The sequence below is a fragment of the Oncorhynchus mykiss genome, chromosome 3, assembly GCF_013265735.2.
Source record: "Oncorhynchus mykiss isolate Arlee chromosome 3, USDA_OmykA_1.1, whole genome shotgun sequence".
NCBI lineage: Eukaryota > Metazoa > Chordata > Actinopteri > Salmoniformes > Salmonidae > Oncorhynchus > Oncorhynchus mykiss.
The window spans coordinates 26,738,018-26,798,965 of NC_048567.1; the positions used below are offsets into that span (position 1 = coordinate 26,738,018).

Below are 60,948 nucleotides of genomic sequence, written 5' to 3' on the forward strand. Positions count from 1 at the left end.
TTAATATAGGATAAGATAATACATTAAAGCTGGTAAAAGATAATACAAATTAAAAAAACATGCGTTGTCTTTTTTCTCTCCATCTTTGAAATGCAAGAGAAAGGCCATTGTCTGATTTAGGACTCTAGGCACAATTTAGATTTTGGCCACTAGATGGCAGCAGTGCACGTGCAACATTTTACACTGATCCAATGAACTATTGTATTTCTGTTCAAAATGTTGCATCAAGTCTGTCCAAATGTACCTATTTGGTCAATATATACTTTAAGTATATAATTGTGAACTCTCCTCAAACAATAGCATGGTATGTTTTCACTGTAATAGCTACTGTAAATTGGACTGTGCAGTTAGATTAACAAGAATTTAAGCTTTCTGCCCATATAAAATATGTCTGTTCTAGCAAATTTCTCTTGTTACTTACAATGTCATGCTAATCACATTAGCGCATGTTAGCACAACCGTCCCGAGGGTGGGACACTGATCTGTAGAGAACCTTAAGAGGATTTATTAATGTGTTTGAGCTAATGAAATCGAAAATCTAATTTTATTTGTCACATGCGCCAAATACAACAGGTGTAGTAGACCTTAGTGAAATGCTTACTTACAAGCTCTTAACCAACAATGATTTAAGACAAAACATTAACATAAGTGTTAATAAAAATAAAATAAAATTAACAAATATATAAACAGCAGCAGTAAAATAACAAGTGAGGCTATTTACAGGGGGTACCGGTACAGAGTCAATGTGTGGGGGCACCGGTTAGTCGAGGTAATTTAAAGTGACTACGCATAGATTATAAACAAAGAGTAGCAGCAGCGTAAAAGAGAGGTCTTGGTAGTCCTTTGATGAGCTATTCAGGAGTCTTATGACTTGGGGATAGAAGCTGTTAAAAAGCCTTTTAGACCTCGACTTGTCCTCTGGCCTGATGAAACAAAAATAGAACTGTTTGACCATAATTACCATCGTTCTGTTTGGAGGAAAAAGGGGGAGACTTGCAAGCCGAAGAACAACATCCCAACTGTGAAGCACGGGGGTGGCAGCATCATGTTGTGGGGGTGCTTTGCTGCAGGAGGGACTGGTGCACTTCACAAAATAGATGGCATCATGAGGTAGGAAAATTGTGTGGATATATTAAAGCAACATCTCAAGACATCAGTCAGGAAGTGAAAGCTTGGGTCTTCCAAATGGACAATGACCCCAATCATACTTCCAAAGTTGTGGCAAAATGGCTTAAGGACAACGAAGTCAAGGTATTGGAGTGGCCATCACAAAGCACTGACCTCAACCCTATTGAAAATTTGTGGGCAGAACGTGTAAGGAGGCCTACAAACCTGACTCAGTTACATCAGCTCTGTCAGGAGGAATGGGGCAAAATTCACCCATCTTATTGTGGGAAGGTTGTGGAAAGCTACCCAAAACGTTTGACCCAAGTTAAACATTTTAAAGGAATGCTAACAGATAGAATATGAGTGTATGTATACTTCTGACCCACTGGGAATGTCATGAAAGAAATAAAAGCTGAAATAAATCATTCTCTCTACTATTATTCTGACATTTCACATTCTTAAAATAAAGTGGTTATTCCTAACTGACCTAAAACAGGGAATTTACTACTAGGATTAAATGTCAGGAAATGTGAAAAACTGAGTTTACAGTGTATTTGGCTAAGGTGTATCTTACGACTTCAACTGTATATATTTTTTTTTGTCATTTCTTTTGTTTTTATTGTTTCCTTTTATGATATACCAATGCAATGCAATTACATTTTGCACTAAACAATAACTTGGCATCCATTAATATACAGTACCAGTCAAAAGCCTGGTTACACCCATCCACTCATTTGAATGGGTAGGTGTGTCCAAAACCCCGACCCGCACCGCACATACAATAGAGAAGATAGAAAGGGAAACAGTCTCAACCAATTTTTCATCAACAACCCCCCCCCCCCCCCCCCCACACCCCAATAACAACTAAACAAACAAAACAAAAGGCCCACTCGTACCAGTCGTCTATGTATGTCTGTAGTCTATCAGGCCATTACAGATTGTTTGTCTCTGAGAGAAAATGTCCTCAGATATCAGAAAAGTTATTGAGTTTACCATTCATTTTATAAATCAATCTTTCATATGAAGCTTTTTCTGCCAAGACTATGTACCATTCCTTATATGAGGGAGGGTCCATCTCCCTCCAGTGTCTCAATGTGAATCTTTTGGCTGTCGTTAGAGCAACTTTTAGCCAGTTTAAACATGAGATTCTAAGTCTATCAATATCGTTACTGATATTCAGTAATAGCAAGCAGGATTTGCAGGTGTTGTGGTACCCAGAATATCCCCAATCTTTTCCATCACCTTCTGCCAAAAGGTATGCAAGCTCTGACAGTCACAGAACATATGGTTTATGTCACCTGTACTTGACTGACATCTCCAGCGTAGACTGGATTCTATCAAACATATTCTGTTCAACCTCAGAGGAGTCCAATAAATCCTATTGAACACTTTAAATTTAATCAGTTTTAACCAGGTATCTCTCATAGGGAGTAGCATCTGTTTTACTGTTATATTCCATTCCTCCTCTCCAAAAGTTGCCTCCGGGTCTTTTTCCCCATACGGCCTTTAGGGTTTTACAAATTCCATTAAATCCACCTACAGTATAAGGCAAGCCCTGCGGTATGTGGTAATTTGCAAAGAATTTCTATCTTAACACATATCGGAATGTACAGAGAATTTGTTGTTACTCTGTCCTACCTTTAACATAAGCTGGGCATCTCTCCAAAAGTCTTGTTTCTGTCCATTATACTTGGACCTTAGTTCTTCAAAAGAGGTAAACAAGTTTTCTTGATATAGACAAACAATGTTCTTTATCCCCTTTCTATATCAATCTTTCCAGAAAACCATGTGCACCCCTATTTTCAATTTAGGGTTGTTCCAAAACGAAGCAGAGCTTGTCAGGAAAGGTGAAGATTTCTCTCGCTTATGAATATGACTCCATATATTTTTTGTATGGTACATTATTGGATTCTGCATTTTGTTGACTCAAATAACCTGATGCTCCGAAATGGGGCATTAAGTTCTTTCTACATGTCCACCCAAATTAGCCTATTTGGGCAGCTGCAAAGTCTTCTTGATATAATTGCATGTTAGGGAGCTTTAATCTTCACTTCTCAGTCGTTGCCTGAAATCTCGCTAGTTTCATCCAGGCCTTTTTACAGTCTCAAACAAACTCAGTAATCATTTTGTCTATGGATTTAAAGGTATAGACAGGTATGGTCAGTGGTAACATGCAAATTACATTATTCAATTTAGGAGCTATGACCATCTTTCTAACCCGTATCCTACCCAATAACGAGATGTGTAGTTTATCCCAGCTCTTAAACTGAAGTTTAATTTTTGTTCAGTAGTGGGTCAAGATTTTCAGAAATCATGTTCTCCAGACCAGGATTTAAAGCGATCCCCAGGTACCTCAAGTTTTTAGGGACCCATTGAAACCTCTAGCTGAGGAAGTAATTTCTTCAGATTTGGTCCAGTTTACTTTATAGCCTGATGTCCAGTGAAGGCAATGTGGAGAGTTCGGGGTCTGACAGTATTAGTAATATGTTGTCTGCATAAAGCAGTAGTTTATTCTCCCAACCTCCCATATTACCTCCCCTTTGATTGACTTATGCAGCCTAATAGCTTCGGCTAATGGTTCTATTGCTATAATAATTAAGAGAGGCGAGAGACCGCCACTTTGTTTCTACTGAAAATTGAGATTAGCGTAGTCCGTTAGTGACTACTATGGATTTGGGGTCATTGTAAGTAAGTTTAGTAATATTCTGAAAGCCCTGTCCAAATCCAAATGTATTTATAGTATAATGCAGGTAGTCCCAGCCCACCCTATCAAAGGCTTTCTCTGCATCTAGGGATAAGGCTGTCACTGAAGTATCCAAATCTTTTACCTTCCAGATGACATGCTGTAGCTGTCAGGTGCGTGAATGAGGACCCAAAAGCGAATTAACAAACATAGTTTCTTTAATGATGAACACACGTGGGCTCAGATGGACAGGTAGATTCCGACAGGACAGGACAAGGTTGCAGCAAACACGATGATAGTCTGGTTCAGGCATGAGACACACAAACAAGAATCCGACAAGGACAGGAACAAAAACAGAGAGAGATATAGAGGACTAATCAGAGGGAAAAAGGGAACAGGTGGGAAAAGGGGTGACGAGGTAGTTAGGAGGAGACAAGGAACAGCTGGGGGAAAGCGGGGGAGAAAAGGTAACCTAATACGACCAGCAGAGGGAGACAGGGTGAAGAGAAAGAACAGGAACAGGACACAACATGACAATACATGACAGTACCCCCCCACTCACCGAGCGCCTCCTGGCGCACTCGAGGAGGAAACCTGGCGGCAACGGAGGAAATCCTCGATCAGCGCACGGTCCAGCACGTCCCGAGAGGGAACCCAACTCCTCTCCTCAGGACCGTACCCCTCCCAATCTACGAGGTACTGGTGACCACGGCCCCGAGGACGCATGTCCAAAATCCTACGGACCCTGTAGATGGGTGCGCCCTCGACAAGGATGGGGGGGGGGGGGGGGGAAGACGAGCGGGGGCGCGAAGAACGGGCTTGATACAGGAGACATGGAAGACCGGGTGGACGCGACGAAGGTAACGCGGAAGAAGAAGTCGAACTGCGACAGGATTAATGACCCGAGAAATACGGAACGGACCAATGAACCGCGGGGTCAACTTGCGAGAAGCCGTCTTAAGGGGAAGGTTCTGAGTGGAGAGCCAAACTCTCTGACCGCGACAATATCTAGGACTCTTAGTTCTACGCTTATTAGCAGCCCTCACAGTCTGCGTCCTATAACGGCAAAGTGCAGACCTGACCCTCTTCCAGGTGCGCTCGCAACGTTGGACAAAAACCTGAGCGGAGGGGACGCTGGACTCGGCGAACTGAGATGAGAACAGCGGAGGCTGGTACCCGAGGCTACTCTGAAAAGGAGATAGCCCGGTCGCAGACGAAGGAAGCGAGTTGTGGGCGTATTCTGCCCAGGGGAGCTGTTCTGACCAAGACGCAGGGTTTCGAAAAGAAAGACTGCGTAAGATGCGACCAATAGTCTGATTGGCCCGTTCTGCTTGACCGTTAGACTGGGGGTGAAAGCCGGAAGAGAGACTGACGGAAGCCCCAATCAAACGGCAAAACTCCCTCCAAAATTGAGACGTGAATTGCGGACCTCTGTCCGAAACGACGTCTGACGGAAGGCCATGAATTCTGAAAACATTCTCGATGATGATTTGTGCCGTCTCTTTAGCAGAAGGAAGCTTAGCAAGGGGAATGAAATGAGCCGCCTTAGAGAACCTATCGACAACCGTAAGAATAACAGTCTTCCCCGCTGACGAAGGCAGTCCGGTGACAAAATCTAAGGCGATGTGAGACCACGGTCGAGAGGGAATGGGAAGCGGCCTGAGACGGCCGGCAGGAGGGGAGTTACCGGACTTAGTCTGCGCGCAGACCGAACAAGCAGCCACGAAACGACGCGTGTCATGCTCCCGGGTGGGCCACCAAAAACGCTGGCGAATGGAAGCAAGCGTACCCCGAACGCCAGGGTGGCCGGCTAACTTGGCAGAGTGAGCCCACTGAAGAACGGCCAGACGAGTAGGAACGGGAACGAAAAGAAGGTTCCTAGGACAAGCGCGCGGCGACGGAGTGTGAGTGAGCGCTTGCTTTACCTGCCTCTCAATTCCCCAGACAGTCAACCCGACAACACGCCCCTCAGGGAGAATCCCCTCGGGGTCAGTGGAGGCTACTGAAGAACTGAAGAGACGAGATAAAGCATCAGGCTTGGTGTTCTTAGAGCCCGGACGATAAGAAATCACGAACTCGAAACGAGCGAAAAACAGCGCCCAACGCGCCTGACGCGCATTAAGTCGTTTGGCAGAACGGATGTACTCAAGGTTCCTATGGTCAGTCCAAACGACAAAAGGAACGGTCGCCCCCTCCAACCACTGTCGCCATTCGCCTAGGGCTAACCGGATGGCGAGCAGTTCGCGGTTTCCCACATCATAGTTACGTTCCGACGGCGACAGGCGATGAGAAAAATACGCGCATGGGTGGACCTTGTCGTCAGAGAGGGAGCGCTGAGAAAGAATGGCTCCCACGCCCACCTCTGACGCGTCAACCTCGACAACGAACTGTCTAGAGACGTCAGGTGTAACAAGGATAGGAGCGGATGTAAAACGATTCTTGAGGAGATCAAAAGCTCCCTGGGCGGAAACGGACCACTTAAAGCACGTCTTGACAGAAGTAAGGGCTGTGAGAGGAGCTGCCACCTGACCGAAATTACGGATGAAACGACGATAGAAGTTCGCGAAGCCGAGAAAGCGCTGCAGCTCGACGCGTGACTTAGGGACGGGCCAATCAATGACAGCTTGGACCTTAGCGGGATCCATCTTAATGCCTTCAGCGGAAATAACAGAACCGAGAAATGTGACGGAGGAGGCATGAAAAGTGCACTTCTCAGCCTTCACAAAAAGACAATTCTCTAAAAGGCGCTGGAGGACACGTCGAACGTGCTGAACATGAATCTTGAGTGACGGTGAAAAAATCAGGATATCGTCAAGGTAAACGAAAACAAAGATGTTCAGCATGTCTCTCAGGACATCATTGACTAATGCCTGAAAGACAGCTGGAGCGTTAGCGAGGCCGAAAGGAAGAACCCGGTATTCAAAGTGCCCTAACGGAGTGTTAAACGCCGTCTTCCACTCGTCCCCCTCCCTGATGCGCACGAGATGGTAAGCGTTACGAAGGTCCAACTTAGTGAAAAACCTGGCTCCCTGCAGGATCTCGAAGGCTGAAGACATAAGAGGAAGCGGATAACGATTCTTCACTGTTATGTCATTCAGCCCTCGATAATCTATGCAGGGGCGCAGGGACCCGTCCTTCTTCTTAACAAAAAAAAACCCCGCTCCGGCGGGAGAGGAGGAGGGGACTATGGTACCGGCGGCAAGAGCTACAGACAAATAATCTTTGAGAGCCTTACGTTCGGGAGCCGACAGAGAGTATAGTCTACCCCGGGGGGGAGTGGTTCCCGGAAGGAGATCAATACTACAATCATACGACCGGTGTGGAGGAAGAGAGGTGGCCCTGGACCGACTGAACACCGTGCGCAGATCGTGATATTCCTCCGGCACCCCTGTCAAATCACCAGGCTCCTCCTGTGAAGAAGAGACAGAGGAAACAGGAGGGATAGCAGACATTAAACATTTCACATGACAAGAGACGTTCCAGGAGAGGATAGAATTACTAGACCAATTAATGGAAGGATTATGACAAACTAGCCAGGGATGGCCCAAAACAACAGGTGTAAAAGGTGAACGAAAAATTAAAAAAGAAATGGTTTCGCTATGATTACCAGAAACAGTGAGGGTTAAAGGTAGCGTCTCACGCTGAATCCTGGGGAGAGGACTACCATCCAGGGCGAACAAGGCCGTGGACTCCCTTAACTGTCTGAGAGGAATGTCATGTTCCCGAGCCCAGGTCTCGTCCATAAAACAGCCCTCCGCCCCAGAGTCTATTAAGGCACTGCAGGAAGCTGACGAACCGGTCCAGCGTAGATGGACCGACAAGGTAGTGCAGGATCTTGAAGGAGAGACAGGAGTAGTAGCGCTCACCAGTAGCCCTCCGCTTACTGATGAGCTCTGGCTTTTACTGGACATGAAGTGACAAAATGACCAGCAGAACCGCAATAGAGACATGGGCGGTTGGTGATTCTCCGTTCCCTCTCCTTAGTCGAGATGCGGATACCTCCCAGCTGCATAGGCTCAGCACCCGAGCCGGCAGAGGAAGATGGTAGTGATGCGGAGAGGGGGGCAACGGAGAACGTGAGCTCCTTTCCACGAGCTCGGTGACGAAGATCAACCCGTCGCTCAATGCGAATAGCGAGTTCAATCAAGGAATCCACGCTGGAAGGAACCTCCCGGGAGAGAATCTCATCCTTTACCTCTGCGCGGAGACCCTCCAGAAAACGAGCGAGCAAAGCCGGCTCGTTCCAGCCACTGGAGGCAGCAAGAGTGCGAAACTCAATAGAGTAGTCTGTTATGGATCGATTACCTTGACATAGGGAAGACAGGGCCCTGGAAGCCTCCTCCCCAAAACAGATCGATCAAAAACCTGTATCATCTCCTCCTTAAAGTCCTGATGCTGGTTAGTACACTCAGCCCTTGCCTCCCAGATTGCCGTGCCCCACTCACGAGCCCGTCCAGTAAGGAGAGATATGACGTAGGCGACACGAGCAGTGCTCCTGGAGTAAGTGTTGGGCTGGAGGGAAAACACAATATCACACTGGGTGAGGAACGAGCGGCATTCAGTGGGCTCCCCAGAGTAACACGGCGGGTTATTGATTCTGGGCTCCGGAGATTCGAAAGCCCTGGAAGTGGCCGGTGGATCGAGGCGGAGATGGTGAACCTGTTCTGTGAGGTTGGAGACTTGGGTGGCCAGGGTCTCAACGGCATGTCGAGCAGCAGACAATTCCTGCTCGTGTCTGCCTAGCATCGCTCCCTGGATCTCGACGGCTGAGTGGAGAGGATCCGAAGTCGCTGGGTCCATTCTTGGTCGGATTCTTCTGTCAGGTGCGTGAATGAGGACCCAAAAGCGAATTAACAAACAGAGTTTCTTTAATGATGAACACACGTGGGCTCAGATGGACAGGTAGATTCCGACAGGACAGGACAAGGTTGCAGCAAACACGATGATAGTCTGGTTCAGGCATGAGACACACAAACAAGAATCCGACAAGGACAGGAACAAAAACAGAGAGAGATATAGAGGACTAATCAGAGGGAAAAAGGGAACAGGTGGGAAAAGGGGTGACGAGGTAGTTAGGAGGAGACAAGGAACAGCTGGGGGAAAGCGGGGGAGAAAAGGTAACCTAATACGACCAGCAGAGGGAGACAGGGTGAAGAGAAAGAACAGGAACAGGACACAACATGACAATACATGACAGTAGCCGTCTAAGGCTGTCAGATGATGTTCTGCCTTTCACAAATCACACCTGGTCTGGATTTATGATTTTCTTTATGATATGATTAGCCAGATGTTTTGTAAACAATTTTCCATCTAAATGTATCAAAGAAATTGGACGGTAGCTCCCACACTCATAGGGATCCTTTCCCTTTTTGAGGATTAGGGTGATTACTGCATCACTCATAGAAGGTGGGAGCTCACCTGTGTCAATCGATGTGTTAAATGTTTTAAATATTTCTGGGCTAAGCTGCTTTGCAAACCTTTTATAGAAATCACTGGGTATCCCATCCAACCCCGGAGTTTTACCACTGGGTGCTTGTCTTACAGTTTTGGTCAATTCCTCAAAGGTAATGGGGTGATCGAGCCAGTTCCTGTCTTCCTCTGTTAGTTTACGAAGGTTCAAATTTGGAAAGAATGCCTCTGCTCTCTGCATATCTAAAGGACCGTCTGATAGAAGTCTCAAAATATATTGTTTATTTCTTTATGATTGGTAATCAGCTTACTTCACGTATGTATGTACAGTATGCTTTTCCCAGAATGCTTTTCCCAGACATGTACCTGTTTCGCACTGTTGTTTTTTGTTTCAAAGAATATCGTAATGTGTGTTTTAGGGAATTCACAAAACACCTTGTCCTGTAAGAGGCTGGTGTTCTTTTGCCAACATTTACATTTTTCTATTTCTTCTCCTATTCCAACAGTCAGATCAATGGGTGCATGATCAAATCACATCAAACTTTATTTGTCACATGCACCGAATACAAGTGTAGACCTTACCATGAAATGCTTACTTACAAGCCCTTAACCAACAGTGCAGTTCAAGAAGAGTTAAGAAAAAGTTTACCAAATAACCTAAAGTAAAAAATGATAAAAAGTAACACAATATCGAGGTTATATACAGGGGTACTGGTACTGAGTCAGTGTGCGGGGGTACAGGCACAATTGATTACAGGCATGTAAAATGTCATACGTACTCTTCAGCCCCATTTCAAAGATTTGTCATAGCTATCATGCCCACACTGCAAGCATCCACTTTATCTATGAGAGAGTGTGAAATCAGTAAATTGTCGATGCGTGAATTAAGTGTTCCTATTTGAAAATGATGTGTAATCATGCTTACCTCCAAGTGTTTATTTAAGTTGGATAATCTTTGGATGCCGACAGCAGATGCACCATTGGAAGACATAGCTAGGATTGTAGACTACAAAAGCCTATTCCTGCTCTTTTCCCGCGATCCATCAAACCCATTTGGTGTGTCATCATAGTGGTCCTCTGGCTTATGGTCAGACTCGCTCAGGTGGAACAAACTTAAACTTGTGCCTTTTTTCAATGCTGATTTGAATGTCATTGAGAAAAGAGTGCTGTGACTTTAATGAAAATAATCTGATGACTGTTATTTATCTAATCAGCTAACTATGTTTAATTGTTACCCAATTAAATTAATAATGAACTCATTAGGATTTGGGGCACCACGAGAGCAGTTTTTTAAAGAGTTACCATCTCCTGAATTAAACTCTAAAGGTCTTAACCTATCACATCTATAAACAATCAATTTATAAATCATTAACTCGTATTATACCATCATTCTGAACAGTCGTAACCTCCTTGCATCTGCAAAACCCGAGCCTTACTTATGATTCAGTACTACACAAATTGGTTTAATTATTTATTTACTAGCTAACTAAATGGTAACACAGGATAAACATACACACTTACTACGTTAGAAACAGGTCCCTAGCGGACTGACACAAAATGGCTGCTTGCTACAAAGGAGAGGGCGAGAGAGAGAGAGAGGGACCGAGACATAATACTTTGGTACATTTTCTAAACTACTCTCACAGTAATCATATACTTTGCACACAAACCGTAAATGCCTTGCTTCTTCGTGTATTTCTGTGGGAACCAGGCCGCCTAGGAAAGGGAGATGGGCCATTTTGTGGCACGCTTGTAAGGCTCTGATTTTCCAAAAGGAGTTCCCACCCGTCTTCTACTGTTGTTCTCCACTGCTGTCGTCCGGTATACAGTGACTTGTCGTGTAGTCCTGAACAGAACTAAAGAGTTTATTTTACTTTCATTCGCTCTGGAAGATGCTTCCTTGAAGATAGGCTAGCCAGCAATGTCTATGGTTCCCGGTGGGGTGATGAGAGTAGTTTACAATGGTGATTTGAGAAGAGTAGTAGAATGTTCCTACTTAAATTCACTTTTGAAGATACTTTACTTAGGGCAGCTAATCAGCTGTACCAGTGATTGTCCGGAAGGTGACTTTATCGTCTCTTCCTCGTGTTGAAATTCAGAGTTCAAACCACTTTGGATGTGAGCTGCAGCTCGATGTCTTTGTCTGATAAGTTCATTCGTAACCCATCATTTTATGCAGTTAATTCAAATGGGTGGTTCCGTCAGGCTGACATGCTCCCTTACCTCACTCAGGGGTGTAGCTTGTCACTTGTACAAAGTTATGTGAAACTATTATCTCTTTTGGCTCCTAAAATCATGTCCCTCTCTTAATAAAAATTGAATGGACACTTCACATAAATAGTTGGTATACTTTCCAAGTTATAGTGTTCCATTTTAAATGACATCACAAAATAACACCCGAAACGTCACCAGTGTTCTCCAGATCGCCTCTGACCATTCCCCACGTTCTATGTTAGAAATATTGTTCCAGTATTCACTTTAGAACATGTTAGTTTCGGCAGGAAAAGGTCTGGCACATTCCTTGGGTGAATTTGGAGAGGAAGATAGCTGGATGTTCTGTCCTTTATATAATAGTGCATGAGCTGTCACCCACCCACCAGTTCCATTCTTCCCCCTCTGCGGGTGAGAGGGGGTCTGGTTGAAGTTATTTATTGCAAAGCTGATTTGACCTATTTGGAACTGCCCCTGACAGTCATGACAACAGAGTGTAAACTAATTAATTTGCAAACATCCTTTCTGAATTTAAAAGTAATCCTCAAAGTAATCATCTAGTATTTCAAAAGTATCTGTAATCTGATTTCAATATTTTTGTTGGTAACTAAACGGATTACAGTTACCATTTTTTGTGTGTGAGGACCCTCCCACTCTGTCTGCCGTATTCTCTTTTTGCTCTTGTTTTCCTTATTAGGATGCCGGTGGGCGTTGGGAGGGTCGTCAAATTCACACCTGGGCCAGGTGTGTCCCAGGATAAATGGACCTCTTCCACATTCATGGAAGAGACTCTCTCCATGCAGACACCTTTCTAGAATTTGTTGTGTTTCTTGGTGGCCTTTTGGTTGTTTGCTTTGGCACCTTTCAACACTCTGCATTATCACATTCATGCATGCAAAACACTGACTTACACTACTGATTACTGATTACACACACCATTGTATATTGTACTTAGTTTACTTTATGTAATAAATATATGTTTTGTTACTCCTTATCTCCACGTTGTCTCCCTTTTGTTACGGGCTTTGAGCCGGTTCGTGACATCTGTTACTCTCCAGCCCTGACTGTATCTAAACATATCATCTTTATCAGTAAGATGTGGTCTTTTGATATAGTTGATGACATTAATTATTATTGTAATTTTAAATATTGTTGTCGGTACACATCAAATATGAATATTTGTCAACAGTTGACATTGTACTTTATTTATTGATTGCATGTTTGGATTTCTGTGACTTTAAATGTCAATACAATAAATTTGTGACTTTACAAGTTTGCCACCCAATCTTATTTGTATTATTATTGTTAATATTACTAATTCATAATAGAATACATTGTACAGTAACCTGTGAAGGAACATTTTATGCTTGTGCTTTTTGACCAATTTGACTCGGTTCATTTAAGTGAATGATTGAGCTTGCCTGCGAGGAATCTTCACTATCAGTATAATGCAATTTTGCAGTAGGCTCAGAATATTGTTTTGAGAACCAAAAGGGGTGTCTCAGTTTCAAGGTCTCAGCTTCGAGAGAAGAAGCCTTGTGAGGTATTGGTCAGTCACATGCATGAACCGAACGATAATGATGAATTAATCATGAATAATGTAAATCATACAAATATTACCTGTCTGTTTAAGCAAGTGTAACAACTTTAGTCCGTCCCCTCGCTCCGAACCAGTCGCGAACCAGGGACCCTCTGCACACAGACAACAGTCACCCACGAAGCATCGTTACCCATCGCTCCACAAAAGCCACGGCCCTTGCAGAGCAAGGGGAACCACTACTTCAAGGTCTCAGAGCAAGTGACATCACCAATTGAAACGCTATTAGCACGCACCACCGCTAACTAGCTAGCCATTTCACATCCGTTACACTAACCCCCCTATTGACCTCCTCCTTTTCCGCAGCAACCAGTGATCCGGGTCAACAGCATTAATGTAACAGTATAACTTTAGTCCGTCCCCTCGCCCATACCCGGGCTCAAACCAGGGACCCTCTGCACACATCAACAACTGACACCCATGAAGCATCGTTACCCATCGCTCCACAAAAGCCACGGCCCTTGTAGAGCAAAGGGAACCACTACTTCAAGGTCTCAGAGCAAGTGACGTCACCGATTGAAACACTATTAGCGCGCACCACTGCTAACTAGCTAGCCATTTCACATCCGTTACACAAGTATATAAGAGAGCTCACGGGACTGCCCCGACAGAGCTCCTACCAGACGTGTACTACTTGGTGCATTAAGTTTGTTGGAACCTCTCCAGATTGCTGATAAAAAATAATTATTTAAAATTGACTCAGAGTGTCCCTGTGTTGAATTTCTACAACAAACCTTAAAGCCCTAGATTCCTATCAGGTTCTTTAAAAAGTTTCCACTGGTGTTGCAACCTGAGGAACCCCTAAAGGCGCCTCCAGGAACCTTTTCATTTTAGAGCCCTCAAACTCAACTCTGGACCTCGAAGACAGTTCCACTGCATTGTTTTCATTGTTCCCCTCTAATCAGGGACTGATTTAGACCTGGGACACCAGATGAGTGCAATTAATTATCAGGTATAACAGAAAACAAGCAGGATTCACACCTTGTAGGGTAAGAGTTGAGTACCGCTGTTTAGAGTATACTGTTTGCTCAATACATTTTGATAACTCAAATACTAATTGAGGGCCTTTCCGACTGTCGGCAATGCGATTAAAAAACAATCCACAGCTTATTTATTTCAAAGACGCTAATGATCCTCTGTGGCCAAATCATGCTTTCTGGTGTAGTAGCCTATTTTTTATTATTTTATTTGTTTCTGTATAGACAGGAGTAGGCTAATTAGGCTATATAATTTTGGCAATTTTAATTCAATTTACTTTAGGGGAAGCTTAGCCTATGGGGGACAGTGATCCCTCAAACAACTGAACGTTATCGTGATAGATTTGGTATAAAGCATGTTTTTTTCATCTGTGGACAGACTTGAAATACAAGACAAAAAAACAAACAAAAAAAACAGAGGAAAGATGCAACAGACTAGGTGTGAAAGATGCAACAGACTAGGTGTGAAAGATGCAGCAGTAGAGTCAGCCTATTATAGCCACAAACTAACTGGCCGGAAATCCACAAACCTCACCTCACCTATTGCACGTCACTGTCAACATCTTTTGCCAAACTGTTCTGTACATAAAGCTATTGTTCTGCTAAAGAGAGCATGAGCAGTCATTCACCTGCTATCCATCATATCTATCATCAGTATTCATCTTATTCATAGTGATCTGAGGGTGCTTGCTTACTATATCAGATGGAGGCAAGGTTTAGAAAACAAATTACTCAGAAGAACACAACATTTTATTTGTGGAGCAATCTCTCAATTCATTTACGTTTGTTGATAACACTTGTCCACAGAAACTTCATTACCCATGAATCACACAAATGTCGCTTGGATCCTTACGTAGAACGTCACATGATAAGGAATTCAACATGGAGGACATTGGAGTAACTGTTGAAAAAATTCAGGTATGATTCATTTTGACCGTGTACATTTTCACGCCGTTTCACCGTTGTTTTTGATTATACAAAGCTTTAAAAAGTATAGACAACTTAAAACGTACTATCTTTAGTCTAAAGTCTTCTTTGAATATATTTAAATCGTACGTCATCCAACTAAACGTGCCAATTCATTCACGGCACTGTAAATGCTCTGTCATGTAAGCTAACATGCTATCGCAACTGGCAAGCTAGGCAACTTTAGCTAGTTAGCTAAACGTTTGTATTTTGGTGTGGCTACGTAGCTATTTATGTTGTGGGGGTAGTATTGGTGCGCTTCAAGCTACAACCAACGTAAACAAAATAAGTAAACGGCCGGCAGGTAAGGTTAGATAGCGAAGTTAGGTAACAAGTCAGAAAACAACCGAATGTAACGTTAGCGAGCTAACTAAGTAGCTAGCGCGATAAATTAAATTGCATATGACTGAGCCTAATGTTGAATGACTTATTAATTATTAGCCAAGACACCAACCGCAGTAACGTACTTATCTGTTACGGAACAGCACTGAAACAATCGTGGATTGAAATGTCTTCCAATCCGCGTCTCTCACATTTTCTGTCGGTCATCACTCACCCAGCATTAAACAAGTAACAAGCTAGCTAGCTAGCAACACAACAAACAGTTAGCTAACGTTAGTAGTTAACATTAGCTATAGAGTTTTCACAGATTTGGGGGTATGCTCTCAACGTAGAATTTGTGTAAATGTTTGTGTTGTCTTGTGTCTACACAGGACGAAGTGCCTGCCATGCTGAACTCACGACCCCAGACGGGGCTTTCTTTCCTGGCCCCAGAACCAGAAGATCTTGAAGACCTTTACAGCAGATACAAGGTCTGTACTGTGAACAGCTTATGTTTGACTGTGCTTGACTGTTGAGATCTATTTCTTTCAGCACCAAGAAAATCAATTTAAATCATACAGGCCCTTTCTGTGATTTCTTAATCACTGTAAAGATGTTAACTATTACGGTGCCTAGAGAAAGTATTCACACCCCTGGACTATTTCCACATTTTGTTGTTACACCCTGAATTTTAATGGATTTTTTTTGGTCTCTGGCCTACACCCAATACCTCAGAATGTCAAAGTGGAATGATATTTTTCTATTTTTTTAAACAAATTAATTAAAAATGAAATGCCGAAATGTATTGAGTCAAGTATTCAACCCCTTTGTATGGCAAGCCTAAATAAGCTCTGAAGTAAAAATGTGCTTAATAAGTTGCATGGACTCACTCTCTGTGCAATAATAGTGTTTAACATTAATTCTGAATGACTACCTCCTCTCTGTACGCCACACACAATTATCTGTAAGGTCCCTCAGTTGAACAGTGAATTTCAAACACAGATTCAACCACAAAGACCAGGGAGAATTTACAATGACTTGCACAGAAGGGCTCATATTGGCAGATTTTTTAAAAATGTATTTTTTAAAACAAACATTGAAAACTGACTTTTTTTAAAAAGCGGACATTGAATACCCCTTTGAGCATGGTGAAGTTATTAATTACACTTTTGATGGTGCATCAATACACCGAGCGACTACGAAGTTACAGGCGTCCTTCCTGGTTCAATATATTTTCCACCAGACACTGGGAGATGAATTCAACTTTCAGCAGGACAATAACCTAAAACACAAGGCCAAATCTACACTGGAGTTGCTTACCGAGAAGACGGTGAATGTTCCTTAGTGGCGGAGTTAGTTTTGACTTAAATATATGGCACGACTTAAACTGTTGTCTAGCAATGATTTGACAGAGTTTAAAGAATAAAAAAAATTGGCCAAATCTGGAAAATGGGTAGGAGCAAGCCCATGTAATGCTTTGTAGGTTTGCAGTAAAACCTTGAAATCAGCCCTAGCCACAACAGTAAGCCATTGTAGTGGAGGCTAGCACTAGAGTAATATGATCACTATGATTCATCAATAAACATTCATTCTCCATGACACCATTCCCAATCTCCCCTTTACTATTGTAGAAGCTGCAGCAGGAGCTGGAGTTTCTGGAGGTGCAGGAGGAATACATCAAAGATGAACAGAAGAACCTGAAGAAGGAGTTCCTCCACGCCCAGGAGGAGGTGAAGAGGATACAGAGTATCCCCCTCGTCATCGGCCAGTTCCTGGAGGCTGTGGACCAAAACACAGCCATCGTGGGCTCCACCACAGGTACAGTATTTTTACACTTTTGTCTGTCCTCACATAGATTGTGTAGGTAAACCTCTGGTTGTTGGATCCAGAGACTTTAGACTTGAATCCGAGTCGATATCGGTCCGATTATTGGCCCTTTTCTATCGGCTTTGCCTATTGTCCCTCTGCCTAGCAATTCTGCTGCTATGCCAGCCGCCACTCACAACCTGAGCCACGAGCACTGCACAATGCCGATGAATGTCTAGCTGGGAAAATCAGCAGCAAGCTAGCTCATTCTCCAACAGAAAGGTGCAGTATTGAGAAACGGATGAATTGACAGTGAACAAAATTGCAGATGCACTTCCCTTATACGGTTAGTTGACAGTTTGTGCAGAAATTCTTTGGTTGTGTAAGCCCACAGTTTCATCAGCTATCCGGTTGGCTGGTCTCAGACAATCCCGCAGGTGAAGGAGGTCCTAGGCTGGCATGGTTACACGGGGTCTGCGGTTGTGACTCCGGTTGGACATACAGCCAAATTCTCAAAAATGACATTCAATGTGGCTTATGGTTGAGAAATTAACATTAAATTATCTGGAAACAGCTCTTGTGGACATTCCTGCAGTCAGCATGCCAATTGGCCGCTCCCTCAACTTGAGACATCTGTGACATTGTGTTGTGACAAAACTGCACATTTTAGTGGCCTTTTATTGTCCCCAGCACAAGGTGAACCTGTGTAATGATCATGCTGTTTAATCCGCTTCTTGTTATGCCACACCTGTCAGGTAGATGGATTTATCTTGGCAAAAGGTAAATGCTCACTAACAGGGATATAAACACATTTTTGCATACATTTGAGAGAAATAACTTTGTGCATATGGAACATTTCTGGGATCTTTTATTTCATCTCATGAAACATGGAACCAACTCTTTACATGTTGCGTTTTATATTTTGTTCATTGTATTTATTGTAGTAGCAGTAAACAGCAAGTGATATGAGCGATGGAGAGATGTGAAAGGGAGTGAAGTTGCAGCCTTGCTCTATCCAAATGTAGAAGTAGAATCAAGTTCTAACCCGCCCATTTCTTGACAGATAGCTGGAATAGCCAATTGAGATGTTTCAAATTTTGTCCTTGCAACTGAGTTGTTGAGAACATTTTCTCCCGGTACCGGAAAATAACATAAAATACTAGTTTCGTAAACATCCTTGTTCACAAATCATAACGTTACGTTGGACTCATTTGTGTTAAATAGATATTTTATATTTTCAAACAAACAGCAGTGCCTATATGATGTCATTCCATACAGGTGTGACATACTGGAGTGATGCTCCTGTGTAAATGTTGTTGATTAGTTGGCTAATATACTGTTAGTCCAAAATGAAGGACTAACAGATTGTCATCTGTAGCGCCATAGACTCCATTGATCAGTCAAAACAAGCTCAATAACTCAATGCATGCACACACTCCTATTGAATATGGATTCACCTGTATTGTGAGTATGCCTATGACATCTTAATTTACCCAGTTTATCAAGATATTTACCATTCAAATAAAGTGACCATTGTTATTTAGTTTGGTAATAACTAAGTCAAATGTATTGTTCGGTTTAATATTGATGCGTTATTGCATACATGGCTGTCTTTGGGAAATGTTATGTTGTATATCTGCCTAAAATATCAGACAACTTTGACCCCTAAAAAATCCATATCGGTCATTCTCTAATAGCCGCACACCCATAAGCACCTATATTTTACACAGTAACACCAATGCCTGCTGAACATTTGCCTCTAATATTCACTAATGACATTTCCCCCTCTCTTTCCCTGTGCCACCCTCTTTCTCTGCTTCTCTCGTTGTCCACCCCCTTCTCCGTCTCTGTCCACCCCCTTCTCCGTCTCTGTCCTCCCCCTTCTCCGTCTCTGTCCACCCCCTTCTCTGTCCACCCTCTTCTCTCTCTCTGTCCACCCCCTTCTCTCTCTCTGTCCACCCCCTTCTCTCTCTCTGTCCACCCCCTTCTCTCTCTTTGTCCACCCCCTTCTCTCTCTCTGTCCACCCCCTTCTCCCTCTCTGTCCACCCCCTTCTCCCTCTCTGTCCACCCCCCTTTCTCCTTGACTCAGGCTCAAACTACTATGTGCGTATCCTAAGCACCATCGACAGAGAGCTGCTGAAGCCCAATGCGTCGGTGGCCCTGCACAAGCACAGCAATGCCCTGGTGGACGTGCTCCCCCCAGAGGCTGACAGCAGCATCATGATGCTCACATCAGGTACACATACACACTATTCTACCCCCTGGTATGCCTATCCCTTTTGTAATATGAGTCAAAGATGTATAAAGTTTTCAAAGTAAAAAAAAAAACATCAATTAAAATTCCCTAAAAGGCTTTTGTACATTCATTGACGTGTTACCTATGCCCTTATAGAAGTTATATTCAAGATGAATGTAAAATGTCTTTCAGAATAACACTAAGTGTTTAAAAAAAAAAATTTTTTTTCATAATCACAACATTTCTGCTTTGACTGGCAGAAATATAACTATAACTGAGTCAACAAAACAAAGTTATTGTATTTTAATATTAAATACTGGTGTTAGACTGTATGACAATATTTTGTTACCCTGAACACATCGCTACGGCCCACAAATATTGATTAAATGTGATTCCTTCAGCAATAATTTAAGTTATAATACTGCATAAAAAGACAGGATAAGATGTTTAAAATGTCCAGGCTAGTTGAACTTAGATCGCTTCCATACTAGAGAGAGAGAAATGACCCATACGCCACACACATAAAGAACATGGGCTTTCCTATGCAGCATAGTTTAATTGGCACATAAGGTACAGTTTAATTGGTTTCATTTAGGATTAAATCAGCATTGAATATTTCAAACAAAGCATTAATTAGAAAACATTCCATAAACATTGTGCAAAAAACAGTTTTGCTTAATTTTTCCCCTCTTTTTTTGAGCATCAGATTTTGTCATTGTATGGATCGGTGGATGATCAGGATTGACATCCTTCTCTGATAGCTGGAAAATGTAATAGTTATGACACTGGCACAGAATAAGATTAACATCCATTAAATGTTATTAGTAGTCTATTAATGGTAGGCTATACAATGATGACACTTAATCAAAGTTTAAAAGTTAAATCAACTCCCCCTCCCTTTCTCTCTCCAACATGTTTTGTTATTATTTCATTGCTAATGTTAATAATAATCACTTTACTATAATTTGAGCCTGTGGCAAAACTTTACATTGTGTTAATTTGCATTATTACATGATTATTACATTAATGTTTTCATTATACATTGTTACACTATAACTGGTACATTTCTCTTCAATGCAGGTACATAAATGCAATTTCGAGATGACTACAGACATAGCTACATAAAATGGCCATCAAACTACTTCATTCAAACTTGTACAGTCTCGATTTATCATAAAGTTCCCCAAATGTGAAGCAGCCATTAACTAATATCATTCATAATTCATTTTTTATCCATAATTTTGTGTAATATTATATTACTAATATAATCCATCAGTTATACCTTATTAACATTGCAATTAAACATTAACTACAGTGTAATAGTGCAACTTAATGTTAAGTGTTATCCACCCAGCTTTATATCCTATTCTGTTGCTGACGATAGCATGGAAACAATACCTTTTTTTTCTGGCTAGTCTTTCTGGATCTGCGCTAATCTTTTGTCTGTGCCGTGCAGCCCTCTCCTTATTAGATAATGGCATCTATGCCTTGAAATGCCTTGAAATGCCTTAATGCCATACAATTGTTTAAAATTATATTCAGTATTCATACAAGTAAATATGAATTGCATAATTAAATGTTGTTAACTAGTGAAAACATGGGATAACAAAGCTACTGTCATTCAGCATAACAAGTGATATAACATGAAACTCTTGTTGTGCTGAAGGACAAAAGCGTGATACTGAAGGACAGATTTCATACAAACATATTTAACAGGCAGTTCTTTGGCAACCTATATAAATTAATGACCTTAACCTATAAAGATTATCCTTACTTTTTATATTTAATATAGCTTTTTATAAAATAACATTAAAAGTAAGTTTTCTGTGTTGTACTGAAGGGCATGCGTTTTTGTTAGGTTACTAGAGGGTGAAAAGGTGAAATCATAAAATAATTCAGCGATTTACTCACCTCATCACATTGATAGAGGGTATTCTTTGTGATGCCACACAATTACCATCATGTTATATGTTTTAAAATGGCTTTTTGCTTTTGTTCTAGTTTATGACATTGATGAAGTGCCCGGACAAAAGTTATTCTCGGTTTAAAATATTTTTTAGATACAGTATTGTCGCCCGTTATTCTATATATTGTTGCAAACACTAACACAGTTATGCCATGGGTGTTCATTTATATTTTTTTAGGATGAATTTCTACATTTTAAAAACATATTTTTCAAATTTTAACCTGGATAGTTACACTGAAGGACACTTTAGAGCTCAATAACTCCCTTATTGTAATAGTTTGCAACACAAATATTTCTGGATGAAAAGAAGGGTAAGAGTGATTTAATATTATATTGATCAATATATTTTTATGTTAAATTAATGGCTTTCGGACACCAAATTTACACGTCTTTAACCCATATATTGCACAGTTGTGAGTGGAAAAAACATGCGTGCTTACATGCATTGCATGCATATTCCATTCATTGATACCTTATCACTTGTAGTGCAGCTCCTCTCCTCTTATGATATATGTGTTATTTTCCTGTATCTCTCCTTGCAGACCAAAAGCCGGATGTGATGTATGCTGACATCGGAGGGATGGATATCCAGAAGCAGGAAGTGAGGGAAGCAGTGGAGCTTCCACTCACACACTTTGAACTCTACAAACAGATTGGCATTGACCCGCCCAGGGGGGTTCTGATGTATGGGCCTCCTGGCTGTGGGAAGACCATGCTGGCCAAGGCTGTGGCTCACCACACTACAGGTAGGCCATTCACCATGTTCACCATTATCTATAGGATGCGCTGGTGCTAACATGATTAGGCTATGTTGTCATTTTTTTGTAGCAAATAATTGTCATGTTACCATATCAGTATTTGGTTATTGACCAATGCATTTAATTTGATATCTTGGTCTCTTTCTCTGTCGCTTTCTCTCTCTCAGCGGCGTTCATCCGTGTGGTAGGCTCTGAGTTTGTGCAGAAGTACCTGGGTGAGGGCCCCCGCATGGTGCGTGACGTCTTCCGGCTGGCCAAGGAAAACGCCCCCGCCATCATCTTCATTGATGAGATCGATGCCATCGCTACCAAGCGTTTTGACGCACAGACTGGAGGTATGAGCCATTGTGTAGGTTTTTAGAATCAGCTGCACAGAATAGGCTATGGAATGGACTGGTCATTGGCTAATCACTAGCATTGCACATAGCAACCAAATCCAATAAGACAAGCAAAATAGAGCAGATTTACAGATTGGCATTTCTGATATCAAATGTTTCTACCTGTGTTCTTCAGGGTTCTCAAGGTGCTTAAAGTACTGACATTCAAGTACTGGAATACCTTGAAAATCTGACGTTTTCTCAAGTTGGTAATTAAATGAAAATGAGAGGAGAGGGCCTCCTGAGTGATCGGGAGTCCCAATAGGGCTGCAAACAATTGTCCCAGCGTTGTCTGGGTTAGGGGAGGGTTTGACAGGGGGGGCTTTACTTGTCTCATCGCGCTCTAGTGACTCCTTGTGGCCGGCTGGGTTACTGCAGGCTGACCTCGGGAGTCAGTTGAACGGTATATCGTCTGACACATTGGTGCAGCTGGGTTAAGCGGGCAGGTGTTAAGAAGCGCAGTTTAGCGGGTTATGTTTCTGAGGACGCATGACTCGACCTTCGTCTCCCGAGCCCGTTGGGGATCAAAATTTGGGAGAAAAGGGGGGTTAAAAAATATATATTGATAGGAGAGGAGAACAGATAATGCGCTAGTGCGCAATGAGACAAGGATATCCCTTCCTAACCCGGATGACGCTGGGCCAATTGTGCGTCGCCCCAAGGACCTCCCAGTCGCGGCCGGCTGCAACAGAGCACTGCGCCCGGCCCGTCACGGGTGCACGCTGACCAGGTGTTTCCTCCGACACATTGGCTGGCTTCCGGGTTGGATGTGCGTTGTGTCAAGAAGCAAGTTGGGTTGTTTCGGAGGACGCATGGCTCTCGACCTTCGTATCTCCCGAGTCCGTACGGGAGTTTCAGTGATGAGACAAGACTGTAATTACTACCAATTGGAAACCATGAAGTTGGGGAGGAAAAAGGGGTAAAAAACAAAAATTATAATAATTTTTCCTTAAGCTGGAAGTTTAATGAAATTGCGAATGTCACCAGTAGACATCTCCCAACACTGCTCATCACTACTCATATTACAAAATCATCAGTACTGACTTATGTATGTAGTGAAACAATGTTTTTGAGTAGAGCTAGCCAAGTAGTTTTTTTTTAGTTTGTGGTGATATATTGCCATCCGGTGGCGACTACGAACAATTGCGTAATATGAACTATTACAAATTATTGGTCCTTAACAATAAATATTAGTGCTTGGAAAAAGTACTTGAAAGTCCTTGAATTTGACTTGCTACTGTCTGTACGAACTCTGGATCTCACATTTTAGCTGTTTACATTGTAGTTTTTCAATCAAACAATGTTCAAATCAGCCTCAACTAAGCAGTTGGAACATGTTTCTGTAAAGGCCCCCTAGTTGCTGTGAGTCTTGGCTAGGCTATGGTTTCTCCTTGGCCCAGATGGAGACAACAGACCCATGGTCTGTCAGCTTATCTAGAGCATTGGGGAAATAAATAACATTCACATTTTTTGTGTGGCCAAGTGATTTGTTTTGACTGCCACCACCATAGAGAAGGATAAGGTTAAGGACAGGGTAGTTGCAGTTAACATCAGGTTAGAGTTGGGAATCGGAAGTTGCCCACAAAACAGAACTACCTGTAAAGATTTCAGTAAATGTCATTGTTTAAAGCATCCATGTGAACAGATTCACACACATCCACAATAGAGACAAACTTGGTTGTGGACTTTATAATTTTGAATGGGATTGATTATTAGGACTGAAAATAAGACCAAGCAGTTATTGGTGTGGTTGAACCCTGACATTGGTAATCCCTCATTGTATTCTCTCCTTCCCAAACAGCTGACAGGGAGGTGCAGAGGATTCTGCTGGAGCTTCTCAACCAAATGGACGGCTTTGACCAGACCGTCAACGTCAAGGTGAGCAAAGTGTGAGAGCGCTATGGTCTTTGCCTCTGTGACATATTGTCTCCAGTGCTTATTGTATGTTGTAGTCCCATTAATGCAGCTAACCTGTAACTTTGTGTGTCACATTGAGAATATGTTTAAAAAAAATATATGTCTGACACACCTTTTTGTTCTCTTGTCAGGTGATCATGGCCACCAACAGGGCCGACACCCTGGACCCCGCCCTCCTGCGTCCGGGACGTCTGGACAGAAAGATTGAGTTCCCCCTACCTGACCGCCGACAGAAACGCCTGGTCTTCTCCACCATCACCAGCAAGATGAACCTCTCTGAGGAGGTGGACCTGGAGGACTGTATCCTTATTATGCCCAACTTACAGCAGTCTCTCATAACGTGTGTGTTAATGGGTGCAGGTGTGTATTGTACTAGCAACATCATGCAATCTTTTCCTGCTCAGAACAAATTCTGTGTCCAGTTCATTGAGTGTGCTTGTAAGTTTTCATTAAATATTTACCTCCTTGATTACCCCTCTGATCTGGAACAATAGTCTCATGAAAGGTCAAATGAACCATGACTTAAGTACTCTAACTGATTCCCGCCTTTGTAAAGTAATGCACTTCCCCATACCTTTCTTTGGTTGCTAAGTAACCGAAAGAACTCTACATTGTTCAGTGTCATTTGTGTTTGCGGTTGTCCTTAACCAGTGTGTAGATGTGGCCAGACCAGACAAGATCTCCGGAGCAGACATCAACTCTATCTGCCAGGAGGTGAGTGGGACCCCGTGCTGTTGGGAGGAATTCTTCCATGGGGGGTCAAACTACTCCAAAAGACTCTGTCAAAGAGTCACAAGTTATTGCGTTTGCTAACTCTAGTTCCAAAGAGAACTAAATATCACCTGTTGTCGGTGTGAGAACTGGAAACACTCTTTTAAATGTGTTATAATTCTTTCATTCCTCTCATTCAGGCTGGCATGCTGGCTGTCCGTGAAAATAGGTACATTGTCCTGGCCAAGGACTTTGAGAAGGCCTACAAGACAGTTATCAAGAAGGATGAGCAGGAGCATGAGTTCTACAAGTAGAAAGTAACCCCCCCCCCTCCCCTCTCTAAAAAAATAAATAAAAAGGCATTCACACAATTTTGTGATTTTATGTGTGTTTGTCTACTACTGTGTCCATTTGTGGTTTCAGACTGACTAACACACACATAGTGAATGGACTGTGTCTTTATGTTTTACTTGACTGTAGCTTGTATAATGGCTGAGAGTTTGTACCTGTAATGTACTCACTGATTAAACAGTACTCTAAAAAATATTAAAGAAGTTTTCCATAAAAATGTAAGAAAAGTATGCATAGTTGGTCTTTATTGTTCATGTGGACTGAAATATACTGGTTTAAAGTCTAGTGATGTAACAAGACAAACACACTAACATGCCCAGGGTCATCTGCAGTGGTAGCCATACATTTGATAGATAAAGTGACTGTTGGTCATAGCCTCTGACTAGGAACAGAGCGCCAAGAATAGTCTAGGCACCACTGATGCGGGGTCCTCCGTTAGAGGGGACATGGCGGCTTCTTTCCCTCTCTGTGTCTGCCCATGATTCAAAGCAGTTCAGCCTCAGGTTGAAGTTCAGCCTAACACCACAAGGGGAGAAAGACTCTGTTAGTCAAGCTCTCTGGAGATACACATTAACTATTAAGGGCAAGATTGTGGTTTAGAAAGTAAAAGGCCCCTCATATAGTATATCAATTGGAATAGTACCCACTTGTGTCCTAATGGGAAACATGGGCAGGTGGTCAGTGACTGGGTCAAGGTAGTTGGTGTAGAGGTCAATGGTTACACACTCCAGGTCCTGTGACATCTTGGCGAAGATTGGTCCCAGGTCATGGTTTGGTAGCATCAGTTGCGGTGCTGGCTGGTATGGCTCACTGGGCGAATCCCCCCCCCCCCCCCCCCCCCCCCCCCCCTTCAGCGCCAAAGGATTTGATGAGCTTCAGCTTTGAAAAGCTCCTCTACTTCAGCTACGGTCACTGAAAGAATAAGACAAAAATTATGAGAGCAGTCCACAAATTTGGGTACATTTCTGAGAGATCTCTTTCGTATATAAATATCAGCAGCTCAAGCAGGGTCATTGTCTAAGATGTCAAGTTCTTCAGTTCCTGTGCAAGCTCTCTGCCATCCAAGTTTGAGTGTTCTTTATAGTGCAGTGTCATACTAAGGGCCTCGTTGTTCTGTCAGCTCCTCATTTGAGAGACTTTGGAACGGTTGACAGCACTCAACTTATCTCCCACATTTTCCAATGTGGAAAATCTTTCCTGAAGGGCTGAGGTTGCAGCATCAACAACGACATTGAAAAATGTCACCTCCAGCTTCTTCAGATCATCACTCAAAGGCTCATCAAATGATTTGTATGAGAAGTGCCACCAGAGACTGCACAATAGCAGTCAGACGTGTCAACACCTCTCTATCTTATCCTCTCAGCCTCCATAAGTGCCATCTCATGCTTAGAATTTGTTTACCCTTTTTTTTAGCCTCGCCAGTTCTTTCCATGTTTTCATGCAGTTTGGTGTTCTGGACTGCTGTCGTGTGAAGTCAGCAAAGAACTTGTATGTTGTCAGTCCTGAGTTTGCTAAAGTAATTCTATTCTTAGAAAAGAGTATCAAATCAAATTTTATTTGTCACATACACATGGTTAGCAGATGTTAATGCGAGTGTAGCGAAATGCTTGTGCTTCTAGTTCCGACAATGCAGTAATAACCAACGAGTAATCTAGCCTAACCATTCCACAACTACTACCTTATACACACAAGTGTAAAGGGATATAGAATATGTACATAAAGATATATGAATGAGTGATGGTACAGAACGGCATAGGCAAGATGCAGTAGATGGTATCGACTACAGTATATACATATGAGATGAGTAATGTAGAGTATGTAACATTATATTAAGTGACATTGTTTAAAGTGGCTAGTGATACATGTATTACATAAAGATGGCAAGATGCAGTAGATGATATAGAGTACAGTATATACATATGAGATGAGTAATGTAGAGTATGTAACATTATATTAAGTGACATTGTTTAAAGTGGCTAGTGATTCATTTTTTACATCAATTCCCATTATTAAAGTGAGCTGGAGTTGAGTCAGTATGTTGGCAGCAGCCACTCAATGTTAGTGGTGGCTGTTTAACAGTCTGATGGCCTTGAGATAGAAGCTGTTTTTCAGTCTCTCGGTCCCAGCTTTGATGAGTTTGCAGCAGAAGCGGCTGTTGTTTCTTTCAGAATACACCAACCAACTTCTAGGGATTTTTTTCACCACTCACCAAGGTCTTCCTGAAATACTGGTGGTGGCAACTTCTTCCATCATTCTCATTCCTTGGGAAAACAAAGTTAGGTGGTCCTCCTCTGCAAACTAGTTGTGTCTGAATTCTGTCAGTCAGAACTGAAGGCCAGTCAGCAGGGTCTGTAGACAGTGGTTCATCCTCACCCGCAGGGTTTGGTGGGAATGCTGCTATAGGCATTTCTAATGGAGAGCACATGGGCATTAGTTTACACACATTATTCACTGAATTTATAGTGGTGGAACATCCCACATACAGTGCCTTGCGAAAGTATTCGGCCCCTTTGAACTTTGCAACCTTTTGCTACATTTCAGGCTTCAAACATAAATATATAAAACTGTATTTTTTTGTGAAGAATCAACAACAAGTGGGACACAATCATGAAGTGGAACGACATTTATTGGATATTTCAAACTTTTTTAACAAATCAAAAACTGAAAGATTGGGCGTGCAAAATTATTCAGCCCCTTTACTTTCAGTGCAGCAAACTCTCTCCAGAAGTTCAGTGAGGATCTCTGAATGATCCAATGTTGACCTAAATGACTAATGATGATAAATACAATCCACCTGTGTGTAATCAAGTCTCCGTATAAATGCACCTGCACTGTGATAGTCTCAGAGGTCCGTTAAAAGCGCAGAGAGAATCATGAAGAACAAGGAACACACCAGGCAGGTCCGAGATACTGTTGTGAAGAAGTTTAAAGCCGGATTTGGATACAAAAAGATTTCCCAAGCTTTAAACATCCCAAGGAGCACTGTGCAAGCGATAATATTGAAATGGAAGGAGTATCAGACCACTGCAAATCTACCAAGACCTGGCCGTCCCTCTAAACTTTCAGCTGATACAAGGAGAAGACTGATCAGAGATGCAGCCAAGAGGCCCATGTTCACTCTGGATGAACTGCAGAGATCTACAGCTGAGGTGGGAGACTCTGTCCATAGGACAACAATCAGTCGTATATTGCACAAATCTGGCCTTTATGGAAGAGTGGCAAGAAGAAAGCCATTTCTTAAAGATATCCATAAAAAGTGTCGTTTAAAGTTTGCCACAAGCCACCTGGGAGACACACCAAACATGTGGAAGAAGGTGCTCTGGTCAGATGAAACCAAAATGGAACTTTTTGGCAACAATGCAAAACGTTATGTTTGGCGTAAAAGCAACACAGCTGAACACACCATCCCCACTGTCAAACATGGTGGTGGCAGCATCATGGTTTGGGCCTGCTTTTCTTCAGCAGGGACAGGGAAGATGGTTAAAATTGATGGGAAGATGGATGGAGCCAAATACAGGACCATTCTGGAAGAAAACCTGATGGAGTCTGCAAAAGACCTGAGACTGGGACGGAGATTTGTCTTCCAACAAGACAATGATCCAAAACATAAAGCAAAATCTACAATGGAATGGTTCAAAAATAAACATATCCAGGTGTTAGAATGGCCAAGTCAAAGTCCAGACCTGAATCCAATCGAGAATCTGTGGAAAGAACTGAAAACTGCTGTTCACAAATGCTCTCCATCCAACCTCACTGAGCTCGAGCTGTTTTGCAAAGAGGAATGGGAAAATATTTCAGTCTCTCGATGTGCAAAACTGATAGAGACACCCCAAGCGACTTACAGCTGTAATCGCAGCAAAAGGTGGCGCTACAAAGTATTAACTTAAGGGGGCTGAATAATTTTGCACGCCTAATTTTTCAGTTTTTGATTTGTTAAAAAATTTTTAATATCCAATAAATGTCTTTCCACTTCATGATTGTGTCCCACTTGTTGTTGATTCTTCACAAAAAAATACAGTTTTATATCTTTATGTTTGAAGCCTGAAATGTGGCAAAAGGTCGCAAAGTTCAAGGGGGCCGAATACTTTCGCAAGGCACTGTACTTACCCAGTAATAATAAAATAATTGTTACCTACAATATGGAAACGTAAAACTTTGCAAAAGGGAAATTATGTGTTTTGTTTATGTTATGCAGGGATGCACACATAAACACATGTGCATGTACCCACACACACCTGCGCATGTTCACAAACATACCTGAAGAATCCTGGTGGGGAGAAGTGGAAGCAAATGGGTCTTCATCCTCGGGCTCAGACAACATTTGTGAAGACACCTGTGTGGCTGAGGAGGTAGATGGCTCCTCATCCTCAGGCTCTGAGATCATTTCTGAATAGGCCTGTGTGGCAGAGGAGGTAGATGGCTCCTCATCCTGGCTAGTGCCAGAGGGTGCTCCCCCTAATTGCATTAGTACTGTACAAAGTTAAGAGGTGTGCTGTTTGATAGATTCCCCCGCTCCCCCTACCTCGGGCTTCCAGTTGGTAGACCTGAGGTCAACCTACCCCCGCCCCCTCCCCATCTTGTACTTCTGTGTGGGAGACCTTCCCAGGCAGTAGCCTGCCTAGCTCACAAACTAGAATCAGGGCGCTCACTCCAACAAGGTTAATTGACCCACAGTGACATGAAATCATTGACTTGACGTGCAAATGTCACCATTCCCCCAAAAATTGCATCCCCTGGCAAGATGAGCGCCCAGGGCGGCAGCCCATGTCGCCCATACCTAAATCCGCCACTGGGTAGCATCCTTTGACCAGGGCAGAGACTGCACCACATTGCTGACACTACAGCATCCAAGGTGGACTGGGGCTTCCAGGAGTGGAACTGAGGAAGAGGTGGAAGCTTGGACATTCTGAAGAAAGGTTTGGACAACCAAATTCAAATGTGTGTGTGATCACTAACGGCCATAACTATTTGTTCATAACTACAGTTTCAGAGGATCAATCCATCACCTTAAGGTGAAAATTTTTGTCAGATTATAGAAATATATTTAGTTTAGATATGTTAGTGATCATGAAAAGGCTATTCATTTTGGTAACCACTTCATTGCCTTTATTTAACTCCTGCCAGTGGACCAGTATACTGAACTATTGAGTGGAGTCCTTACCTTTTAAATAAGATGTTTTGTGTTGAAATACGCCAAAAAGTCAGTACTTTGGCTATGACCACAATTGGTTTACACTTGATTTTCAACTAAGAGATGAGTGATGCACCATTCTAGAATCTAGAACACATCTATTACAATAGAATACTTTATTTTCTCCCATCTGCCATTTGGTATAAAATCTATATTTGATTTGAAAGTACAATTTCTACATAAAAGCACAACGTGTACGAAAGATACAGTAGTAGGTATAAATAAACAAATGTAATTTGTATTACACAATTTCTGTAATTGATATTTACCATGTCTCATCGAGTCAAGCATATCGTGTTTTCCTCGTTCTATATTCAGTAACCCTTAACACAAAAGGGTCGTTATGTCACTGTGTACTACCCAACGTCACCCCATTCAATTGTATTGTCGGTGCATTCATTTAATTATTGTGAAACCAAAACAGCAAGTCGTGGTGAAAATCAGGACATGCATACAGCACGAAAAGGTTCGAGGAGGTGCGCTAAACTAACTCTTAAAGTCTCTGCCGACGTTACCATTCATTACTACAAGCAAAACCAAACAGCTGTGTACATCACTTCCTGTACTGGTTCTACATGTGAAGTGTGGCTGAAGAAGCCGCATTTCAACTTCGAAACGCAACCCTGGAGCAACTCGAATTGTGAAAGTGATGTTTAGTAATTCTGTTGCATGGAATAAATTAGGAAAGGAACCATTAAGCTATCCACGAACAAGAGGGGTGGAATGGTAAACACCGTCTCGTGCGTTTAGTTGGTAAGCTGGCCACAGTTTATTTATTTTTATCTAGCTAACTAGCTAATAATGCTAACTGGATAGCCAGCAACGTTACGTTTAACAAATCATGACCGTGTATGAAATAAGTTAGCTAGTCGTTAGCAAGCGAGCAAAGCAGAAGGAAGTGGAGTCAGTGACGTTAGTTTGCCGGCTTTTATAGCTTGTTTCTCCGTCACATTTGCTAGTTAGTCCGTAGCTAATGTTGGCTATCTAAAATGTTACATATTTATTTATTGTGGCCGCTTTAACAAGAGTTGTTGAGGCAAGGCTCGAGCCCAGGTAAATTAGCTACGCCAGAAATGGTGGAGTCTTTGGTTACATCATCATGACTCTCGTACAAAATCTAAAGTAAAACTTGAATGATCTAATAATGTAAAAACACAAAACGGATTAATTTACTGAACACCATAGAGTGTGTGTGTGGGCAGGCTACATGGTATTGTTGCATCTGTTCATGTCTGTGACCAAGCAAAAAAATCTTATTCCGAAGGAATAGCTGGGTGATTTTGTTTTATTTCATCTTTATTTAACCAGACACGTCAGTTAAGAACTCATTCTTATTTACAATGACAGATTTAGCAAATACGTTAGATTTTAGAGAGAGAATGTGAATTTAGATTTTTTTTTAAATTCTCTCAACCTTTATTAAGACTAAAATAACCGTAAACTTTTGGGTTAACAGCCATGTTCAGGGACAGATCGACTATTTTTTTGTTTGTTTACGTCGTCAGCTCGGGGATTTGATCTAGCAACCTTTCGGTTACTGGCCCAACACTAGGCTACCTGCATATTAGAAGTGCATAAGCCATTTGTTACTTTAAAAAACAATTATACAGACAATATGGTCTAAGTATTTTGTCGTTACCACCACGACAAGCAAATGTATATTCTAATGTTTTTTTCAAGTGTGTACTTTGTTACCATGTATATGAATAGTGACAGCTGAGCATATGGTGGGAAATTCACATTTTGATGCCGGGAAATTCTAGAAAAATATAATATTTGTATTGAATGTCATTACCAAGTAGGCTATAATTAAAACAAATTATTACATTAAAAAAAATAGTTTTGAATATTTATTTAGGATACATTGTATGCTAGCTGTTCAACTGGAGTTAGCATGTCATTCCCACCACACTTGATTACCACCACATAATGAACTGTGATGGTAATGACGAAATGTTTTAGTTCATACACTTTTACTAACCTTAAGACCTGAAAAGACTAATTGCATATATGATTAAGTTGAAATTGAACACTTATTTGCTATTACATTTTGTATTATGTTAGGATGATGGAGTGATTGATGTCTATTTATGTGACTTACTATGGTTATTACTGACTTCAATTATTTTCTATGAGATGCCCCCTAAATCAACCAAGGAGAGGACAAGGACATACACTATATATATATATATACACAAAAGTATGTGGACACCCATTCAAAATAGTGGATTCTGCTATTTCAGCCACACCCGTTGCTGAAAGGTGAATAAAATTCAGCACACAGCCATGCAATCTCCACAGACAAACATTGATAGTAGAATGTCCCTTACTGAAGAGAGCAGCGACTTTCAATGTGGCACAGTCATAGGATGCCACCATTTCCAACAAGTCCGTTCATAAAATATAAGCCCTGCTATAGTAGCACTGGTCAACTGTAAGTGCTGTTATTGTGAAGTGGAAACGTCTAGGAGCAACAACGGCTCAACCACAAGTGGTAGGCCACACAAGCTCACAGAATGGGACTGCCGGGTTCTGACGCGCGTAAAAATCGCCTGTCCTCAGTTGCAACACCTGCTACCGAATTCCGCACTGCCTCCGGTAGCAACGTCAGCAAAATAACTCGTCGGGAGCTTCATGAAATGGGTTTCCATTTCAGAGCAGCCCCAACCAAGCATAAGATCACCATGCACAATGCCAAGCGTCGGCTGGAGTGGTGTAAAGCTCTCTGCCATTGGACTCTGGAGCAGTGGAAACGCATTCTGTAGAGTGATGAATCATGCTTCACTATCTGACAGTCCAACGGATGACTCTGGATTTGGTAGATGCCAGGAAAACGATACCTGCCCCATGCATAGTGCCAACCTTAAGTTTGGTGGAGGACGAATAATGGTCTTAGGCTATTTTTCATGGTTCGGGCTAGGCCCCTTAGTTCCGATGAAGGGAAATCTTAACCCTTCAGCATACAACGACATTCTAGACGATTTTGCCCTTCCAACTTTGTGGCAAAAGTTTGGAGAAGTCATGCTGAAACAGTAAAGGGCCAATGCCCCCGCGCACAAAGCGAGGGGTCCATACATAAATGGTTTGTTGAGATTGGTGTGGAAGAACTTGACTGGCCTGCACAGAGCCCTGACCTCAACCCCATCAAACATTTTTGGGATGAATCGGAACTAATGGTCTGTTCTGTATCTTCAACAAAATTAAACATACTACTGTGACATTAAAGTGTTTAATGGTATTTCTCATCAGTTTTATATGAAATGCCATTTCCACCACAGTGTCATTACCACAATGCTAAGTCATTACTATCACCGTACATATTTGAAGCAAATGTGTATTAATTACAGTTGATATTGATTATTTTTGCCGTATGTGAACCTTGTATGCTTGTTCTTAAGATAATTCCTAAAATAATGTAAAATATTACAATTTTAATGTGGTAAATACATGTTTCTGAGTATCTTCAAGGCCTATATGGACCTTTAGACATGACAATGGTAAATACATGTAATCAAAACTACCGTAGGCACAATTTTATGTAATTTCCTTTTCAACTAAAATAGCACATTTTATGAAGTGGTGGCAATGACATTTCCCCTCGGGTATATGGGGAAACCAATAAAAATGTTTAATTTCTTTAAGTGGTATGGTCTCAGACTCTTAGATCTTGTTTCCAGACAGAGTGAAGAACATATTCAGAGATAAGAAGCAGTTTCAAGAGGTTTAAATTTAAAAAACATTTAACATCCAGAAGTGCCTGTATTTACAAAATCACCCAGCTATGATGGAAGACTTGTATACTCAAGGTTTAGGAGTATCCTGTGTACAGTTCCTGAACCAGGATCATTTTAAATCCACCTAGCAGCCTCTCTGTAAACAGGATTAGGAGGGAGTGAATGTAATATAAAAACAGTTTGTGCAATCAAGCTCAGAAAGTGGTCTGTCTTTTGTTTTCTATATTTGCCCAGCCATGGCTGTTTGCCATCTTTTGAAGGTGGACAAAAGGGGCAGCAGGTAGCCTAGTGGTTAGAGCAATGGTCCAGTAACCGAAAGGTTGCTTGATCGAATCCCTAGCTGACAAGGTAAAAATCTGTCATTCTGCCCCTGAACAAGGCAGTTAGCCTACCGGGGAACAGTGGGTTGTCTTTGTAAATAAGAATTTGTTCTTAACTGACTTGCCTAGTTAAAAAATAATAATAATAAAACCTGCTCTGTAATCTGTTTGCTTTGGGCAGTGTCATTTGAGCTGGGCAAACCTTACTCCCTATTCTCTCTGTTTTAAATAGTTTCCAGAGTGAGAAATGGCCACAACGACCCCGTCACAAGAGCTGTCAGGTTGACTGAGTGAATACTGGCTCTAACGTTAGACTTGCAGAGGGGACTGTATTATAGGACTCCGCGGTGTTCATGGGATAAGAGCCTGACTTTATCAATGCAGATGTCTGCTGAACAGCAAGATCCTATCACAGAGTTTCCAAACTTGTTCGTATTTGCCCAAGCACTACTACACAGCTGATTCAAATAACCAACTAATCACTCTTTTGATTAATTTGAATCCGCTGTGTAGTGCTAGGGAAAACCCCGAAACGTGAATCCAGGGGGGACCCCAAGGCCGAGTTTGAAATCCTGTTCTGGTGCGTTTAGTTCGCGTGAACGTTTGCAACGTTGCGTAACTGTTTGTACTGAATGACACTAATCCCCAAAACGTTCTTGAACAGACATTGAGGTACGTTTCCTCCCATTTGGTGGGTGTGGCTTGAAGCAATGAGTGATGTATTTAAAGGGCAGTGGCCATGCTGACAGCGTTCCCGAAAACCTCAACCCAACCCCTCCCTGTTTTTCAACTGGTCGTTCAGTACAGCACTGTTTGTGATCAATTGAACGTTCCAGAATGTAAAAACATACTGAACTCAGCTCTGGTCTGTACAGACATGCATTACTGTTCAAAAGTTTGGGGTCACTTAGAAATGTCCTTGTTTTTGAAAGAAAAGCACATTTTCTTTGTTCATTCAAATAACATAAAATTGATCAGAAATACTGTGTAGACATTGTTAATGTTGTAAATGACTATTGTAGCTGGAAACGGCAGATTTTTATTTTATTTTATGGAATATCTACATAGGTGTACAGAGGCCCATTGTCAACAACCATACCTCCTGTGTTCCAATGGCACATTGTGTTAGCTAATCCAGAGTTGCAAAGAAAAAGCCATATGTCACTGGCCAATAAAAATAAAAGATTAAGATGGGCAAAAGAACACACTAAGCCAGCATCCCGGAGTCGCCTCTTCACTGTTGATGTTGAGACTGGTGTTTTGCATGTACTATTTAATGAAGCTGCCAGTTGAGGACTTGTAAGGCGTCTGTTTCTCAAACTAGACACTAATGTACTGTCCTCTTGCTCAGTTGTGCACCGGGCCTCCCACTCCTCTTTCTATTCTGGTTAGAGCCAGTTTGCGCTGTTCTGTGAAGGGAGTAGTACAGAGCGTTGTACGAGATCTTCAGTTTCTTGGCAATTTCTCGCATGGAATAGCCTTCATTTCTCAGAACAAGAATAGACTGACGAGTTTCAGAAGAAAGGTATTTGTTTCTGGCCATTTTGAGCCTGTAATCGAACCCACAAATGCTGATGCTCCAGATACTCAACTAGTCTAAAGAAGGCCAGTTTATTTGCTTCTTTAATGAGCACAACAGTTTTCAGCGGTGCTAACATAATTGCAAAAGGGTTTTCTAATGATCAATTAGCCTTTTAAAATGATAAACTTGGATTAGCTAACACAACGTGCCATTGGAACACAGGGGGGGGGGGGGGGGGGGGGGGGGGGGGGGGGGGGGATGGTTGCTCTCCATTTGTGGAAGAGACTGCATTGATTGCTTGTTCTTCTCCTACAGTTTGATGCTGAATATGCAAAAACAGGATTTTACAACAGTTAGCCAACCAGTGCTGTGTAACCATTCATTTGCTACCGTTTAACATGTATTGGACATTTTAAAGGGACATCAGGATTTTTGTAACAAAGCCCTTTTACTACTTCCCTAGAGTCAGATGAACTCATGGATACTATTTTATGTCTCTGCATCCAGTATGAAGGAAGTTGCAGGTCGTTTTGTTAGTGTTAGCACAATGACAAAGTCTATGGTATCTACTAGTATGCTAGCAGTTACCATAGACTTCCAGTCATTGCACTAACGCTAGTTAGCAATTGTGCTAACGCTAGTTAGCGATTTCTTTCCAACTGCGCTCAGAGACATAGAAATGGTATCCACAAGTTCATTGGACTCTGGGGAAGTAGATAAAGGGCTTGGTTGACAAAATCCTGAAGTATCCCTTTTATGGTCTGAAGTGCACTTGCCCATTAGCCAAGTAAGGAGTAGGCTTTTGGTTGCCTGTCAGATATGATCACTTACATGCAGAAATGCAATATTCTGTCTTTTATATGAACGTAGTGAATGAACCACAAATGTTTATGTTGTGTGGTTGTTTTCATTGTAAACTGTCACCTGCCCAATGGAACAACCACAGAGTAGGCTCAACTTGCACGACTGCTCAGTTCACTTGCCCTAGGTGACAAGGCAACTTGTTATGCCAATCCCTGTTGATACTTGTGGCTGTTTCATTAGTGTTAGCCTTCCTATTTGTCAGATCCATTGCTGACCCTGCTCCCTTTCTGTCCAATCAGGGCAAGACATTACATTTTCCCCCAACACAATCTAACAATGATGTTGAACCTGTCCCAGGCTGCCATCTATATGTTTTCTGTCCAGTACTCTGGAATGATAGTAGCGGTGGAAAGGCAATACATTTGCCGTTCATGTCTGTGTGACTCTTAGTGCCCTTTTTTGTTATGTTTATGTGGTTATCCTCAGTTTTTTTGGTTGGTCCCTATGGTTGTCATTGCTTAGCTACTGAGCAGTACAGCTTGTCGTCATGGTTGCAATGAGTGCTGTCCCAGAGGTGTGTGTGGGTGCTTGAGCCACAAATAAACTTTGCGCTATGGAAACTCCTCAAACTAGTTACTACCCAAACAGCAGCAGACAGTAAAGGAGAAGCTGTAGAGAATTTTTTTTTTCTTTTTTTCTCTTCAGCAGTGAGCCTGTCCCAGTGGACTCAGACCTGAGGGAGCAGCTAAAGAGACATGTACCAGCTGCAATGACAATGAATGGCCAGTGTGTTGCCATGGGTTGCTATGACAAGGTCGCTAGCCCTCATTAATATGCTGACACTTTTTTTCACACTGTATGCTAATGTTTTAATTGCCTGGACTTGTTTAGTTGGAAGAGCTATCTACTGTATCTTTGTAGGCGATTTTTCTTTTATTTTTTAGAATGTAGGGTTGGCCAAATAGGAACAGTTTTCCCTTGTCTTGGCAGTCAAGTAAAGGTAATGCTCTTGTCACAGCACATTTTCTGGTGCATATTGATGCTCAGGGCAGTGCAAACTAAGCTGGTCTCTGGCTCAAGCCTCTTCCTCTGATACCACAGACTGGGAAGGAGCCTAAGTATTATCACGTCCTAGGCTAGCCTATATCACAGCCTCGGGAGTCAGGAACCGTCCTCAAGGATTTCAGTTGATCTGTGTAGTAATTTAATATGGATAACTTGTTGTTTTTTTCACCTTTATTTAACCAGCTAGTTGAGAACAAGTTCTCATTTACAACTGCGACCTGGCCAAGATGGAGCAAAGCAGTTCCACACATACAACAACACAGAGTTACACGTGGAATAAACAAACATACAGTAGAAAAGTCTATATACAGTGTGTGCAAATGAGGTAAGATAAGGGAGGTAAGGCAATAAATAGGCCATGAAGTAATTACTATATAGCCATTAAACACTGGTGATGTGTAGAAGATGAATGTGCAAGTAGAGATACTGGGGTGCAAAGGAGCGAGAAATAAATACAGTATGGTGATGAGGCAGTTGGATGGGCTATTTACAGATGGGCTATGTACAGGTGCAGTGTTCTGTGAGCTGCTCTGACAGCTGGTGCTTAAAGTTAGTGAGGGAGATATGAGTCTCCAGTTTCAGTGATTTTTGCAGTTCGTTCCAGTCATAGGCAGCAGAGAACTGGGAGGAATTGTCTTTGGGGGTGACCAGTGAAAAATACCTGCTGGAGCGCGTTCTACGGGTGCGTGCTGCTATGGTGACCAGTTAGCTGAGATAAGGCGGGGCTTTACCTAGCAAAGACTTGTAGATGACCTGGAGCCAGTGGGTTTGGCGACAAGTATGAAGCGAGTGCCAGCCAACGAGAGCATACAGGTTGCAGTGGTGGATAGTATATGGGGCTTTGGTGACAAAACAGATGGCACTGTGATAGACTGCATCCAATTTGTTGAGTAGTGTTGGAGGGTATTTTGTAAATGACATCGCCGAAGTCAAGGATGGTCAGTTTTACGAAGGTATGTTTGGCAGCATGAGGATGCTTTGTTGCGAAATACGAAGCCGATTCTGAATTGGAGATGCTTAATGTGAGTCTGGAAGGAGAGTTTACAGTCTAACCAGACACCTAGGTACTTGTAGTTGTCCACATATTCTAAGTCAGAACCGTCCAGAGTAGTGATGGACGGGCAGGTGCGGTTGAAGAGCATGCATTTAGTTTTACTTGCATTTAAGAGCAGTTGAAGGCCACGGAAGGAGAGTTGTATGGCATTGAAGCTCGCCTGGAGGTTAGTTACAGTGTCCAAAGAAGGGCCAGAAGTATACAGAATGGTGTAGTCTGCGTAGAGGTGGATCAGAGAATCACCAGCAGCAAGAGCAACATCATTGAGGTGTACAGAGAAGAGTCGGCCCGAGAATTGAACCCTGTGGCACCCACATAGAGACTGCCAGAGGCCCGGACAGCAGGCCCCCCTGATTTGACACACTATCGGAGAAGTAGTTGGTGATCCAGGCGAGGCAGTCATTTGAGAAACCAAGGCTGTTGAGTCTGCCTATAAGAATGTGGTGATTGACAGAGTAGTAAGCCATGGCCAGGTCGATGACTACGGCTGCACAGTATTGTCTCTTGTCGATGGCGGTTATGATATCGTTTAGGACCTTTGAACGTGGCTGAGATGCACCCATGACCAGCTTTGAAACCAAATTGCATAGCGGAGAAGGTACGGTGGGATTCAAAGTGGTCTAATCTGTTTGTTAACTTGGCTTTCGAAGACCTTAGAAAGGCAGGGTAGGATAGATATAGGTCTGTAGCAGTTTGGGCCTGGAGTGTCTCCCTATTGTGTATTGTCACCTTACACCTGAGAGTGGTAGTGAGCCGAGGGGGTGAGCTGTTTCGTCTACTCTTTCCCCTCACATGGTTTCTGTAAGCTTTGTTCATACCGTATCTTCTTTCTTCCTATACGCTCACACAGGATGATAACAGGTTTGTTGAGCAAGAGGTGACACATAGAGACGTTTTGTGACTCATGGCAATAGATAAAGAATGAGCTAGTGACACTAGATAATGCAGTGGATATGACCAGTAACTTCATCAGACAATCTTGACAGGTATAGTATTTGTGGCAGTTTGCTTCGTAATGGAACACTGGTGGCAGGTGATATGTTGGTAAGGTTCTTTTGAAAATCCTGAGGTGAAACGTAGCAGAAGTCTGCATGACTCTAAGTGGAGCCTATCTTCAGTGTGTAGAACTGAATGGTTCTGAATAGAGTGCAAGGATTTGAGGGCCTTTTCCGCCAAAGCTCCAAAGCTGTTTTGGAGCAGATTTGCAGACTACAGAGATCACAAGGTTAAAGCTGGAAAGCACCGTCTTCCACAGCTGACGGATGGATGGATATAGTACGCGTTCCTCTAATCAGACGAACATGGCATCGCTCCAGTCCCTTCTTTTCGTGTCTGGCATCCCGCTCTGCTTCGGCAGGTTAAAGCTTTGGCAGCAGACTAACGCAAGGCCTATCAACTGTTTCTACCCCATCCTCTTCCTCCCACTCCTACACCTCTCCTTTGGGACAGACACACACCAGATGTTTTCAAGTACTTGGCTACTTTCCGCCACTCTTTTCTTCTCTTCTGTTGCGCTGCCTGTCTTTGCTTTTTGCAAAAGGGGGGTGGGGGGGGGGCTGGCTGGCTGGCTGGCTGACTGCTTGCTCCCCTCCCCCGGGACTGCGGGTCTCTTAGTGGGTCCCCTGTGCCTGGCCGACAGACTGGTCATGCGCGGGATCCTGAATAACCAGCCACGCTAACAGAGATCCTTAGATAATGATTTATATATACATTTCGCATACTTCTCGCTCTCTGCCCCCCTTCCATCCATCCCCACCTCGTTTCTCTCTCTACCCTCGGCCCCCTCGATGACTACTCTCTCATCCATTCCAGTGTGTGCGAGTATGCATGTGTACATACAGTATACATGTAATAGTGATGGCTCCAGGCAGAAAAGGATTGTCCCATATCTTGCCTGTAATCTTCCATAGCTGCCATCACTCAGTTTAAAGTGTGTGCTGCTGTACTGTCTGAGGAGGAGGGGGCGACGTGAGGAGGTGGAAGAACACTGGAGGGAAGATGTTTGTTTTGGCTGACTCGGGCCTGCATGAGCTAGTCATGCCAGTTCTACCTCTTTGACTTTCAAATGTCGGGACTCGAGAGAGGGAATGTAGCCTAGATTGAATGCTGGTGAGGCAACTAAACTAGCCACTTGCATTGGGCCTACTCTGCGTCCTCTCTCCCTCTCCTTTTGTCATTCTCAGATTCCCTCACATAGCATCACATAGCCTGAGGAACAGGGGCATCTAAATCAAGTCACTGGCTCTTTTTATATGCGTGCTGAGAAGGCAAGGCCCTGGCTTTGTCAAGGGAGTTGCCAGCTGCCAAGTTGTCCTGCTACACTATATCCCAGGCAGCAACCCTATATCCCATTTCAAGTCAATACGGCCCCTGAGAGCTTAACCGGGCTGGGATGATACTATACACACCCTGTTGAATAGTCAGTCGGCTGATCATGTTAACACCTGTGAAACTGCAATGGACATTGGACATGCGGCAGTATAGTGTGCATTTAAACCATAGTAAATGAAGGGTATCATGTTTGCTCTAAGGATTTAGCCACTATGCCTATATGGTTGCTGTCTATATGATGCTGCTTGCCACACTAATTTGAGAGGACTGCCTGAAGTTTCACCTTCCACCTGCTCATATTTAAAGTTGAAAGAAAAAAAGAACTCATCAAAAGCAAATGTTTTTTTTCCTTCTTCCTCTCCTCACTCCCTCCCCCTTTCCAACTCTCCTTCCTGTTCCAGTATCTCCACATTTTGCTGACTCATGTCATGCTCTCACCCTCTTGTCTTTCCATTTCTCTCTCTCTCTCTCTCTCTCTCTCTGTCTCTGTCTCTGTCTCTGTCTCTGTCTCTGTCTCTGTGTGTGTGTAATGAACTTGTTTCCTCATTGTCTGGAGATTAAGGAGTATTGAAGCTGAAAAGGCGGGGTAAGGGAGATTTCTGTTGAAACTGATGTGCTCACATTTGCAGATCTCACACATGCATATCAGGGTTTCTGTTATGTAAATGTGGCGCCAGACATTTGACCAGCGGCACTTTAATTTACCAGACATTTGAGAAATGTACCGTGCATAACCTGAATAGGGCGTCCACCCACGGTGCTCAGAATGACAATCACATTTAGAAAATGTAAATAAATAAATGTAAGTTGAGGATGCAAGGACGTGTATCCTTACTGTGCACTTTGAAGATGAGAAACAAACCCAATCACTAGGATAGGCCGAGCATGAGTTTCAAGTTTGGGGAAGCACATTTTCACCATCAAAATGCACCATTATAATATAGCATTCCACGCATCATCGCATTTGCAGATTTATGTAAGAGCCTACTATTTGTAATGTGATGAGTAGATTGGATAGTCATTTAGGCTAATAATAATACTCAGACTGCTCAATGCATGGCTGAATGCGTGTAGTGTAGAGGCCTTGGCTATAGTCTGTCATAAGTTTCTTTCCTAGGCTACATAGAAGAACGTTAAAAAGCAATGAAACTGATGCGACGGATAAGAACGTTTAGTTTAAAATGTTGATGAACCTATTTTTGTTCTTAACATTATTAGTGCAGCAATGCACACAAGGCAACGTGTGAATGTGCATTTGGCTACCGGACAATGAAACAAAGTTGACGACCAATTGCATATGAGAGAATTAGGCTACTAGTGTCAATGGCATATGGATGTCTGTTTAAAATAATTGCCTCCCTGATATGGTCAGATTTTTGTCTAGGCTACTTTGAAGCAAGGTAAAACATGCCTCTTAATGTTTTTTCCCCCCTCAATCTATACACAATGCTCCATAATGACAAAGCAAAAACAGGTTTTTAGAATTTTTGTGCAAATTTGTAGTTTTTTATTTTTTAACTTGAGTACATCTACATCAGACCCTTTACTCAGTCCTTGTTGAAGTACCTTTTGGCAGCGATTAGTCTCGAGTCTTCTTGGGTATGACAGTACAAGCTTGGCACACCTGTATTTGGTGAGTTTCTCCCATTCTTCTCTGCAGATCCTTTCAAGCTCTGTCAGGTTGGATGGGGAGCGTCGCTGTACAGCTACATTATTTTCAGGTTTCTCCAGAGACGTTCGATCGGGCTCTGTCTGGGCCACTCAAGGACATTCAGAGACTTGTCCCGAAGCCACACCTGCGTTGTTTTGACTGTGCTTAGGGTCGTTGTCCTGTTTTGAAGGTCAACCGTCCTGAGCGCTCTGGAGCAGGTTTTCATCAATGATCTCTCTGTACTTTGCTCTGTTCATCTTTCCCTCGATCCTGACTAGTCCTCCTGCACCTGAAAAACATCCCCACAGCATGATGTTGCCACCACCATGCTTCACCGTAGGGATGATGCCAGGTTACATCTTGTCCCGAAGCCACACCTGCGTTGTTTTGACTGTGCTTAGGGTCGTTGTCCTGTTTTGAAGGTCAACCGTCCTGAGCGCTCTGGAGCAGGTTTTCATCAATGATCTCTCTCTGTACTTTGCTCTGTTCATCTTTCCCTCGATCCTGACTAGTCCTCCTGCACCTGAAAAACATCCCCACAGCATGATGTTGCCACCACCATGCTTCACCGTAGGGATGATGCCAGGTTACATCCAGACGTGATGCCTGGCATTCAGACCAATCTTGGTTTCATCAGACCAGAGAATCTTGCTTCTCATGGTCTGCGAGTCCTTTAGGTGACTTTTGGCAAACTCCAAACTTGCTGTCATGTGCCTTTTTACTGAGGAGTGGCTTCCGTCTGGCCACTCTACCATAAAGGCCTGATTGGTGGAGTGCTGCAGAGGAACTCTGGAGCTCTGTCAGTGACCATCGGGTTCTTGGTCACCTCCCTGACCAAGGCCCTTCTCCCTCGATTGCAGAGTTTGGCCGGGCGGTCAGCTCTAGGAAGAGTCTTGGTGGTTCCGAACTTCATCCATTTAAGAAAGATGGAGGCCACTGTGTTCTTGGGGACCTTCAATGCTGCATTTTTGGTACCCATCTCCAGATCTGTGCCTTGACACAATCCTGTCTCGGAGCTCTACGGACAAATCTTTTGACCGTGGCTTGTTTTTTGCTCTGACATACACTGTCAACTGTGGGACCTTTTTATATAAACAAGTGTGTGTGTGTGTGTTCCTTTCCAAATCACCTGTGGTAAATTTCAATTGATTGGACATGGAGTCCAATCAAGTTGTAGAAACATCTCAAGGATGATCAATGGAAACCGGTTGCACCGGAGCTCAATTTCGAGTCTCATAGCAAAAGGTCTGAATACTGATGTACATTTTTTTTTACTTTGTCATTTATGAGGTGTTTTGTGTAGATTGAGGGATTTAAAAAAAATATGTATCCATTAAATAATGCTGTAACATAACACAATGTGCAAAGTCAAGGGGTCTGAATACTTTCCGAATGCACTATAAAGTAGCTAAATCAAAAAACAAAAATTGGTCACATACACATTAGAGGTCAACTGATTATGATATTTCAACGCTGATACCGATTATTGGAGGCCAAAAACCCGATACCGATTTAATCGGCCATTTAAAAAAAATGTGTTTAATGTATTTGTAATAATGACAATTACAACAATACTGAATGAACACTTATTTTAACTAATGCATCAATAAAATCAATTTAGCCTCAAATAAATAATGAAACATGTTCAATTTGGTTTAAATAATGCAAAAACAAAGTGTTGGAGAAGAAAGTAAAAGTGCAATATGTGCCATGTAAAAAAGCTAATGTTTAAGTTCCTTGCTCTCAGAACATGAGAACATATGAAAGCTGGTGGTTCCTTTTAACATGAGTCTTCAAAATTCCCAGGTAAGAAGTTTTAAGTTGTAGTTATTATAGGACTATTTCTCTCTATACCATTTGTATTTCATATACCTTTGACTATTGGATGTTCTTATGGGCACTTTAGTATTGCCAGTGTAACAGTATAGCTTCCGTACCTCTCCTCGTGCTCGAACCAGGAACACAACGACAACAGCCACCCTCGAAGCAGCGTTACCCATGCAGGGCAAGGGGAACAACTACTCCAAGTCTCAGAGCGAGTGATGTTTGAAACGCTATTAGCGCGCACCCTGCTAACTAGCTAGCCATTTCACATCACATCGTTACACCAGCCTAATCTCGGGAGTTGATAGGCTTGAAGTCATAAACAGCAGAGCTGCTGGCAAAACGCACGAAAGTGCTGTTTGAATGAATGCTTATGAGCCTGCTGGTGCCTACCATCGCTCAGTCAGACTGCTCTATCAAATCATAGACTTAATTATAACATAATAACACACAAAAATGCGAGCCTTAGTTTCTGGATTCTACCATATTAATGACCTATCATCTCAAACAAGCCGTTTATTCTTTCATTGAAATACGGAAACGTTCCGTATTTTATCTAACGGGTGGCATCCCTAAGTCTAAATATTCTTGTTACATTGCACAACCTTCAATGTTGTCATAATTACGTGAAATTCTGGCAAATTAGTTTGCAACGAGCCAGGCTGCCCAAACTGTTGCATATACCCTGACTCTGCGTGCAATGAACGCAAGAGAAGTGACACAATTTCACCTGGTTAATATTGCCTGCTAACCTGGATTTCTTTTAGCTAAATATGCAGGTTTAAAAATATATACTTCTGTGTATTGATTTTAAGAAAGGCATTGGTGTTTATGGTTAGGTACACGTTGGAGCAACGACAGTCCTTTTTCACAAATGCGCACCGCATCGATTATATGAAACGCAGGACACGCTAGATAAACTAGTAATATCATCAACCATGTGTAGTTAACTAGTGATTATGATTGATTTAAGTTTAATGCTAGCGAGCAACTTACATTGGCTTCTCACAGCATTCGCGTAACAGGCGGGCTCCTCGTGAGGCAGGTGGTTAGAGCGTTGGACTAGTTAACCGAAAGGTTGCAAGATTGAATCCCTGAGCTGACAAGGTAAAAATCTGTCGTTCTGCCCCTGAACAAGGCAGTTAACCCACCGTTCCTAGGCCGTCATTGAAAGTAAGAATGTGTTCTTAACTGACTTGCCTGGTAAAATAAAGATTAAATAAAGGTGTAAAAAAAATAATAATAATTGGCGTCCAAAATTACCGATTTCCGATTGATTTGAAAACTTGAAATCGGCCCTAATTAATCGGTCGGCCTCTAATACACATGTTTAGCATACGTTTTCAAAATGCATACTGCCTCCAGCTCATTGCAACGTGGTGTGTGATGCGTTGATGAAGCCTGCCTTACGTTGCCTATGCATTTGAATGGGAAGCGCACTTCAATAACCAGTTGATTAAAAAGAGCTGCGTGTTCATTATAATTAAAATGTTATCTTTTTAATCGTGGCCCTAAAACTATTGTTAACAGATTGCATGAATAGTTTTTGTGAAATGGTTTGGCCTTAAAGGGCTAGCTGACAGATTTTCCACAAAAAGGCTGTATTGTGCGTGTGATGCATAAAGAATATACGTGCCAATTGAATTCTACAAAATTATGCAAATTAACCCATAGACCAATAAGCATGACTGGTCAAATGTATTTCCATCAATGAGTAGGCTATAAAGCATTATTTCGCAATGTTTTTTTTCAGGTGGGGGGGACAATTGTCCGTTGCCAATTTAATTTATCGGCGTTTAAATTGTTTTATGGCCAAAAGCAGCCTATTACTGGCTAACAGAAACCTTGATACATATCATTATTATACATGCACACACCCTCGCCCATTGACTCTCGTCCTGTTTTCTGCAACTCTGTATCTCTCTCTTCCATTCTGCTAATCCCTGGGCTCTCAATTTGGGATTAGGATTAGAGTTAGTCTGTGGCTGGCGTCTTTAATGTGCACTAATTGATTCGTGAGTGCCGACGTGTCCGGTATTCTCCAACAGATAGCCATTGCAAGGAAGGTGAATTACGTGAGCACAAGTAGCAGGACCATTTAACGACCCACGATCATTCTATGGTCTATCTGAGGGGTAGTGGTGGTAGTAGTAGGACTTTTTCCTAGAGCTAAAACGTTTTCCACTGCTTTCTATCTTGATTCTCTGAATCGCTTCAGCTTCTCTGAGCTTGTGTTTCTTTCTGCTCCTCGGTTGCTGCCAGCGGTCTGTTCTCTTCGAAGGCGTCCGTATTGAAGCTCCTGTTATGCCTGATTCCTCCTGGCTCTTTCCAGCTGGGCTGTTTAGCTGAAAACAAACAAGCTGTTTGTTCCGTTCCGGCTGTGCATTATTTATGTGGTAAACAGTTAGTCTAATTGGGAAAGATGCCAGCAGCAACAATAGATTATTATAGGATGTCAATTGTAACAACTTCTTAACCACCTACCTCTCTCTCGTTGTCTTTCAGAGCACCATTCTCGTGATTGGTCCGAGCCCCTGTCCGCCAGGCCTGGTGGACCCCTCCCCTTGGAAGTGTCTCTCTGCCCAGAGTGTCTGTCAGAATGGGACAATAGCCTCAGTCGCCATCGGAACTTCCCCTTTCTCTCTTTGCTCTCTGTCTGCCCCCCCCCCCCCCCCCCCCACACACACACACACACACACACACACACACACACAGCCAGCCAGCCAGCCCCTGACACTCCTCCTCTCACTGTACTGGTTTCGGTCCACTCCCTCTTCCTACCTCTCTAGCCAGCCTTGTCAAGCCAAACGAAACCATAATCCTCTGTAAAAGATAGGGGCCTATACAGCTGCCTGTGCTCTCTTTTGTTGTTGACGGCTGTTTGTTTAGAGGGCCCCATGAGAGTAGCGGCTAGAGAACACAAGGCAGCACAACAGCACCTAGTCAGCCATTTTACTGGAAACAAACGAGCTGTGGTGGTGGTTTGGACACTGATGGAGTTCTAGTAGCATGATGTTGGGCTGGCATCGCCACCACACGCCATTGATGAACCAGAGGGCCACCAGCAGACTTTGGAGATCAACACATCTCAACTTGTGGTGGGACAAGAGATTGAAATAAAGACGTCTATCTTTTTTCAGGATATTTTTTTTTTACCTCCATTTTTTTGTCTCTCCAGTGATCAGCTAAACCAAAGTGCCTTTCTTGGTTTCTCACTGTGCTTTCACTATAAACTTGATCTAACTTCATATCACACTCCAATATCTGAAAATAGATTAAAAAAGAAACATTTCAACATCTCAAGGATTTTGCACTTTTCATTGATGCACCTCCATCTTGTTGCATATCATACAGTTGCACAATACTGACAGTGCACACTTGTTTACAGTAAAAACATACACCTCCATTCCGACTGTTGACAATCCCACCCCGTATTTCACCCAGCCACAAAGTAAGCATTCTCTCACAGCGTTCCTCTGGTGTAGGTTGCTAGGACTAACAAAGCCAAACCTATCACCAAACCGCTCTCCGAGTTCCTTGTGACGCAGAGCCGGCAAAATGGCGACATGGCTACAGTCAAAATGGCGCTACCTGTTCATGTTCCTGGGTGTCCAGCTGGTCGTCATGGCACTGCTGTCCCGTGAGGGCTACCACAAGCGAGTGTCGTATTTCATCAGGATTTTCCGCAAGCTGGAGATCACTGCGACGGGGACGTCCGGTGCCGGCTCGCCCCATGCACGCAATCACACGGGCAGTGACGTCTATGCCAACTTGTCCCTCCTGGCCAAGGCCCACGGCCGGGGCGAGAACATGCCCTACTGCCCCAAGACGTCTCCCCTGATAGGTGAGTTCACACACAGAAATAGAAGTTCTAGAACTGGCAGCCCCATTTATATTTCTCTGAATTCACCAGCCGTCGTCTTCAGTTACCCAGCGCTCCCCGTACCTCTTACTTCAATCCCTCTCCAGACTGAAACTGAAGAGGGAATGTTTTTTACAATGTACGCCAGAACAATACTTTCTCGTAAAAAGAAAGTGGCTCAGATACTTGATTAGTGTGCCTGAAAACAAAATGTGGGCAGTCAGAAAGCCTCGGTTGGTTTGTTGTGGAAGGGAATTTCCAAATAATTCCACACATAAAACCGTCCTTACTTGTTAGTTGGCTACTGATCTGACCAGGTTGGATGGGTACCCAAGGCACCCTGGATTCCTGGGAAAGTTACCAGAATTTTGAGTAGACATGATATGGTGGAACCTTGGCTTCACCTATATTGTCAGGAATTGTTCATTGATGGCCCCTAGTAAGGGAAGGAAGGATGTGTTTTGACTTTGAGATCATTCAAACTGAGCCAAGACTTGGTGGCGGCTGACCCAACAGGAGTGTTTTGTTGTACGCTTTGACTAGAGGGACTCAATATACTTGTTCAAATGGTCAGTTTACCTTGTGTCCAACTTCCTACTTTTTTGCATTCAAATTTGGATATACACACTGAAGCCAAGAGATTTGCCTACAGCAAAGGCTCCTATAATGTTTTGCTTTTATTTATTTGTATATTTTTTTGTACCTTTTTTATTTAACTAGGCAAGTCAGTTAAGAACAAATGTTTATTTTCAATGACGGCCTAGGAACAGTGGGTTAACTGCCTTGTTCAGGGGCAGAACGACAGATTACCTTGTTAGCTCGGGATTCGACAAGTCCAACGCTCTAACCACTAGGCTACCTGCCGCCCCAATCAGTAGGTTGTCCATGCTAGCATGCTCGTTCTAACAGGGTTTTGGGGATTTGAGATCAAATGTTTGACATGAGACGACAGTATGTTCCACAATTATTTGTTTGCAGTGGTTACTGACTTTGAAGTGACAAACTTCAAAGCACATAGGCTACATAGCCTAGGCCTACACTCCCCCATGTACAGTGCCTTGCGAAAGTATTCGGCCCCCTTGAACTTTGCGACCTTTTGCCACATTTCAGGCTTCAAACATAAAGATATAAAACTGTATTTTTTTGTGAAGAATCAACAACAAGTGGGACACAATCATGAAGTGGAATGACATTTATTGGATATTTCAAACTTTTTTAACAAATCAAAAACTGAAAAATTGGGCGTGCAAAATTATTCAGCCCCCTTAAGTTAATACTTTGTAGCGCCACCTTTTGCTGCGATTACAGCTGTAAGTCGCTTGGGGTATGTCTCTATCAGTTTTGCACATCGAGAGACTGAAATATTTTCCCATTCCTCCTTGCAAAACAGCTCGAGCTCAGTGAGGTTGGATGGAGAGCATTTGTGAACAGCAGTTTTCAGTTCTTTCCACAGATTCTCGATTGGATTCAGGTCTGGACTTTGACTTGGCCATTCTAACACCTGGATATGTTTATTTTTGAACCATTCCATTGTAGATTTTGCTTTATGTTTTGGATCATTGTCTTGTTGGAAGACAAATCTCCGTCCCAGTCTCAGGTCTTTTGCAGACTCCATCAGGTTTTCTTCCAGAATGGTCCTGTATTTGGCTCCATCCATCTTCCCATCAATTTTAACCATCTTCCCTGTCCCTGCTGAAGAAAAGCAGGCCCAAACCATGATGCTGCCACCACCATGTTTGACAGTGGGGATGGTGTGTTCAGCTGTGTTGCTTTTACGCCAAACATAACGTTTTGCATTGTTGCCAAAAAGTTCAATTTTGGTTTCATCTGACCAGAGCACCTTCTTCCACATGTTTGGTGTGTCTCCCAGGTGGCTTGTGGCAAACTTTAAACAACACTTTTTATGGATATCTTTAAGAAATGGCTTTCTTCTTGCCACTCTTCCATAAAGGCCAGATTTGTGCAATATACGACTGATTGTTGTCCTATGGACAGAGTCTCCCACCTCAGCTGTAGATCTCTGCAGTTCATCCAGAGTGATCATGGGCCTCTTGGCTGCATCTCTGATCAGTCTTCTCCTTGTATGAGCTGAAAGTTTAGAGGGACGGCCAGGTCTTGGTAGATTTGCAGTGGTCTGATACTCCTTCCATTTCAATATTATCGCTTGCACAGTGCTCCTTGGGATGTTTAAAGCTTGGGAACTCTTTTTGTATCCAAATCCGGCTTTAAACTTCTTCACAACAGTATCTCGGACCTGCCTGGTGTGTTCCTTGTTCTTCATGATGCTCTCTGCGCTTTTAACGGACCTCTGAGACTATCACAGTGCAGGTGCATTTATACGGAGACTTGATTACACACAGGTGGATTGTATTTATCATCATTAGTCATTTAGGTCAACATTGAATCATTCAGAGATCCTCACTGTACTTCTGGAGAGAGTTTGCTGCACTGAAAGTAAAGGGGCTGAATAATTTTTGCACGCCCAATTTTTCAGTTTTTGATTTGTTAAAAAAGTTTGAAATATCCAATAAATGTCGTTCCACTTCATGATTGTGTCCCACTTGTTGTTGATTCTTCACAAAAAAATACAGTTTTATATCTTTATGTTTGAAGCCTGAAATGTGGCAAAAGGTCGCAAAGTTCAAGGGGGCCGAATACTTTCGCAAGGCACTGTATTTATTTGGACAGTGAAGCTAAAATGTTACAATTTGTCTCTACACTGCAGCATTTTGGATTGGAGATACGTTTTATGAGACAACAGAACAGAATGGATTAAAGGGGGCACACTGCATTCTGTACTGTCGTCTCATGTAAAACATTTGATCTCAAATCCCCAAAACCCTGTTAGAACGAGCATGCTAGCATGGACAGCCTACTGATTTTTAATTAATTGGTGTGTGTTACGATATAGGTCTAGCAATAAAATGCTGTTAAGACATCTAGCTTATTTTCATCCCGTTTCTCTTTTCAGGTGGACCGATCCACGTCAGCTTTCCTTCCGGGTTGACGCTGGCCCAAGTTGCGCGGAAGAATCCATTGGTGGTCCTCGGGGGGCGCTACAGGCCGCCTGACTGTGAGGCGCGGCACCGCACCGCCATAATCATTCCCCACAGAAACCGGGAGCACCACCTGAAGTTCCTCCTCTACTACCTTCACCCATTTCTACAGCGACAGCAGCTCAACTACGGCATCTACATCATCCACCAGGTGAAATGCATTCGTATATATATATATATATACACACACACACACACACACACACACACACACACACACACACACACACATACACACACACACACATTGTTTCAACAGGTTAATTTTGAAAGGGGCAGTCGTCAGTTGCTACATACCTTTTTGGATGTATAAATTAATTATATGTACCCATTGATTCTTGAAGAATATAACTTATAAATGCCTCATGAGCCTAGTTCAACTATCACACTCTGAGAACTTAATGCAATTGACCAAAATATATATTCATTTGGACTACCTTCTATTTGTAGTGGTGAGGACAAGTATACATTCAGGCTAGATCAAAACCACCCTCTGGTGTCCTAACCATGGAATCACACACAGCCTTATGGTTGAAAGATGCTTACCGGAAGGCTTAACCGAGTTGAATCTTCTTAACAACTTGTAGCAATCCCTTTGTTTACACTTTAAACAAGCACTTTGTTTTACCCTCACACTGTTAGTCAAGTTGTCACTGCCTGCTTGTTGTTTACCTGCAACATATGAATGCCAAGCCAACCTCTACCAAGTTAGAGCCAGGTTAATTTTGAGACGCTAAGGCATTTACCATTAGAAAGATGTTACAGCATCATGTCTAAAGCATTTATTCATGGCTCTGCATGTGTGCAGTACCCACTGCCAGATTGCACTCAACTCAAACAAGATAATGCAAGCTAGCAGCAGTTCAAGCATTTGTGTGTCTTCAGCTGTGGTTGGTTGTCATAGTTACACACACACACACTGAACCACAGGAACAAATACTACTCATGCTATTGACCTCAGTGAGGAACTAGTAATTCAATACCTATGTCGATAAGGGAAAAATATATATTTCCGGACACTCGCCCAACAAATCACAAGGCAGACATGCCAGAACGCTGTATGTCATTAGTGGATACTTTCACTGCTCTCGGGGCAGGTCTGCCGGCTTTGACTAGAGGAAGTTACTTTTCATAGCAGGTTGGAGAATTAGTTTAAAGTTAGGAAAAGGGCTAGGGTTAGCTAAAATGCAAAAATTGTCCCCGACTCGAAAATATGTAGCTACAACCAGCCCTGAGAACAGTCTTGGTTTCCACTAATGTGATCCACGTTGCTATTCAAAGCCAAAGTTTACAGGCAAAATCTTTTGCAGTGGTTTTAATAATGGTAGTTGATGCAAACTTAGCCACTTGTGAAATGCACTCATTAAAAAGAACCTCTGGGATCTCCATCTTTCTAGCTACTCTGTAGTATTTTATTCAAGCAGATAAAGCAGTGACCTAGGCAGTGACGTAGTTCCTCTATGCCAACAGTCCATCATTGAAACCAGACCTGTGTTGCCTACGGTCGGCTTTATGAGACTACTAATGGAGATTAAACTGTATAAAAATGAAGTCGCACACTCCTTATATTTAATACATTTATGGAACCAATGTTTACCCTATATTCATTTATCAGCGGGGGCCCAAATATGATATATGCACTACATGGTCAAAAGTATGTGGACACCCCTTCAAATGGTTTAGGCTATTTCAACCACACCTTTTGCTGACAGGTGTGCAAAATCGAGCACACAGCCATGCAATCTCCATAGTCAAACATTGGCAGTAGAATGGCCCGTACTGAAGAACACAGTGACTTTCAACACGGCACCGTCATAGGTTGCCACCTTTCCAACAAGTCAGTCCGTCAAATTTCTTCCCTGCTTGAACTGCCCCGCTCAACTGTAAATGCTGTTATTGTGAAGTGGAAACGTCTAAGAGCAACAACGTCTCAGCCGCGAAGTGGTAGGCCACACAAGCTCACAAAACGCGACCGCCAAGTGCTGAAGCGCGCTGCGCGTGAAAGTCTGTCCTCGAGTTGCAACACTCACTACCGAGTTCCAAACTGCCTCTGGAAGCAACGTCCGCACAAAAACTGTTCGTCGGGAGCTTCATAAAATTGGTTACCATGGCCAAGCAGCTACATACAAGCCTAAGATCACAATGCCCTATGCCAAGCGTCGGCTGGTGGTGTAAAGCTCGTAGCCATTGGACTCTGGAGCAGTGGAAACACTGCTCCACACGTTATCTGGAGTGATGAATCACTCTTCACCATCTGGCAGTCCGGCGGACGAATCTGGGTTTGGCGGATGCCAGGAGAATGCTACCTGCCCTAATGCATAGTGCCAACTGTAAAGTTTGGTGGAGGAGGAATAATGGTTGGGGGCTATTTTTCATGCTTCGGGCTAGGCCCCTTAGTTCCAGTGAAGGGAAATCTTAACAGTTTGGGGAATACCCTTTCCTGTTTCAGCATAACAATGCCCCTTGCACAAAGCGAGGTCCATACAGAGATGGTTTGTTGAGATCAGTGTGGAATAACTTGACTGGCCTGCACAGAGCCCTGACCTCAAACCCATCAAACACCTTTGGGATGAATTGGAATGTAGACTGCGAACCAGGCCTAATCGCCCAACATCAGTGCCCGACCTCACTAATGCTCTTGTGGCTGAATTGAAGCCCCCGCAGCAATGTTCCAACATCTAGTGGAAAGCCTTCCCAGAAGAGTGGAGGCTGTTATAGCAGCAAAGGGATGACCAACCCCATATTAATGCCCATGATTTTGGAATGATGTTTGACAAGCAGGTGTCCACATACTTTTTGCCCTGTAGTGTATCTTTATCCATCTATCGTTCTGCTGAGACGCGCTTTTAAATGGATCGTCATTAGCTCAATGACTGGAAGTCTATGGGAACAGCTAGCATGTCATTGCACTACTGCTTGCAGCAATGCACCCTGTTACCCTTGCCACCATTGCAAAAAAAAATCATACAGGAAATAGTGAACGTTCATAATGAATAACCTATTATAATTGTTATAATTTGTATAGAGACCATGTCAATATAGAATATTTGCAGGTTGTTGCTGACATAAGGGTCTCTAAATGCCATTAAAACATGTCTGTCTTGGCCCTCTTTAGGCTGGTAACTACACGTTTAACCGGGCCAAGCTGATGAACGTTGGGTTCCGGGAGGCCATGCGGGAGGAGGACTGGGACTGCCTGTTCTTCCATGATGTGGACCTCATCCCTGAGGACGACCGCAACACCTACATGTGCGACGCCAACCCGAAGCACGCCGCCATCGCCATGGACAAGTTTGGATACAAGTCAGTCAATTCTCATTTTTATTTTTTTCCCCTCTTTTTCCTCTTATGGTTATTAGTTCCTCTTTTCACTGTGAGTCTCATTGATTTTCACAAGTTTATTCAACACAAAATGTATTATTTTAGTTGTCATTTAGTTCTTTCATTATGCGTGGCTTCACTCATTTCTGATTTCACTTGTTTCCTATCTGATCCTTCATTTTAATCCTCTCATTCTCCTAGGCTGCCTTACAAGATGTATTTCGGAGGGGTGTCAGCATTGTCTCCACTGCACTACCTGAAGATGAACGGCTTCCCCAACAACTACTGGGGCTGGGGAGGAGAGGACGATGACATTGGAGTCAGGTGAGAGGGGTCCTTGGGAGTTTTGGGGGTGGAACATTGAGCCAATTCATTGAGCTATGGACCCATTGTGGTTTGTTCTGTCTAACAAAAGGATACAATTTAAAGACACTGAATAATCCTAGTATTTTTAATAGATAATAACCCAATTAAAATTCTTTCTCCCTCTTTCCTTCCCTCTCTCCCGTTCTCAGAGTATCCTTAGGAGGGATGTTCATCTCTCGTCCATCGGTGAAGGTGGGCCGATACAAGATGATCAAACACAAGCTGGACAAGGGAAACGATGTGAACCCCAGGAGGTACGGTACAGGACTGACACGTGTTTGTGTATGGCTGGGGTCCATTCAGTAGGGTGACACGTTCAGATTCTTTCAAATAGGCAGCACATTGTATCTGTAATTTTTTTTTATTTCCATCTGCTACCTCTGAATGTTGCCCTCTATCGAATAAGACCTAGGTCTGTTGAATAAACCCACAGTCCATCACTAAGCTCCCCTCTCCCTGCCTACTCCTAGGTTCAACATGCTGGCCAAGACACGTCAGACGTGGAAGCTGGACGGTATGAACACTGTGGAGTACGAGGTGCTGTCACGTGACCACTTCCCCCTTTACACCAACATCACTGTGCACATCGGCACCGAGGCCGGCCTGCATGCCATGGCGCCGTCCCCCAAGATCCCTGCCAAAGCCCCAGCAAAGCCGCCAGTCGAAGCCCCCACCAAACCTCCAGCCAAGCTCCAACAGGAACAACAACAGAACCAACCCACGAACCACTGACTTGGACCACCTTTACCCACTCCACTCCCATCCACCACCTTCTCTCCCCTCCTAACTTATGCCTGGGAGCAGGGATGTGAGAGGGGGCCCTGGACCCTTAAATCGCTCCTTTCTTTGCCTTCACACCTCCTATCAACGCCTACAGTGGGGAGAGGTGGGTGGCCCCCCTATTGGACTAGAGGCCATTATACGCACATGCCTTTTCCTTCTGTTCCTTCCTCTGGTCTGATCAGCATTATCAACTGAGACTTTAACAATAGCAGAGACTGAACCGAAGACCAATGCTCTCCACTGCCTAGATAGAATCTGTGGGCCGAGGCTTTGTCTGCCTATATGAATTACTGTCGCATTCTCCACTCTAGTTGTGATTCTCGAGCTTGTCCAGCTATGTCTCACCACTCCACTGACTGACTCAATGAAAGGGACTTATGGTAGAGGAGAGGAAAAAAGACTGACTCTATGAGTTTATATCGCTGCCGAAAACCCCCGTTGCCTTAGAAAAACCTGTCTTGTTCTATTTGTCCTTTTAGTAGAACTTCAGGTCGAGAGTTATGAATGGAACCGGTTTCTAGTGATAGCAAGATTAGGGGATAGAATAAATAAATGAAAAACCATTTTATGCTACTGATATTGCAATAGCATATGGGTCTTTCTGCTGATTAGGTGGCTTTTGAGTAGAACTTGATTTCACCCAATTTTAACATTCTGCCATAAAGAGCACATGTTCAAAACACGGTTTCCCATCTTGAGGTCAAAATAAAGAAATGACCATAGTAGGTGCCAAATAAATGAACAGAGTTGACCGTAACCGGGTTAAGTCAGCCATACATCCCCTTGTGACCGAGGGAATGGAAGCTTGTTGTGTGCAACAGGGAGGGGCAATTGAATGCAAATTCAATTGTTCAAACATTTCTAGCCTGTTTATTTATGGGTAACATGGTAGATGTGTAATGTTCGACCTGCTCTGTTTTCCATCAAAAAACACCAGACAATGGCCAGAAAGAGTAGAACCAGCTCACCTGCTTGGACACTATAAATTTGATTATTAGATGTTCAATCTTTCTTTTGAAATAAATATTTAAAGAGGAATTTCACCATATTAAAACGAGAGTTCAGTTCACTTTAAGTCATTAACTCTTCAGAAATTACAAAATAACTAGGGCTTTCAAATAATGGTGAGGTTAAAATCTTCCCAGAAGTCACAGGATGCTTAGAGGGATATGTCAAAATGCTGAATTTTGGCAGTTTAAAAAGTCTTTATTAAATCAGATTTATTAAATTTTCCTTGTGGTCAGTATTAAAGGACACTTCATTTAATAGAACAGGGTTTTAATATTTAAATTCTACTTAATATAGCAAAGGGACACAAAAGGCACTAATTTCAGAACGACCCATATGTAACTGGTTTTACAGTTTAATATTATACGAAGTGAAGCTGCTACCCTGAATATTGACAGGGGTAAGTGCTGTTTGCAATTAGCGTGGTAGTCACTCCCTGGGCCCGTCTTCATAAAGCATCTGAGTAGGAGTGCTGATCTAGGATCAGGTCTTCCGTGTTCATATCAAATTCATTATGAAAAAGGCAACAATGATCCTATATCAGAACACCTAGTCTGAGGCACATGCACAATACAGGCCCTGAATATCAGGCTGATTATTGAAGGATTTTCTCACAGTATGTTCACAGTTCTGGCACATCTTTTTGGTATGGTTGGGTTTCATCTTGTCACTACAATCAGAATGTGTATTTTCTCCAGTTATCTCCTTCAATCTCTAGATTGCATTGACGTGGGGTTGCATTTTGCCTTGTCAAATAGAATAGGTGTGGGTGACATGATCAATGCACTGCCTTCAGGTGGGCTGGCTATATTCACATCAGAATGGTGGTTTGTCATTGTCTTTTATCTTATTGTTTGTTACCTTATGGAGCTTTTATGTTGGTTTCCTATGATTGTCAATGTAGCTTAAAACTGAGGGATTCAAGTCCTAGTAGGCTCTCCATAGTCAGAGACCTGGGATCCATCTCCATACTCTAAATTGGCTGAATGGTTTGAAAACCAGGAACTTTGTCCATGGATGACCAGAAACCACTATAATTAATTAATTAGGTCTATAAATGTAATCAGGCACTGGTAAGTGACGTGGAAACTAGTGCCGGTTGACTGGTTGTAGTAGACTCATTGGTTGTACTGTTTCTGCTGAAGCACTGATTTAAAGATTGATATAGGTATACTGGGTTAGCATTTACAGCATTTCTCCACTGGCCATTCTTTCAACATATTACTTTTTTTATTTTGTGCTATCTAAAATCTGTCACCTCTAGAATTCCCCAGTGCAATGTACTCCTCACTGCATGGCTTGTTCCCTGACTTTCCTCTTTGCATGCTGTCTGGACCCCCTGACCAATATGATTGTTTACACTAGATCCCTACTGGGAATTGAACCTCTGTGTGTACATTACATAGAGGACTCAGGCCTCTTGGCTGAAACCAAAGATGGCTTCGAGAGAAAGCATTGGACGCCTGATAGTTGTCAGCATGCAACCGCCAGCACATGGGTATAGATAGGATTCCACTTACTCCAGGTATGCTGAGGTTTTTGTGTGTGTTCTACTATCTGATCTCGGAATCTCTTGACCTTTTCTACTCCATATGAAGCCTGATTATGCATGACACACAGACCCTGTATTAGATGAGTGGAATGTACAGAAAACCACACCCAGACCACTGACATGAATTCACATTTGAGTTTCTAGAAGCATGCTGAAGTGTATGCATGTGTAGTGATTTGTAAGACGTATGCTATATGTACCTTTTAACACTTCATGTAGTGGTTTATTATATATCATGCTATTGCATTATCATGTCTATTTGTGCTCTGCAGTTTGTTTCAGTTGATGTATAGCTTGACTTTCACTCCATTATGATGTGGATACGCTGTCCAGGGTGACGGCGCCAGAAGATGGAGCTCACCGCAGGGCATTGAAAATGTAACAAGGACAATGTGATATTGTATTTCTGATTTTTAATTCCTCTATCAATGAAGTCTGCACAGTCCAGAGTGGCCTTATACAATGATTAATAAACAAAAAGATTAGTCAAACACCTGTGAAGTTCCTTCTGACTGGATGAATTGTGTGGGATACCCTTTCTGTAGCTGAACACAGCTCTGGTTGGCAGTCTTGCAAGAGGCCATTTTTTTACACTATTGTAAAGTAGTCTGGCTGACAGCTCTTGGTCACAGCTTTTTGCTGTGTAGTCACGTGAGTTGCGTCAGCCAGGCTAGTTGTAAAGAGGATAGAACACAATCTACAGTATTTGTGAAAAGTGACGTAAGAAATAATGAACAGCTTCTTGTCATAAATGATACAAAACAAATGCTTTTTACTAGGTACACCAGGGCTCTCCAACCCTGTTCCTGGAGAGCTACCCTTCTGTAGGTTTTCACTCCAACCCAAGTTGTAACTAACCTGATTTTCAGCTTATCAACTAGCTAATTAGTAGAATCGGGAAAAGGGTTGGAGCGAAAATCTACAGGAAGGTAGCTCTCCAGGAACAGGGTTGGAGAGCCCTGATGTACAGAGTCAAATGTATGATACAGTCCTAAAGATGCAACTGATTTACAAGAGGAATAAGATTCCCAGAACCGATACTTTTTTGACTCCAATTGCCTCTGTGAACTTGCACCTAACCAGATGTGCAACATTGTAGCCATACTGTAACATGTAGCATTAGAAGAAGTGATGATACTTTCAAGATCATCCCTAAATCCTTACTCAACCTTAACTCACTCGAAGGTTTCCTTCTTACCAATGAAAGAAAACATTTATTGTTGATTTAGTTTTTAAAAAATTGGATCTACTGTAGTGGGAAATTGTCACTGTTAGATACGTTATAGTTATAGATATAGTTTTACTGGACATTTAGACTTATTCCATTCGTTAATCCCGTCTCCCAAATATAATATTCCCTCTCCATAAACATGTCAGACTTTTCCAATGAAGGATGTAAGGGGAGTGGCCCACCCTCTGGAGAAGCAGTCAAATCAACTATTTCACAAACACTCCATAACCTTATTACTTGTTAAACATCACATCCTAAAACTTCACTACCCTCCCTCCTTTAGTCATCACCTCGTTCTGCTCTAACTGAACAGCGTTGCATATATCCAGGTTATATACCCTGTCCTGCCACTTTCCAAAATGATATGGTCATAGCTCCAGGAAGGTGGTGTTTCCCATCTTGTTAGCTATCCATTCATAGGGAAAAGGTCTGCTTCTGGTCAGGGATCTGTAATGACTGAATGGGTGCACAGTGGATTGAATGCACACACTCAAGCACGCACACACAATGTGGCTCGATCAACAAAAAACTGCTAAAAATTTAAATAGATGAATTGATTATCGTATGGCATGAATATGTAATGTTCCTTCATCCTTCTCCAAGATGATGAATGACCTTTCACCAATCGTCTTGACCTCAGGATTTGATATCAATGAGACGCTAGAGTAAAATGATCAATGATTAATCAAGATCAATGAGCATCTAGTAAAACGAGCAGGACCAAACAAAGGCGCAACAGGCCATAAGTCATGTAAAACAAACTGAAACTAACAGTAACATCCCTTCCCTTTTCTGTTGGCAAATGTACAGTCACTGGATAACAAACTGGATGAGCTCATTTTGAGTTTATCAACGGGACCTGAAAAACGGTAATATCCT

The 60,948-nt window shown here is 42.6% G+C and overlaps 2 protein-coding genes across 3 annotated transcripts; both read left to right on the forward strand.

Moving 5' to 3' along the window:
• Positions 1–14,819: 14,819 nt before the first annotated feature.
• Positions 14,820–25,621, forward strand: LOC110516307 (26S proteasome regulatory subunit 6B). The gene is made up of 10 exons (XM_021594804.2): positions 14,820–14,902; positions 15,664–15,762; positions 16,903–17,089; positions 19,168–19,314; positions 21,823–22,026; positions 22,206–22,373; positions 24,217–24,293; positions 24,464–24,632; positions 24,991–25,046; positions 25,244–25,621. Exons 1-10 carry the CDS (start codon positions 14,867–14,869, stop codon positions 25,355–25,357), a joined length of 1,257 nt encoding a protein of 418 aa, XP_021450479.2. The 5' UTR covers positions 14,820–14,866; the 3' UTR covers positions 25,358–25,621.
• A 5,509-nt stretch (positions 25,622–31,130) lies between these two features.
• Positions 31,131–59,329, forward strand: LOC110516329 (beta-1,4-galactosyltransferase 3). Of its 2 annotated transcripts, none has more exons than XM_021594810.2 (7): positions 31,131–31,338; positions 47,396–48,734; positions 51,724–51,959; positions 54,924–55,111; positions 55,331–55,453; positions 55,645–55,749; positions 55,966–59,329. In XM_021594810.2, exons 2-7 carry the CDS (start codon positions 48,449–48,451, stop codon positions 56,225–56,227), a joined length of 1,200 nt encoding a protein of 399 aa, XP_021450485.2. In that variant the 5' UTR covers positions 31,131–31,338; positions 47,396–48,448; the 3' UTR covers positions 56,228–59,329. The 2 variants fall into 2 exon arrangements, with proteins under 2 accessions (XP_021450485.2, XP_036829544.1); XM_036973649.1 differs by lacking the exon at positions 31,131–31,338 and adding an exon at positions 47,019–47,286.
• Positions 59,330–60,948: the final 1,619 nt, after the last annotated feature.

Bases quoted from the DNA above. Each gene is read 5' to 3' on its own strand.
- LOC110516307 (XM_021594804.2), top strand. From the start codon at position 14,867: ATGGAGGACATTGGAGTAACTGTTGAAAAAATTCAG. The intron at 24,294-24,463 runs GTGAGCAAAGTG...TTCTCTTGTCAG, and splicing joins ACCAGACCGTCAACGTCAAG to GTGATCATGGCCACCAACAG. The intron at 24,633-24,990 runs GTATCCTTATTA...ACCAGTGTGTAG, and splicing joins GGAGGTGGACCTGGAGGACT to ATGTGGCCAGACCAGACAAG.
- LOC110516329 (XM_021594810.2), top strand. From the start codon at position 48,449: ATGGCGACATGGCTACAGTCAAAATGGCGCTACCTGTTCATGTTCCTG. The intron at 55,112-55,330 runs GTCAGTCAATTC...TCATTCTCCTAG, and splicing joins ATGGACAAGTTTGGATACAA to GCTGCCTTACAAGATGTATT. The intron at 55,750-55,965 runs GTACGGTACAGG...GCCTACTCCTAG, and splicing joins AACGATGTGAACCCCAGGAG to GTTCAACATGCTGGCCAAGA.